Raw genomic sequence first — 72,089 nt, forward strand, 5'->3', positions numbered from 1 at the left:
AATGGCCTAAAGCCAAGAAATCCAGTATGGTCTCTATGTCTGTAAAGATGTGTTAGTCCATGATAGTCTTACAAATAGGGTCAAACCTATTAGTTGCGTAAGCCTATTCGGATTCTTCTAGTGATTGCTGATTTCGATTACAAATTTTAGCATTGGAGATCAAAATCACCTTCTTGAAATGTTCTTGATGGAGGATATGTATATGATACAACCTAAGAATTTTGAAATCCAGAAATCCTAGAATGTTTTGCAAACTTTAGAAATTCATTTAATGGATTGAAGTAAGCATCAGGGAGTTGGAACATTCATTTCGATTAGGTTATCAAAACAGTTTGATTTATTCAAAGAACGATAAGGAATCTTGTAGAGAGAAGAAGTTTAGTGGGAGCAATTGGTCTTCTTGGTCATGTATGTCGATGACATACAGTTCATATGAAATGATATATCAATGCTTGAATAAGTCAAGAAGTTGTTAGAGAGTTGTTTTTATATGAAAGACTGATGTTAAGTACATATTGGGATTTAAGATCCACGAAGTGAATCTTGAAGAATGATTGGAATGAATCGAGAAACTTATGTTGATAAGGTTCTTGACAAGTTCATGAAGCAAGACTCTAAGAGAGGATATCTTCCCATGTTTCATGGTATTACACTCAGTAAGACTCAGTGCCTTCAAAAGCTAGTAGAGTTGAGTTGTATGGATAGTGTACCTTATGTTTTTGCAAAAGGGTCCATTATATGTGACATGATATGTTCAAAGCAAGTTGTTACATATGACTTGTGCATGTGTAGCAAGTTTCACGTAAATTCAGAATAAGCATACTGAAAGATGCAAAGAAAAAACCCTTGAGTACTTGAGAAGAACTAAAGGAATATTTCTAGCTAATGGTGTTAAAAGTGAATAAGTTGTCAAAAAGTTATATGGATGCAAGTTTTCCAAACAGACAAGATGACTTTAGATGTTGATCTAAATACATTTTGTGGAAAAGGACAATAAGCTTGAAGAGTTCAAAGCAGAATATTGTTGAATACCCAATGTCAAAATATATGCATGTAGCTACAGTAAGAGTAGTTAAGGAGGAAGTTTGGATCACATTGTCTTGTGACTAAAAGGACACCTTTGCCAAAACAAAGGAGCAAGGGTCACATCACAAATCCAAACAAATAGATATGAGATATCACCTCATATATGAGATCAATGACAAGCGGGATATCGTGATCTGCAAAGTTTTATTATGAGTGAGAAATCAGTAAACCCCTTCCATAGACTAAGGTATGAGAGTCATATTAAAATCTTGGATTGAAGCAAGTTATGTAATTCAAGTTGTATATGTTTTTGAGAAAACATGTTACATAAGGAATGCATCAATTTGCAGAATTATGTTTAAAACAGAAATTATCATTTCTCTTATTTAATTAGGGTTTTGGAAATTAAATAAAATGTCCAAAATAATTATGAATTGATGGGCTCATTAGGTTGATGACCTGATGAATGAAACCCCACATGTGAACAAAATTCATATATTATTTAAGTTCCTAGTTCAAAATCATTAAAGTGGACATAAATAATTTCAATGAATGGACTAGCATGTAAGATTGATTGGATAGCGCAGTTTCATGGGCTATAGGGGCATAGAGATGCTCGGTCAATCACTTGGATATGCATGAATGATGCATGATCGAACTATTGACCTAATTTGAAGTTCAAGTCTGGAGCTTCCGGATATATTAGTGGATTCCTTTGACATGAGTGAAACATTGATTTCATTCAATGGATGTTGTGACTGTGGTACACTCAAACGTCTGCCCGTAACTAGAGATTATAAAGTGTGTTTCCCGGTTATTTCAAAAGTTGAGTGGGAGCCTTGGTTGCCACAAGATTGGATTGAGTCTACCTACTAAATTAGGAAATGTGTCATGGCCGCTTGAAGAGGGAAAATTCATAAATATGTGGTCGCGTTCAAATGCATTACTCAGTAATCATTTGGTTTTGTAATTCTCACTCAGTTTTCAACACTAGTAGAAAATAAGTAATGGCAAGCGGTTCAAACCCCCTAATGGGAAGCGGTTCTGAACCGCATGCCTTTAAGGGGCTTGCCAATTGGTCTTTAAAATGGCAAGCGGTTCAGAACCGCTTGCCAATTGTAGTGAAAGGGCAACGGTTTTGGCGCCAAACCGCTGCCCATTAGGGGTATTAAAAATAAAAAATAAATTTTTTTTTTTGGATTTTTTCACTTAAATTGATACATAATCAAAATATATATAACAACATTAATATTTTTATTAATTAATTGTTGTAATATTACAATTTTTGATTTTAAACAGCAAAAAAAAAAAAAAATAACAAAAAAAATTACAATTTCTGATTTCAACAATAAATTAACCACCCCACACCACCATCCGCCAGCCACCACACCACTAGCCACCACCCTACACCACCAGCCACCACCACCAGCACCATGACCCCCAACCACTTACCCACCACGACCCCCACCAACACCAGAAAAGCAGCCAGCACCACAACCCACCATCACCCGTCCACCCACAACAACCCCCACCAACACGAGTACACCTGCCAACACCACCGTCCACCACGACCCCCACCAACAAAAAATCGACCTAAACAAAACAATTCAACCACCCATCACAATAAAATTAAAAAAAAACTGAAAAAACAAAAAAAATAAAAAAATATAAAAAAAGGAAATACCTTGAATACCAACAAAAAATCGAAATTGGCTTTAAATTTGGGTTTAATGGGTCAAATTCGACCATAAAAACTCTAGATCTAGAGTTTCTATTGTCGAATTCGACCATAAAAACCCACACGCACCACCACCAGACTACCACCGTTTAACCCACACGAATGGTTCGAAAATCCATGCTCGAATTGGGTCTAAAATCCATGCTCAAATTGGGTCGAAAACCCACCGGACTACCACCGGATTTCACTGAGAAAGGAAAGAAAGAGATGAGAGAGAAAGAGAAGGAGATGGAGAAAGGAGAGATGAGAAGATGGCGTGACAATGGAGGTGTGAGAGGAGAGAGAAGTGAGGGAGTGAATGAGAGGAGAGAGAGCGAACTGAGAAGTGAGCTAGAATAATAGGGGCGAAAGGGGAGAGAGGCCGTGAGAGGATATGATGGGATTAGGGTTTATGAATTGTAATCCCATTATTTTTTTTTAAATGGAAAGCGGTTCGGCCTTGAACCGCTTGCAAATTTAACTAATGGTAAGTGGTTCAAGGCCAAACCGCTGGCCATTAGTTAAAAGGCAAGCGGTTCACGCCAAAACCGCTTGCCATTTCACTTCCCTCTTTTTTTTAATTAATTAAATGGGAAGCGGATTTTGTAAACCGCTTGCCTATTATGGCTTCCCATCACATTTATTCTACTAGTGCAAGAAACAATTTGTAGATTAATATGATCTCGACATGTGATGCAATCATATTATCAAATTGACACATATTGACTTAAGGAATTTGAATATCGCACACTTGTCTCAGACAAGTGGGAGATTGAAGGATTTATGTCTTCGTCGTGTGCAATTACTAGATATATCAATGGATCGAATTATGGAGATAATTAAGTTCGGACATTTGGGTCGTCGTTTTATCATAGCTAGAGGTACTAACAATCTTTGGGCTAGTAAAATAGCCTAAAGTCCAATTGGACGGATCCTATAAGGTCACACAAAGGGTCTAGATCGGGCATGAGAGGACAAGACCCATGATGGGCCTCATCCTCTAGTATGGCCGGCCACATGGAGTGGATTGAAGGGTTTTGGGCTTCCTAACCCTAGTCTAGTTATAATGTGATTATAAATAGACTAGGTGCCTAGGGTTTACAGGTGTATGCAATTTTGTGATCATTAAGATCAAACCCAAATTAGCAAACACGAGACCAACCCTCTCAAACTCTCCTCTCTCACGGCTTTCTCTCCTCCCTCGGCGCCAGTGTGGTGGTTTGTGGTGGTGGTGGATCGTGGTGGTCGGCTTAGTCCAAGAAAGGTGGTGATCGCGGTTTTCCTCAATCACTCAACCAATCTAGTATTGGTGGACGACTCGTTTGAAGCTCGTGGACTAAGTAGAGGAGCAATGCTTGGGGATCTATTCTCTCCCCGATTTTCCTGTCAAATTGCTACGTGAAATTCAAGGAATTCACGCTTCAAAGGTATGATTATGTGTCTTGTGTGTTATGCATGTGCTCTTGTGATTAGGTACTTGATTGAATATGATTCATGATTTTCCGCTGCATAGTACCTATAAACTCCTACAAGGTTGTTGGCTTGTTGGTCCTTTTGGTTGCTCTTTCGGGGTGGGTTTGTGTTACGAGGAGTTGTCACAGTGAATTTGTGGCTCCTCTCATTGGCAGTATGGGCATAGTCCTCTGTGTGTGTGTGCTAGTTTCCAGAGGCTAATTAAAGTTATTTGTGCAAGCGAAAAGTGTTCCCTACTTTTGGTGTTTGCAGGGAAAAAGTAGTTTTGAGGGGGGAGGTTTGTTTGCTTTTCCTGTTGCTTCTTGGTTGTAGGATGATTTGGGTATTCATTCATTTCCTATTATCTCAGTGTCAGTGTTGGTGATGACAAAGTCAATCATCATTTTTCAATCTTGAAGGAGGCTCCCCTCTTTAGTGTTTGGGGTAAGCAAAGTCTTCCATTTTCTTGCATTCTATATATGTAAAATTGCAGGAAAGGAACCTGCATATTGGTGCAAGGCTCCTCATAGCAGAGTTGTGAAAAAATACGGCTCTTGGTTTGGCTCCTGGACTCTTAGGAGGTGGCTATGCTTTTCGATCCCTAGAAGTGGAGTCGTTATATGGGTCTTTTTTCTGGCAAAAGGGTGCTTTTGACTTTTGGGTGTTTTGTCTCTACATTACGTCCTTCGTGAATTTGCATTGGTGTCATTGCAAGTTTCAGTTCCCTTCTTTAGTGATGGTTTGCAGTACTCTCTGTCCATCTCAGTGGTTTTGGTTCGTTTAGCGTAAGAACCTTTAGGTTATCCAGGCTCCATGGTAATTGGTATATTACGTGACTTCTTTGGTCTACTCTTTCACTATGGTTTCCCTCTTTGGGTAAGTGGTAAACCCTGTACATGGGTTTGGTTGGGTGGGTGGGCTCTGCTTCAGTTTTCAAGGTTATTCTTTCTGTAGTTCTGTGTTTAGCTAGATGTGTTTGGTTGTCTTTAGTTACTTGTTTTAGCTCTATTAGGCTGTAATTTTCCCTTGATTTATGAAGTTCTCACTGTAAAAAAAAACTAAAAAAAATTAAAAAAAAATTGCTAATCCTCTACATATAATATGTGTAGCCCTTATATATTTGGGTTTTTAGTAATATAATTATAATTTGAGACATCATTTTGTATGAATAATCAAGTTTCGCAAAATATGTAAATATTCTTATATAAAAACACATCAAACAATCAACAAACTAAATGTGTTAGGTTGAGCAAATAACCATCATACATACTCCCAAAAGATTTATCACAAACTTTAAGCCTTATTAATCTCAAAATCACACTTATATAAAACAACACTTCAAACCCCTTTATGTATAACCTAATGAAGATTTTAAAATCACCTAGGAAAACAAACACCTAAATACAATCCTTTCTGCCTCATAAGCTCCAATCCTTAAAGTAAAACCATGTAGGATTTCTTGGTGAAACATTAGAATACATGCCTTATTTTAGTAGCTTTCTCCCGTGCCAAGCATTGTAACAAAATAACCACACCAAAATCACAATAATAACAATAAAAGCTTCAAATTACTATATCATAACCAATATAGTATATGAACACACCTATCCCATAGTACAACTCTTTGAACTCAAACCATGATATCGATTATCGATTTTGAGTCTTGACTAAAGCTACTCAAATCCGCATCATCTACAATGATCACTTGTGAAGGAAAGAAGTAAGGCGTTGGAACATCAGCTTTGCATTATCCGAATCCGGGTTAAAAATATGAAAGCAATGGCCTTCTCCTTTGGTCTCAAACAACTCCACACTCCCTTGAAAGCCACTGTTTTTAACAGCGTTATAGTATCTAATCTCAGTATCCCTCTGCCCTTCCTTTTCAGCAACTAGCACAAGCACCCTAGAGCACCCAAGCTGCGCCAAGCTCGGAGCACCGTCAGCCTTTGGATTAATCATGGGGCTTTCTGAACCACCAGGTGCATCAGGATACAGGAAGTTCCATACTTTGTAACCCATCTAAACATCAAAATTTGACGAATTTGGGTCATCCATTAAGTGTGAATGCGAAATAAATTCTCCTAGGATATTAACCCCATTGTCTAAAATCTCGGTACCTGACCTCATGGCTAGGTTGTGGGCTATGTTGGCTCCAGAAATGTCACCCCCAATAAAGAGTGCATCAAGACTTCCATGGCTTGCTAACCACGGGTCTTGAAGCGACGCAACCCAGTTGAGGGAAGTCCAACAGTCTTCATAGGCAGTGGGAAGAGGGTGCTCAGGTGCAAGCCTATACTCAACTGAAACAATTACCACCCCGCCTTGTGAGGCAAGGATGTTCATGTAACGCTGGTGGGTGTTAGGGCCTATTATTGTGTATAGTGTATAGTTATCGGGCCTATCTCATGAGCCCTAATCTATTTGCTAGCTTGTATATATACGCTTGCTATACTCTAATGAAAACTACGTAAAATCATTTCGTGACATGGCATCGGAGCCACTACAATTCTACTCCCTAAATCTCTAAAAAAAAAAATTTCCCAAATTCCTAAATTTCTACATCCCTAGTTTCTAAATTCTACATTCTCAATTACTGAATCAATTCCTACAATCGCTAATTTTCTGTTTCGATTTTCTTTTGGGTATTCCCTACTTCTACTGCTTCTTTCCGTTGGTTGCTTCGTGTGATTTTTGTTGTTCGAATTTGTTTTCTGTTGCTGGTTTGAATTCTCAATTGCTATTCTACATTGCTATCTTGCTGAATTTCTAAATTATTCTTCTCAATTTCTACTCTACAATTCTTTATCAACAATGGTGTTTGCTAAGTCACAACTATTTTGTACCCATTGCAATCGATCAGGTCATGATTATGGTGGCAGTTTTCTTGTCCATGGGCTACCCGATTGGTGGCTGGACAAATATGGGAATAAAGGTCGTTCTTCATCTTCGCCGATTACTTCCCCGATGATTGTTGCTGCTTATTCCTCGCATGCTGCCTTCCTTTCTTCTACTGCTGCAATATCGTCATTCCCCTTATCGCAACCCTCGTCAGGTCGCGGGGAGAGCCTACGGTCTTGTTCCGCGGGGGCTGCTACCGCCAATAAATTTCTGCCAGGCCGCGGGTCAAACCCATGACCCCAACTTGCGGCCACTGTTCTCAATTCAGCTTCTGTTCTTCCTGTTGCTGCTGCCCTCACTTCGCCCCCTGCCGATGCTATTCTTTCTCACATTGCCGCTGCTATTCTTGCTCACACTACGGCAGACACTATCTCTTCTCATACCACTATTTATCTATCTTGGATAATTGACACGGGAGCCTCACATCATGTAACGGGTGATGAGTCTTCATTATTTGATACTCAATCAATCTTACCATGCCCCGTTGGTCTTCTTGATGGTGGTCAAGCCTTTGCAACAAATGAGGGTCGTGTTTTCTTGGCGGATGGAATTATTCTTGAAAATGTTCTATTTGTTCTGCAATTAAATTGCAATTTGATTTCGGTGTCTAAGTTGATTGATGACTCTAATTGCTTTGTCCGATTCACTAATTCTCTTTGTGCTATACAGGATCAATCCTCGGGGAGCTTAATTGGAGGTGGTGAACGGATAGATGGACTATATTATTTCCGGCGACTCCCAAAAGTATGTGCTCTCACGGGTCCAGACATTTCTACATTTGAGTTGTGGCATCGTCGTTTGGGGAATCCGTAGGAGAAAATTGTCAAATTGCTTCCTGCTGTTCGAGGTAGTTCTGCTCCTAAGTGTTTACATAAAGCATGTGAAATTTTTCCTCTAGCAAAACAAACCCGAGCCCGTTTTCCTGATAGTGATAGTCGTGCTAGTCGTATTCTTGAAATGATACATTGTGATTTGTGGGGACCGTATAAGACGGCTTCTACTTGTGGTGCTCATTATTTTTTAACTATAGTGGATGATTTTTCAAGAGGTGTTTGGGTTTATTTGTTGAATGATAAAAGTGAAGTTTATTCCTCTTTCTGTTCTTTCTTTGCTATGGTTAAAAATCAATTTGATGTTACTGTTAAGTGTGTGCGGAGTGATAATGGAACTGAATTCAAACACATGCTTCCCTATTTTGATGAACATGGCATTCTCTTTCAAACCTCTTGTGTCGGTACTCCTCAACAAAATGGTCGGGTAGAGCGTAAACACCAACATATATTGAATGTTGGTAGAGCATTGATGTTTCAAGGCAATTTGCCAATTGATCTGTGGGGTGAGTGTATTCTTGGGGCGGTTTATGTTATTAATCGCACTCCTTCTCTTTTACTTGATAAGAAAACTCCATATGAAATGCTTTTTGGCAAAGAACCCGATTTTGATGCATTGCGCGTTTTTAGGTGTCTTTGCTTCGCCCATAATTAAAAAGCTAAGGGTGACAAATTTGCTCCTAGGAGTAGGAAATGTGTGTTTGTGGGTTATCCCCATGGCAAGAAGGGTTGGAAGTTATATGACTTTGAAACTGGTGGAATTTTTGTCTCACGTGATGTCAAGTTCTATGAGAATGAATTCCCCTTTGTGTCTACTAGTGACTCTCTTAATGCTACTGTGGGAACCGAGGGTGTGCAACAAGAAAATGTGGTAGTTGATCATGATTTTTTGGATGATTTGGAAAATGTGTTGGAGGTCGGTGAATCCTCTATTGACCGCGGTTCACCACAAGCACCAAGTAGCCCTGCCACTGCTTGTGATGCCGCTGCCACTACCTGTGCTACCCCACATGATACTCACACTACTGCCACTTCTGAGCCCTCTGCTACTGCTTCTGCCTCGGAGGCTATTGCTACGAGCCTCTCCTCTACATCATCTCTTGATCTTGATCGTGGTCAACGACATAGACATCTCCAGGTTGGCATCGGGATTATGTTGCACATACTATTTCTGTTCCGAGTCCATCTATCCCTCCTAGTTCACTGTCTACTTCATGCTCCTCAGGTACTCCCTATCCTATACCACATTTTATGAATTGTGATAATTTTTTTGTGCAACACCGTGTTTTTATTGCAGCTGTTGATACGGTAGTTGAGCCTCGTAATTTCAAGGAGGCAATGCAAGATGAGGGGTGGAAAGCGGTTATGCAAACAAAAATTGATGCATTAGAAAAAAAAATGGCACATGGGTCATGGAAAAATTGCCTCCGGGTAAGAAAGCTCTTGGGTGTCGATGGGTTTACAAGGTCAAACTTAATTCTGATGGCACACTCGAGAGATTGAAGGCTCGTCTTGTTATCTTTGGTAATCATCAGGTTGAGGGTATTGATTACAATGAGACTTTTGCACCCGTTTCTAAAATGGTCACTGTTCGTGCTTTTCTTGGCGTCGCTGCTGCAAAGAATTGGGAATTGCATCAGATGGATGTCCACAATGCATTTCTTCATGGTGATCTTGATGAGGAAGTTTATATGAAGCTTCCTCCTGGGTTTCATGGCTCTCAACCTGGTATGGTGTGTCATGTTCTGAAGTCGTTGTATGGTCTTCGACAAGCACCTCGTTGTTGGTATTCTAAATTGGCCGCCTCTCTGAAAAGGTACGGATTTGTGCAATCCTACTCTGACTATTCTCTGTTTACTCTGCAATCTGGGTCTATTCAACTTAGTGTTCTGGTGTATGTTGATGATTTGATAATTTCTGGTAATGATTCTTCTGCGATTTCAACATTCAAGTCACACTTGAGTGACTGTTTTCATATGAAAGATTTGGGTGTTTTGAAGTATTTTCTTGGTGTTGAGGTTGCTCGTAGTCCCAAAGGCATATTTTTATGTCAACAAAAATATACACTTGACATTATTGCAGAGTCTGGTTTGCTAGGTGCTCGTCCGGCAGGTACTCCTATTGAGCAGAATCATACTCTGGCGACATCAGAATCCTCTTTCTTTTCTGATCCAGAGCAGTATCGACGGCTTGTGGGTCGTCTGATTTATTTGTCTTTTACTAGACCGGATTTGGGATACGCGGTGCATATTTTGTCTCAATTTATGCAACACCCGCGACAGGACCATTGGGAAGCGGCTCTTCGTACAGTGCAGTACTTGAAGGGATGTACGGGTCAGGGAATCCTTTTGAGTTCAGATTGTGATTTACATATTACAAGTTGGTGTGATTCAGATTGGGCAGGTTGTCCCTTGTCGCGCCGTTCTATCTCTGGCTGGTTGGTGTTTCTTGGTGCTTCTCCTATATCTTGGAAGACTAAGAAACAGGACACTGTGGCCAAGTCTTCTTCAGAGGCCGAATTTCGCTCAATGTCTAAAACTACTGATGAGTTGAAATGGTTAAAGGCCCTTCTTCTGAGTTTGGGTGTCTCGCATCCCCGTGCTATGAGTTTGTTTTGTGATAATCAGTCTGCTTTGTATATTGCGAAGATCCGATTTTCTATGAGCGTACCAAGCACATTGAGGTGGATTGTTATTATCTTCGTGATGCGATTCAGGATGGTATCATTAGTCCGTCTTATGTGAAGACAACGGACCAATTAACGAATGTATTCACCAAGGCTTTGAGTAAAAGTTAATTCATGTATTTACTTGGCAAGTTGGGCATTTGTGATTTGCATGCTCCAACTTGAGGGGGGTGTTAGGGCCTATTATTGTGTATAGTGTATAGTTATCGAGCCTATCTCACGAGCCCTAATCTATTTGCTAGGTTGTATATATACGCTTGCTATACTCTAATGAAAACTACGGAAAATCATTTCGTGACAGTGGGGAAGAGAGAAAGCAGATTCGACACAGAAGCCACCACCGTGAAAGTAAACTAAGATGGGGTGGTTGTTTGAGGCAAATTTGGGCAGATAAAGCCTAGCTGAAAGATTTGTATCACTGGAGATTGTGACGTCTTTTGAGGAGACACCGGTTTCTGGGTCATCAAGGGTGGGAGGTCCTAGTGGTGAACCAAAAAGTCTCTCAACTGAGCCATCTTTATAGACTCGGGTGAACCCCGTAAGCTCTACTTTTACCTCTTTCGATGTAGAGTTCATCATAAATTGAAGGAGAGTGCAGTGTTTGAGAAGTGATGGAACTTTAGAAAATGATAAGATTTGCATCAACAATAAGTATTTCTAAGATAAAGAGGTGCAGCCTAATAGGACTTATAAGACATGGTAGAAGGTTAAGTCACGAAATTGACCATTTCAAACCAGAGATGAAATAATATTACGTTTCACGTAATGAATGGTGGAAAGATCACAAATTTGACTTTTAAAGTTCATTCAAAAAACTAAAATCTACGAGGAAATCTAAGCCATCATCAATTACTGTAACCATATCAATTACGAGTAAATCCAAATCGTACCCTTAAAAGAATGTTGTATGAAATAAAATTCTATGAACTATATAGTGACATCATGACATGTTATTGTTCTCTAAAGTCTACCTGTAATTAAGTTTTACTTCACACTTAAGTATCCAATCGTTTAGAATAATACATTGTTGATAAAAGTATAAAACCAAATTCCAGCCAATGAATATGACTCCATTCTGTTAAACCATATATTGACAGATTAACCTGAGTAGAAGCAACTAGATAAACCTACTTGTATGGTCCAAAATAACCTGTAACCAAGATCTTGAGTTCATGACTCGACGCTCGACCTGACCTGCTCGATTGGCCAAATCTTTATATTACGTGGAATCAATGCTTGTTATAGACATGTCATTCATTACCACACTAGTTAAAATAAGAGCAGCTGCAACATTCTAATTACACAAGCACCTAAAATCACCAGCTTATGAAGTCATGAACAACATAATTACATTCCCTTACAATTATACAAGCAAAAGGAGAAAATATACAGGGTAAGATTCTATGCTTACAGTAATATGTAATCTTTCCAGATTCTCTGTAAATCAGACGCATTTTAAAGGTAATTATAATTAGTCAACATCACTAATTCTTACAGCACCATTTCAAATTTGATCATTTGTTTCAAGTGTTTAAACAGTGAGAAGTCACCTTAGTTGTTTTAAAGGTCATTTAAACGCTTTCCCAGTGAGGTCGGTTTGAGCCTGATGCGTTGGCATGCACACTATATCCTAAATCTGCTCCTGCGGAAATCAGATCAGACTTCACATATGCTTGATAGATAACTGCTTCCAGAGATTTGCCTTCGTGAGGACACAGTGTTAAAGATTAATATTTTTGTTTTTTTTTTTAAAAAAAAAAATAAAAATAAAGGCAAGGTGGCTAAGACTCATCAAGCACAAAATGAAAGATATGTGGGAGGCTGGGAGTTTAGAAATGTAAGGGATAAGAGACCTTTGAGTCATGTCTCCTTGTCGGTGATTTGCTGCTTCAACCAGACCATTTCTAAGATCGAGGATAAAAACAAAAACTGGCAGCTTTAAGTCACTAGTTCAGAGCACTGGGTTTGGTGAGTAATCTGAGAAAATAGTTTCTAATTTCTGGCAAAATATGCTGCATAAGAGATGAATGCCTGCACAATTACACAGCAAGGTCAGTCAAGTATTCTACATATTATTTACTCAAGCATAGTTACCTATTATATACTTGAGAAAAGAATTAAAATTGCTAAATAGCAGAAGCAATCATAACTTCATAAGCACAAACTCCATTTTTTCTTTTTGGTTTGTCCCTAAAAGATTGGCCCATTTTTATTTGACATAAAAGGACAAAATAATCAACCCACTCATTACAATTTTAACAATGTTAAGGGGAACTGGGCAATCTATTAGAGTTGGAGGGAGTATTAGCTCCTTTACTTTGAAGACTCACATGATAACTAACCCCCTTGTCTCTGATATCGGTAGTACTTGCCAGACAAACAAAATAGATATATCATTCACCTCATGTTAGATATATAGAATTTTGCTAACTTGCAAGCGGCTACTATTACTTTATCAGTTTGGCAATTCTCCTTGAAGGCTTTGGACATACAACCTTTTATGTAGTAACCTTTAAGTGTCTTCAGTTCTTCACAAAATTTAGACAATGATGTTGAAAATTTAGCTTTCTAAAGTTGCAGACTTCGCACTTCTAATTATTCTCAGTAAACGTCATATGTTTAAATTCAATAATTAAGTTTCCAATCTTTTTTGTGCAAGCCTGAAGTAAATCATAAATGCACATAAAAATGATGTTCTATTTGATAATAACCCTAACAAGCAGATTTTGCAAATAATAATCGCATAATAAGATTCGCCATGTAATTTCAAGTGCACAATATTAAATTGGTTTTAGATTTGTACCAGAATACCTAAAACACCCGGTTTTAAATTCTCACCTCATAGAAGGGGGGGGGGGGAATACTACTTCCTCCGCCCATAGATAAAAGGCCCATCTCTCCCAAAATTCTCAATCCACAGTAGAGGCTCAATTCTCATTTGGGAAGGGTTCATCAATAATTCACTTTTAATCAACAAAACCCTTCTAACCCAAATATAAGGTCTCTTGCTCCTCTAAAAACAATATACTGTTCACATTACCTTCTTTTTAAATTCAACTATATTTAACAAATAAACAATAACCCACTACAACCTCTCTCAATTTTGTGCCCAGGAGAAATGGGGCTCGGATTTAGGGATCGAGGGAATAGTCAGCTAGTAAAGCTAACAAAAGATATTAGAGAAACTACATACCCTGGTCTATCAATCAATTTATCATACTGCTCCAAGATGAAAAGGATGCTAGCCTGCCTCAATGAAACAGCATGAAATGCCTCAGAAAGCTCGTACATGCTTGACACATTCTCCAAGGATATATCCTTCATATATTACAAAAACCAATAACTCATTATATGTCATCATTCAATAGAAGAAAAATATATCAAAGAAATGAATGATTATCCATGTCAGCTCACCTGAGCTATGGTATATTCACAAAGGCGTTTTAACCCCTCTAAAAGATACTGATCTGCAGCCCTAAGGAGATCTTGTGCAATGTCTGGTTTTATGTCTACTGATCCAGTATATATAAATCTGCAACAAAATGACAGAAATAGATAGACACATAAATTCTATTGCTAAGTTTACAATTCTTCAGCAGAAATTGCTACATGAATGCATGTTTAAATAACCTCATCATCAATTCAAAAATCTCCCATCTGATGTTAGGAATCTCTATATCTCTGGCATCCTTTTCCTGTATCACAGTGATAACAGCATAAGTCTTATTAGAAAATTTCCAAGCATATAAATGAGTGCACAGTAGTCTGTTCTGTATAAAAATACCATAGTTCCACAGCTTTAAATATAAGGGGGATTTTAAAAAAAAAAAAAAAAAAAAAAAAATAGAAGCTAATGTTTCTTGCTAGAACACACGATGAATGATGCATGTTATCTTCAGGACTAGTTGAGAAGAACAGGACTAGTTGAGACAATCGTCCTGTGCCATATACGAAGTAATTTGAGCAAGCTTTTGTTCCAAGAATTTATTTTTTCTTTAAGCCCAAATTGCACCCTCTCCATCCATCACCCATTATATTATTTTGTCTTTGATGTGAATCGAGTCCCCTTTCATATCACTATACTTTTTGCTTTATTTAGGTACTCTCTTGGTTTAACCTTACTCTTAAAGTGGGGGTTTTACAAGTGAGTTTTTAATAATGTTTTTATTGTTTTCTTAGTAATAGTGATGAGGCCTTGGGCTTCCAAAGTTGTGTTAATTGGTTAGATGGCTATTTTGGTTCATTAATTAATTGTTAGGGATTTTATTTAGTTTGCTTGCAGAGCAAGTAGGATAGATTTATTTTTTCTATATATATTAGTCCTATGTCAATTATTTTGAGAGGACGTTTTATAATAAAAAGTTGAGTTTATTGAGGTTTTGCTTGAAGAGAACTTTTTTAAGGTTCAAACTAGCTGTTAACTAGGGTTTTGGGATCGTTGCTCCTAAGATCAAACTTAGAAGTCATTACCTTCTACGACTATCCTTTGAATTTCCACCATTAAAATCACTCAAATCCTTCCATCATATTAAAAACCGTAAAAAATAAACATCAGTCTTTCACATTAGATTAGTATGGTATGCTCTCTGCTCACAGCATATTATATGGTCTTCCTTAAACACCCTCCATAACAGATATAACAATAAAAAAATTGGTATTTCTCTTAAACAAATATATAGCTCATAACTATACATAAGCGAACTAAGCAAATAAGAGGCAAAAGGTCCAACTCATTTAACTAAACAAGTAAAACTCACCCGATAACCACCATCAAACATTGCACGGAATGCATCAGATGAAGCAAGAAGGCAGATTCGATGAGCAAAGAACCGTTTGCCTGAAATTTGAGGTAATGCTTTTTAGAACTTATGCAATTGTGTTCAGAAAATTAATCTCAGAACAAACGGATAATAAATACTATAAACAAGCAAGATAGATGCGGTTTGAACCTTGAACTAGAAAAGTAACATCTGAGAGTGTAGCATTATTTACATACTGCTCGCCTAAGTAAACCTGCAAAATCAAATGCTATTTATGAGAACCCCCGACTGCAAAGTAATAAGAATTTCAAGAACTTCATATAGGACACACAGCATTTAACTTGACATCACCTAATTTTCAAACAAAACTACCATCCAGTATTTAGAACACATGAAACATTTTTTATGGCAACATGCTTTGATATTTAGAACATGAAGTCAAAATTCTAATAATAAAGTCTAGAGTAATCTAAAATACGTCTTAAGAAATAAGAGTGTTCTAAATTTTAGCCTTTTCCCTAATTTCAAAACACTGGAGTAATACTTTATAAACTTCTTGTATGTTGTATTTATAAATGTAATCAACCTTTTAGTCATCATAACTTTAAAATAAAGTTTATGCAGCAGTTTTCACCACAAACTTATTTTATCAAACATGTACTCAAAATTACTTAGAAAATATCAAAAGTTTATTGCAAGTCTTAAGGTAAACTAAGCAGTGGCGGATCCAGATTTCCAAAATGGTGAGTCACCATCTATTATTGATCACATGCGAAAATAAATTTTTTTCCGGATCTAGTTCATAATGGATTTCAATCCAAAATTGTACTACCTCCGTTAAATTTTAGTTGCAACAAAGGAATATTTTATGTCTCACTTATAATACCCTTTGTTGGAACTAAAATGTGTGTGCCGTGCACAATAATTTTTAATAATCATTTCAAAAAAAGTATTACCAAAAATACGTTACATATAAAATGAAGTAGAAAATGATCAAAATTCTGTCAAGAAATTTTTTTTAATAGCTATTTAAATATTTTTCTTAAAAATATGTCAAATCTTTTTTATTTTAAGTAATAATATCATATAAGATTAGAGGATTATTTTTGTATAAGATTTGTTTCTTTAATAAAATGTTATTAAAAAAAAAAAAAAAAAAAAAAAAAAACTAAGGACACACAAGGAGATGACATGTGTTATTGCCGTTGTGTCTTTTAGTACATATTATTGATTTATGTCTCACTTATAATACCCTTTGTTGGAACTAAAATGTGTGTGCCATGCATGGTAATTTTTAATAATCATTTCAAAAAAAGTATTACCAAAAACACGTTACATATAAAATGAAGTAGAAAATGATCAAAATTATGTCAAGAAATTTTTTTTAATAGCTATTTAAATATTTTTCTTAAAAATATGTCAAATCTTTTTTATTTTAAGTAATAATATCATATAAGATTAGAGGATTATTTTTGTATAAGATTTGTTTCTTTAATAAAATGTTATTAAAAAAAAACTAAGGACACACCAGAAGATGACATGTGTTATTGTCGGTGTGTCTTTTAGTATATATTATTGATATATTAGATTGTGTATATGATATCCTTTATTGGGTGGATGATATCCTTTATTGGTTATATAATGTCATGGCTAGATGATATCCTTTATTGGCTATATGATATATTTTTATAATTGCGTCTATGATATCTTTTATTGGATGAATGATATTATTCATTGACTATATGATATTATTTTTAATTGTATCTATAATATAATGTCCTTTAATTTATTGGTTTATATAATGATATTCTCTAACAAATTATAGTATTCTCTACCAAAGATAAAATGTATATATCCTCTATCAAATACTACATACCATATAACAAACAATACATATCCTATAACAAAATTGTATGTATCCTATATTAAATAACACATATCCTCTATCAAATAATACATATCCTGATCAAATACTGCATATTATATGTATTTGATGCACGAATTGTTTGATGCGGCTTGCCGTACCCAATACATTCTATTTTTAAAAAGTATGAGAAAATATTTATGGATAGTGTGAGGACAATTATATCCTTAAAATATTTGTTTATTTTTATATCCTTACTAGATGAAGCCCGTGCGATGCACGGTTTGTTAGTATTTTTTTAAAAAAATATTTTTCATATTTATGTGATTTTTGTTATTATATTAGCTTTAAAATATTAGATAAAATTTCTAATCTCAAAAGATAATATTTTGTAATTAATTAGTTTAAACTTTAAAATTTCATTCGTCAATTTTGCTAACGTGGCATTTGAATTATTTAATTGTAAAATAAATTAATAATCTCTTATTTAATTGGCTACAACTTAAATTCATAATCCTACCTGGCACGCTAAGAAAAATAAATCCTATGTGGCTCTCTAAAAATTCGGAGAAAAACTCCCCTTTATACTCAAAAGATAATATTTTGTATTTAATTAGTTTAAACTTTAAAATTTCATTCGTCAATTTTGCTAACGTGGCATTTGAATTATTTAATTGTAAAATAAATTAATAATCTCTTATTTAATTGGCTACAACTTAAATTCATGAAAAACTCCCCTTTATACTCAAAAGATAATATTTTGTATTTAATTAGTTTAAAATTTAAAATTTCATTCGTCAATTTTGCTAACGTGGCATTTGAATTATTTAATTGTAAAATAAATTAATAATCTCTTATTTAATTGGCTACAACTTAAATTCATAATCCTACCTGGCGTGCTAAGAAAAATAAATCTTATGTGGCTCTCTAAAAACTCGGGGAAAAACTTCCCTTTATATATATATATATATATATATATATATTAGATTGCAACCAAATAGTACTTACTATCTTTTCTTTATTTAAAAAAAAAAAACAAATAATACTTAAAAAATCTATCTTATAAACCGAAAGTACTACAAATATCATGTAACAAACAAATAGTATACACCTATTACTCTTAACAGTAGCAAAAATAAAAATAAAAAAAGTAAAATGACCTTAGAGACTAGTTGTTAGTATAAACGGTCCCTTTTAATCTAATATATTTAAATAAAGTAGGCATTTTTCAAGAGCCTTCGGCGCGCCACATAAGAAAATGTATTATTTTGACCAATGAAAAATTAGAATAATAATTTATTTTAGAATTAAAAAATTCACTCACCCCCTAAGCAAAAGTGACAAATAAGATTCAAGAATTTTGCCACATAGATAAAAACAACGAATTGTGAATAATTAAAATTTAAATTATACAAAAAACTAAAAATTATCTTTTTGAAAAAAAACTAACAATAATCTTTAACTATTAGGATATAAATTATTAAAAAAAAAAATAGATTAATTAGTATTTTAACTTTTTGATATTTATCAACAATGGTAAGATAACGTGCATTATAAGTTATCATAAGGTTGTGCATTATAAGATAATTTTTGAAAATACAAGCACAAGAAACATAAATAAATAATACTTAAAATTATATCACAAATAATATTAGATTTAAATTATAAACGTTTTTAATAAAATTTGTGATACCTACGATTATAAGATAATTTTTTACAACGTTATAAATTAACGCATCATACGACATCAACGAAATTCTGTATCAATACAAAACCCAATCAAGGGAATTTGTGTTAGTAATTTTCTCTCAGTTTTAAGTCATCAATGGTTGGGTAAATCTTAGCTTAATTTTTAAAATTCTATATTTGTAATTATTACTTACATTATGTTTTTTGGGATATTTAACGAGTATATGTTTATGTTTTGTTTAATTTATTGAATTTTGTTTTGACATGCCTATCTAATTTAATAGGGGAATTAAATTCGAGCAACAATTGATTGGAAAATCAAAGCACGAGCTCTCGCCTTTTTGACATACTAAACATCCGCAAATTAAACAAGATAGCTTAATAAGTTTGTATATGGTCCAATTGGACAAGGAGGTATTATATTTTTATAAATTGTTTACCTTTATTAAATTTCATTAATATACACCTTTTTGGTTTTTTTTATTAATTAATATAATGAAAAAATCTAACTTAATTTCTTATTTTTAATTGTACGATGATTATGTTCATGCCTCAATTAAAGCCAACTTTGTCCAAGACTTTCGTCCAAAATATATTGAAGGAAATAATTTCCTTATATGGAGCTTGTTTATTTTAGCTTTGGAATTACAATATTTTCCTCAAAATACATACAACATTGTAACAAAACAAAAAGAATACATATTAATTAGAATTAACATATTCAATTTCCAATAAATACTTAGAAGCTAATCTAAATAAATACTACTCGTATAATGTACAAAGGGATTTATAAAAAAGATTTATAAGTTTTTAAAAAAGGGAAAAAATCAAAAAAAGATTCAAAAATATTACAATAAAATCCGTGCATCGATCCGTGCATCACACGGGCTTACATCTAGTTAAAAATAAAAGGAGCGATACCGCTAGCATATAATAGACCGATTTTATAAATAACCGGTCTCTTTGATTGATGTTTATTTTTTTTTTAATTGAACTTCAAATTTTTTGGGGGGGTGGTGATGCACGTGCACCAATGTAGAACATAAAACTATCTAGAACAAAATACTACTCCCTCCGTTCCTTTTCTATGGTATGTTTCTATTTTGGGTGCTTCCTTTTTAAAGTTACGTTTCTAATTCCAATAATAATATTTTTACACACATACCGTCATACTGTATTAACCTATTTCCAATGCAACTATTCCCATAAACCAAAAATATTTACCTACTAAATCAAATATTCCTATTTAGTATTTACCAAAATATTTACCTACTCTCAAAGCAAATATTTCCATTTACCAAAATAATTAATCTACTCCCAAAACAAATACTCCCATTTTACCTACTCCGGAAGCATTTTTCCTAATACCAATGAGAAAACCCAAATGTAAACTTTAAAAAGGAACAAAGAGAGTACTATTTTTAGAACACAGACTCAAAAATACTAAGAACATGAATTCAACCTAAATAAGTCTAATCTTAGAAATTTGATGTGTTTCATTCTACTTGCAGATTTTTTTTTTTTTTTTATTCTTTTTTTGGAGGAAGAAGATTCTAGTTGTAAATATTTCATTTAATATGAGCTTGAATCTTCAATGGAGTCTAAAACAAAAGAAACAATGACAGAACAGCATTAGTAGCAAAACCTTCTATGGGTTCTGTCCTTGTACAGTAGTTGACTAAAAGAGCTAAGAGAATTCTCTAAGCAAAGAAAATACCATTGTACAATCATCACTTAGCACAAAACATAGAGCATCGAATAAAGGGGAAGTCACCTGTGATATGGGAGAAGGAGGAGCTGCATCAATGGGGGAAAGGGTCATAGCTTTGCTTGCTAATTTACAAAGGGCCATAGCACCATCATGTTGTTGCTTAGTATTAGTGGATTTGAGAAGCCCGAGAAGTAATTCCAGTCCTAGCCAAATAACATAATATCAATGACGGCAAAATATGAATGTCAATTGAATAGGAACAATTTTAAGACCATACAGCTATGGAAAAATCCATACCATTGTTATCAATAAAGATTGATCTCTGGTCTTCCGGAGAACACAGATGAGCAAGAGCCAAAGCTACTTGTCTTTGAACAGATTTTTCTCCCACACGCATGAGGTACAATAAGTGGGTCAATACCTTTAAAACCATAACTGGACTATAAGCGCTTTCAAAATTGATGGACTAAAGGCATATATAAACAATAGAAATTCATAATACTAACCCGGCCATGTATTTTCTCCTCTAATCGTTTCAGTGTCTTGGCTACACAATCTTTGGTTGCCTGAAAGCACATGTATAGCATAAAACATTTATAAAAGATTCATGGATACAAGAATTAGCTGGAATAGTTTACAGCTCCCACAAATGCCCTATTGCTTAAGTCCTTCCGTAAGCTATAGCAAATACAACAGAGCAGAAAGCAGTGTCATATACTACAGCAAAAAACAAACCTGAACAATAAACTCTCCTTCCTGCAACTTTTGAAGACCACCAACTTTTACAAAATCAGCAACATTATCCTGGAAATTTCAGTAACAAGGGTGTGATATTAAACCGATAAGAAAGTTAAAATTAAAAAACCAATAAGTTCCAATTGATTTAACTCAGACCATCCAAAATTATAGATGAAGATACCTCGTTATCTGCAAGACCATAGAGAGCAAAAGCAGCATTATGTTGAAGAGATCCATTTTTTGCATCCAGAAGCTTTAATAGGGGCACTAAACCACCACTGTGAGAAATCCCGGCTTGATTATTTGACTCCTAAATAAAATTCAAAGAATGTCTCACTAGATGGCCCAGAGAAAGGGTTACAAATAAAATTAGAACTAAAAAAAAAAAGAGAGAATAAATTTTATACGATTGCAGAGCCAAAGTACTCAGCAGAAAAGGTTTTGGAGTAGAACAGTTTACTATCACCTCCTGAGAATGCATCAATAAATAGTTTACTATCTCCTTCCTAGAAAGGAATACAGTACACAGGCCACAGGGTGAGCGCGCAAAGCTAAGTGTGGTCTCCAACTCTGCAAATTATTTCAAGTGTTCAATTTCTCCAAACTAGCAACCCAACAAAAGCTTTCACCTAATTTGAAATTTTGGCCTTCAAAATAGAAAGGTGAAAAGATGGTGAAATTGGAGCCTTTTTGGTTGCTACAAAAGATACGACAAGTAAAGGACCCTGAGGAATCAGCCAACCACACTCTTCAATCATGGAATTTCAACAAAGAAACAGAATCAAGCCAGCTCAACAGGTTAGTAAGCTTCCCAAACTCCCAATCATGAATTTCCCTCCAAACAATGAAAATTCTAAGACATATTAGTACCTTGTTCACCCAAAACAATGAAATTTGAGTATTATAATAGGCAGCTCACAATCTTTAGAGAGAAAAAGGGGACACTAAAAGGCTCCTCCAAATACGATGCACTCCCTACTACCCACCTTGTACTTGACCCTAAAGGAAGAAGAATTACGAAACCTATGAAACATAATTCCAAGGGATTGCATATTTGCATAGGGAATTAGCGCATCCCTGCCAAAGTGCCACTCCTTTGAAAACCATACCTCTGTATCACACTATGCTACACGAAACCATTGCAGTAAACGCCACAACAATTCTCCCACCAAGAAGTCGACTTTAGATGCCATACTACCAAAAACCAGGCCTCCCTCTTCCTTAGATATACAATTACATACAATCAACAAATCTTGTAGACCACAAAAATATGTCATTAGCTTCTTTAATGTCCTTGTTACGCACACTAATATGACCCTAAAAGGGAGCGAGTGAAAACACAGTGGGGCAGAAATACAAGGCTAAATAAGAGTCCCATAAACCCCCCATCCTAACTCCAAAAAAAAAAAAAAAAAAAAAAAAAAAAAATCAATCATCTATCTTCCTATATACTTGACATCCTATCCCAAAAACGATTCCTTCAAGAATATTAGCCCCTAAAGGGAGACCAACATCATATTAATATTAGTAACATAAATATGTATGCATTAGGATAAGAGTAACTAAAGTGCTCAGCAAAGAATTGCAATAATAGTTTTCTTCCAGAATCCCATTGTTGATTAGGCTCTCTAGTAAACTAATAATTTCTAAATCCTTCTAAGAAAAACAAAATGCCTTCATTGTTTTCATTTCTAATGGAATCAAGAAGGCAGCATATTTTGCATAACTTGAAAGTCCGTGGCCAAACATCAATTTACTTTAGAAACATCCATTATGTTATGATATACCAAAGCACACCCAGATGAAAGACTCACTTACTCATGTGTGCTTTATTTTATCTTATACCTTGTGCCAAGAAATTCAAATGCATTCACAATACTATACCAGTTATAATAAATGAAAGTGGTAATACGCAGTATGTATGCAATTATTTTATATAGTATAAGGGCGATGGTGAGCTTACAAGGTCAAACTAGATACTTTTTTTATAAGACGTCAAACCAGCATAATAGCCAAGTTGGGAAGCATACACCTAGCTCAAACAAGAAACTAGCTACATGCTTTAAACACCTTTTACAGCTTCATATATCACAGTAGTCTACACTAGTCCAATTCACAGGAGGCCACTATGGGCAAAGGCCTCAGAGACACAAAGTGCTTAGCAAAACTCTTCTTATTGCAATAATCGACCCCCATCCCCAAATAACAAAGGGAAGAAAAGGTAATGAGCACATATAAGACATCATTTGTATGCCAAAATTTACATTATTGTTCCACATATCCTTACAATATATTTTACTTGAAAACAAGCACTTCCCATCCATACAAATTAATCCTAGCATCTGTCAATCACTTGCAATACTTTAAGATATAGTTCTAAATGTACAACCGAAAATAAAAAATAAAAAATAATAAAAAAAAAAACACCACAGATTTAATTAAAGCATAATTAACTGACACATCCACACATCAAGATTCATTCAAAGTATACACCATGTAAATATTAACCTGTGCTAGCCTCCCTAAAGCAAAGGCTGACATTTCCCTCAGCTGCAAATCAGGGGATTGAAGCATTTCAATCAACGGTGGAACAGCACCTCTCTGAACAATGTGAATCTAGAAACAAAATAAGGAAGTTTATCAAGTTCAAACATAGCTAATATTATTTATGATAAATTTGATGCAAGAAGAAGAATGGGTAAAATAACAGAGAAATAAACCCCTCGCATGTGTACATACTAGTAAGGGAAATAATGAAGATACTTTAATCAGAAAGTTTTCTCAGGTATTGAAAATGAGTGTATCACAGATAGCATAGCATTCTAATACCTCAACCAGTCACCTTAATCATCAAAACATAACGAGACTTAAGTGTTAATAGCCCAAAACTCACGCCATAGTAATGTATATAAACAAAGCTAAATAATTTTGTTTTAAATACATCTTTAAGTTCTCTTTCAGAAAAATGGGTAAAACAACAGAGCAATAAATGATAATATTTCATTCCATATTCTACTGGATATCTCAAGATTGCCAACAAAAATATCTGCATCCTGAGTCACTAGTGAGAAACTAACTAATTCCAAATCTAAACTAGTACTGGTGTAAGGATTCGTAACGAACAAATGAAGCAGATATGACAAATTTCTAATAAGAATGCTCCTAAACTTTAAAATAAATAAAAAAGAACATAGCTCTGTGAAAGACCTTGCAGTCTGAATCGGTTGCAGCAAATTGTCCAAGTAATAATGCAGCTTCCCTCTGGCTCTCGGAGCAGCATGAACTGTTTACCAAGAATATTTACTCAGTTATAAACAGTATTAAGAAAAAGAGAATGAAGAAGTGTTTAAAATGCATCAGTATCAACATATATTAAAATATATGCCATTAAATCTGAAAAGAAATTCATTACATTCACAGCAATGACCACAATTGCTAGGATTTCTAAACATTTCCTGTTACGTCAGATTGCAAGATCATTTTAAAGTAAGCAAAAGGACTTCTAAACCTTGCAAGGAAAAACGAGCAAATAAAAAAAAATATCTAAAACCCACAAAGAAATGCCCAGAAATTTAATGTCATAATTATAAAGAAGAGATAAATACATACAAGTACGTCAAAGATATAAATGCAAAATTACCTGAGTAGCCTGATAACAGGTTGTAATGCTCCAGCATGCAGGACATCTTTTTTTATGTTGGGCGACGAATGAACCAAATTTCCAAGCACACCAACCTGAAAAATATTAAAAGCAGAAAGCATGATATACATATGTGCTAGAAACTTCATCTATGTCAATTAAAACTAAGGAAAATAGGGGCTTTGACACCCCCATCACATTAAAATACACTACATTGAAATGAACAAGATTACCGCTTCATAATGTATAGCAGAATCTTCAGATCTAAGCATCAGAATCAGAGAAGGAAGAGCATTACATTCAACAATCTGTATGGTCATAAATTTAAACTGTTAAACCTTAAATAACTTGAAGAATTGTTATTAACGACAGTACACATAAACTGATAAGCTGGCTTCAGAAAGGTCTATCACCTGCTTCTTATTTTCATCATTTTTAAAAGCCAGAGTGCGCAGTGCCCCAGCCACTGCCCTCTGTACCTTTGCATCACTAAATTCAAGTAGTTCAACTAGGGGTGGAATACCACCTTCCGTCCTGAATAAAATCCAGGAACCAAAGTCAAGCAAGAAAAACAGAAAAACTATCTAGTTCAGATACAGCAAAATTAATCTGAACCAACCTGACAGAGGTTTTGATGCTGCTATTCTCATGAGCAAGGTTAGTAATTGCATCAGCCGCTCTCCGAATGACACCATTGATAGCCCGAGAATTCAAGCCACATTTGTGTCTCTTCAAAAGATCTACGAGGAGAGGTAAGACACCAGCATCAACAATGCATTGTTGATGCTCTGGCTGCAAGCAGAATCATACAAAGGGTGACAAACATAATAGCAAGGCTTTGTAAGCATAAACGAAACAACATACTACTTCCAACTAATTGACTGCAAAACTAGATGGATAGGCAGTTTAACATTCAAGACTTTGAGGTACTTCATATGAGGTGCCATAAAAGTCACACAATAGTAACCACACATATATACTATAAGTATCAACACACTAGCCCACACATATATTGCTAGAAGAGATGCTAAAGATGTAACATAGCACCATGTCGAAACAATATCCACCAAACCAAGGCAAATTTTCTCATGAAATTTAGATCTTCAATTGGATGCAACATTTTGAGTCGCCAACTGATTTCATTGCCACTCCTGCATGAACTTTTTAGTCCACATGCAAGTTAACCAATGTACACTTAGCAAAAGTGTGGAATACTGGAATAAAAACAGATAATCAAATCCTTCTTTAGATGATATGTCAGAATCAACAGCATATACTTGTTTCCTCCTACAAATATCCTTAAAATGGTTCACCAACATTTCTTGCTAAGAACTATCAGCTATATATACCTTACCACCTCTTTGCATATTGAACATCTATACCTCACCAAAAACCACAAGTAGTGAATCCGCATCGTTCTAACTGTTTAACATAGAAACAACGCAACTAACTTGTTATTGAACAAATCCAGTATAGTACTTTCATTACAGACAAACCTTTACAACAGCTTGTCTATCCCTTTCAATTATCACAATAACAGATACATAAAATAAAATTTCATACCAACTCTTTCAAATCATGCATTAGAATCTCTAACAGTTACAATATTGCATTATGTACAATACCCAGTAAATAGAAAATCAATATTGCTATAATTTGGCAATTCACAACATTCGCCAAATTCGAAATTGTAAATAAATTTTAAAATCACTGACCTTCAAGTCATGCATTAAATAAATACATAATCCAATTCTTTCAAGTCATGCATAAAAATCTGCTAGTAACTTCCAATATTGTATGATTGTATCATGTACACTTCATAACAAATCAATATTGCTACAATTTGGCAATTCACAACAGACATTCACCTAATTCGAAATCGAAATCGAAATCAAAATTGTAAACATTCACTGACCTTCACAGCAAGAAGCCCAAGAGCAAAGGCACTAGCTTTCTCAACCTCATGCTCATACGGCTTCACCCCATCATCTTCAACCGGCGACGGCGGCGCCTTAAGATGCTTCACCAATAAAGGAACAGCTCCACCTTCCACAATTATAGTCGCTACATCCTCTATTACAACAACCACAAAAATTCAACAAACTTCACTAATCAATAGATCATACAAATCAAAACCCCTAATTTATCACAAAATCTCATTTTCCACCCAAATTATTCAACAAACAAGGGAAAAAATCATACCATTTTTCGCCAATTCTGCAAGAAGATGAGTAGCGCGCTTAGCGGCGGCTCTATCGGCTTCAGTCCACGAATAAGTGTTGCTTAAAATCTCAACCTGAGCAGAAACCTCTCGACGAAGAGCTTCACCTGTAACAATGGCGGATTCTCTCTCTTCTTGTTGTTGGTCTAATTTCCGTTTTTGCCCTTTTCTGTCGCTCGAATTTTCCTTCCCCTGCCACTCCTTGGACCCCATTGCTGCAGCCCAAAGGGACGAAGAAAAAAAGAAAAAAGACTTGAGTATATTTTGGATAGCAGAAATATTAGATTTGGAAGGGTAATTTTGGGATTTTAAAAGTTTTCTCTCTCTACTGATTGCTTGACATGTTTGTTTTTGTTACTTGTTGTACCAAAGCAAATTGTTTGGGTCCGGTTTGCTGGGAATTTTCCAGAGTCCGGTCACTGGGAAGCCAGTTATGGTTGTTTTCCGAGGCTGGCGGACGGATGTACACCCATGTCGCACAGTATGTATTGTGGTATGAAATTAGAAAATCAATACTCCCTTCATTTCTAAATACTTGACACACTTGACTTTTTTGCCTGTTCATTTATAAACTTTGACTTTTTTATTTTTACAAATTAAAGACTTTATTATTATTATTATTATTATTATTATTAATTATTATTATCATTAATAATTATTAATTATTATTAAAATTATTATTATTATTATTAATTATTATTAATAAGAATAATATTTAATATTATTATTATTATTATCATTAATAATTATTATTATCATTATTAATTATTAAAATTATTATTATTATTATTATTAATTATTATTAGTATTATTATGAATTATTAAAATTATTATTATTATTATTATTATTTTTAATATTAATAATTATTATAATTATTCAAAATAATAAATTATTATCATCAATACAATATTAATAATTATTATTGAATATTAATTATTACTGTTGTTGTTATTATTAATTATTATTTGAAAATTAAGCAGAGCCGAGCAGAGCAGAGCGGATTTCTTTTGAGCAGAGCATAGCAGATTTGATTTGAGCAGAGCAGAGCAGCTCTAAAGAACGGGGCCCAAGTGTAGTCCCAATCACCACTACACCAACATCCAATTGGTTATTTTTAAAGAATTTGACTACTCCATCCGTGTTTTTTAAGTGTTACACTTATAAAATCCGGTCGTGTTTTAATAAGTGTTACACTTTCTATTTTGGCAAAAAGGTACATTAAAATATTATATATCTCTCCTCTCATGGTCCCCACTCAAATCCACTATTACTTTTTTTTTATTACTTCCTCCGTTTTCTTTTAGATGCAACACACCCTTTAGCGTGGTAATTAAGAAAGGTGGGGTTTACATGATATAATAAACTTTAAAATAGAATGAGTGGTTGTTAGGAGTGTAATTTAGTAGGCTATATGCTTTAAAATAAGGGAAATAGTATAGTTTTTTCCTAAAGTAACTTTCTTTTTATAGTGTGTTGCAAGTATTGTGACATTTGCTTTTTAGAGAAGTGTTGCAAGTAAAAGAAAATGGAGCAAGTATATCTTTCCTCTCATATTCATTACTTTTCAATAAACTATTAACCTCACTATCTTTCTTTTACAATTTTTTAATGCTCCAACAACCCCACTTACCTATTATTTTATTTAAGTCAATTAAATTGCCTAAAACTATGTGGCGGTCAAATTGTAACACGTAAAAAAATACGGAGGTAGTATTTTTTTTACGTATTTTTTTAAAGTATGTATAAAAAAACAAATTTTGTTTAATGGATATTAATACGTAGTATAAAATTCTACAATATTAACTTTTTAATATTTATTTATTACTCTCTCCGTTCTTTTAGTAGAGTCTCAATTCTAACATTTATTACTCACATAATAAACATAATAAAGAGACATGGGAATCTAATAAAAGAACGAGGGAGTAACATTTAATCATATAAATTGAAGGTCAACCCATTTGGGTAGCTTAACTAAGCTTTTTTAGACTCGTTCAGGAAAGGGGAAAAAAACTTTATTAGTTTCTAATAAAAATTATAAATTGAAGGTCAAACTTGTGCATTATCATGTGTGTCACGTTTAACAAAGTCACTTAATAAGGAACATAGAGACTACTACTTTGCCGTGGACTTGTGGATTTGCACAAACCAACGGGTACAAGCCAATTGCCAAAGCAAGATAAGTCGGAATGTGGGATTGGTGATGAGGCTGTGTAATTAGTTGTTTCGACTTTCGAGTTAGGCTAAATTTAGTTCAATTTTGTTTTGAGTTTTATGATTTGTACGTATTATTTTCATTTGATTTGACTGTCTAATTTAACTAAACTTTCTTTTACGCAACAAAAATTATCATTAATGAATATTCATACCTCATCTACCATAATAATAATAATAAAGATTTGTAAACCACATATTTAGAGAAATTAACATAACTTTTACATTCAAACTCATAACTAATTTGCATATTTGGCATATCTCACACTCTAACGCTTCAAACTTGACGTGAGCAGTGATCTTCCATCTTTATAGTGTTTGAACTTCATCTTTATAGTGTTTGAATTCATGACCAACAGTAATTAAGTTGAAAGTTTAATCATCTTAGCCAAACTTTTAGTTATACTTATATATTTAACGCTTTTTATTATATCTAACTTTGATTGGGGTGTTTATCTTGTATATTTTTTTTAATTAGTTCTTCTATTGTTTAATACGGAGTAATATTTATTATGCACTACGTATATAGAAAATAAAGTATTACAATATGATAATTATAATAATGAATGTTGGGGAATTGATTTAACGGGTCACAAAAAAAACACGAAATTAGACAAATTAACGCTTCGAGGCCTGAACGATATTAGTTTCCCAAAGTAATATTTTGACCCTGAATTTACACATCGGGTATCACGAAATTACTAGGAGATACAACGAAGACAATCATATGTTTTAATAACATATTTATATGAAGCCAAAAAAAAACATCATACATCCATTTTCAAGAAATTGGGTTTTACAATTGATTTTAAGAAAATAATCATACTACCATTTTCTCAAGTTTCGTTTGAGAAAAATACAAATACTTTTTCTTGAATTAGTTTCCATCAAATGTTTTAATAACATATTTATATGAAGCTAAAAAACAAAGCGGCCAAACCGAACAAAGCAAGCGAAGAAAACTGTCACACACATTTTAATATGACCCGCGCCCGACCGGGCCACGGACCACCCTTCCGGGCAAATCTGGGTGACGATCTTGGACCACTCCCACGCCCGGTCGGGAGGCGGTGGCCCTACCGCGCGATGAAACCCAAAATTTCAGCAACCCTTCTCGCGCTCTGTAGGGCGGTGAAGGTTCAACCGAGCTAAAAGCCCTCCTGTCCTTTCTTCGCTGATCCCGCACCCTGCAGGGCAGCGACAGCCTGGCTAGGTGGCAGAAGACAGGGCAGCTTTGCTCCCCTGCTTCTCCTTGCTTATCCTCTAAACCGAGGTTTGTTCTTCACTCTAAACCAAGTATACTCCCCTAAACTGAGGTTATTAGCTTCTAATTACATTGCTTTACTTAATTAAGCATCTTCACCTATTAACACCTTCACCTTTATTAATTAAGCAAATATGAAAATTGTCTCATACTCTAAATTATTCAACAATCCTAACCCATTTAGAGTATAAATTAGACTCATTGCAAAACATCATCATCGCAAAGGCAATCTTATGCATAAATGAAAGTGTACAAAGACTTGAACTTCCTCTTAGTGCAATACACATTTCAAGAACCCGTATCCATTTGGGATCGTTATACGATTGAACTAGAAGCAATACATATTAGATTCATGAAGATATTACACACACAAGATAAATTACAAGATTACATTAATACTTGACACGTAAAGCCATGTGTCCCTATCTTTTCATAAGTACTTCAAAACTATGCCCCAATAGTTTCTTGAAGCGGCTAAACTTCGTACTTATATAGGTAGACTTCCAAACATACTCCTGTGACCGAGCAGTATATCAGGAATTCTATTAAGTTAAAACAACCTCTTTTCATCAGAGAAAAATGGAACTTAACCTTGGATGCATGATTAAATAAGTTCCCAATCATCCACTAAGAGAATAAATCTCATTGAACTTAAGACCCAACGTCATATTGGGTGTTAAGTTGAGATTCTCCTAATTGTGATTACCATAGAGCTCCAATCTTAAAAGATTGCCCATCCTTATATTAACATCTCTTACCCATGCTTTTAAGCAATTGGCGAGATTAAACTTCGTACGAAAATAAACAATAGTTTTTACACTATCCTTGTTAAGTCCTTGGATGTAATTATACCTTACACCAATATTCCTTAACTCACCATTTTACTCTTGGCTATATGCCTTAGAAAAAAATTACATTGTTATCATAATTCATCACTATTATTAGTGATATTGGCTTTTACAACAAAGGAATCTCATCATGCATTAAAACCCTTAACCATTCTGCTTCTTTACCAGCAAAATGTAATGCAATGAACTCCAATGTCTTATAGAATCCGCAATGCAAGTTAATTTGCTTCTTAGATGCCCTTGATGTGGCACATCCCTCATATGGAAATACCCATCCACTTGTGAATGAATTATCTCTATTTGAGATCCAACTTGCATCCGAATATCCTTCAACAACCGAAGGATACCCACTATATCATAAACCATAATCCATGATTTAATTCAAGTACTTCAACAAACTATGAACCATTTGTCAATGTAGCATTCTAGGATTACTGGTGAACCTACTCATTTGACCAATCGTATGAGCAATATTTGGCCTAGTATTTGTCACGGCATTCAACAAAACATCCTATAACTCTAGCAAATTCCAGTTGTGAAAACTTCATTAACATTACTAGGTAAAAAATTTATGCTAGGATCCATAGGTGTTGAATAAAGAAAGGTCAAACTTTCACTAACATTGAACTTCTTGAGCACTTTCTCAATGTAATGAGATTGTGACAAGAACAACTTCCCTTTTTCTCTCTGTATTCTTCTGCCCAAGATGACATCTTCTTTTCCCATGTCTTTCATGAAAAACTATGAACTAAGGAAATATTTTGTCGTTTCAACTTGTGACAAATCTGTTCCATCCAAAGATCTACATGTCATCTACATATAGAAAATTATGACACCTTGATCGTTGTCATCAAATTTTCTATACACACATGTCTAAATTGTATAACTTAAAACCATTAGACAACACTACCCATCAAACTATTGATGTCAATGCTTAGGTGCCTATACAGTGATTTAATTAATTTGTAAACTTTTGTCAATTGGCCTTCCACAACAAACCTTTTCGATTGTCGCACATAGACCTCTTCTTCAAAATTTGCATTCAAGAACACAGTATTGACATCCATTTGATGGATCACTAGAATTTTAATTTCCACAAATGCAATTAATTAACAATCTAATTGTTGAGATTCTAGTTACAGGTGCATAAAACAGCCTTATGCCACTAATTGGGCCTTGAACTTATAACAATTCTAACAATCCTCAATTTCTTTTTGAAGATCCATTTGCACCCTATTGGTTTAAACAGGCGGTAAATTAGCTAAAATTCAAGTGTTGTTTCCCATGATATATTTCATCTTATTATTAATTACTTCCTTCAATTCCAAAATGGAGCATCCCGAGACTTCATAGCCTCTTCATATGTTAAAGGATCATCTTCCACATTAAAATATATGGATGTTGTGGTGAAACTTCAACCCTTGATCCTTCAACCAAGTACACATGAAAATCCGGGCCAAAGGTTTTTCCTTTCCTTGACCTCTTACTTATCTATAGTTGTGATGATGATGTAGATGCCTCCTCTAAATGAGTTTGGTCATCCATCTCTTGATCAATGAAACCTTGATTCAAAACTTTGAGCATTGGTATTAAAAGTTACATCCTTTGATCTAGGAATTGAAGAAAATCTAATTTCATCAAACCGTGTATCCCTTGACTCAATGGTGGTGTGAACCATCCAAAAGTCATTTTGTCTATTACATAGAACCTATAGGATTTGCTATGTTCCGCATATCTTATAAAATGCATTCAACTTCTCTTTCACCTAACTTTTACGTTTAGGTTCCGACATCTTTACAATTGCCCTACAACCCAAAACTTTGAGATGACTCAAGTTTGGTTTCTTTTTTTTTACCATATCTCATATGGGGTAACATCCTTCCCTTTTATGGGAACACGATTTAACACGTAACAAGCCATTACAATGGCTCCACCCTAAAATCCATCACTTAAAACCGAATATGACAACATAGAATTATTCATTTCTTATAATGTCCTATTCTTCCTTTCCGCTACACCACTTTGTTGTGGTGCAAATTCCGGCGCGGTAATTTCATGTACTAAACCTATAGATTGGAAATAACTTGGCTTATAGTATTCACCTCCTATACCGTTTCTCAAACTTTATAAACTTTCCGTTAGTTTGCAACTCCACTATTCACTTAGTACTTTAAATATGTCTAGGTTTCATCCTTAGAATACAATAATTAAACATAGCAACATCTTAAAAAACATCAATGACAGTTGCTAAAAACATCAATGACAGTTGCTAAGGAAGGTGTGCTATGAAAGCACATATGCACTTAATCAAGCAATAAATTATTCTTTTCATATTTGATTTAAATAAGAGAATTAAAACATAAACAAACATCAATAATATGACAAAACCAATGAAATAAAATAAATAAACAAATATGTCATAACTTAGTTGGCTTAATCCAAACATAACAGGACATATTCAAACCAACAAAATAAAATAATATTAGTAAAAACATATCTCCTTTCATCATGATAATCAAGAATTAAATTCTTCCTCCAAAACATGGACATCACGAAAGATAAATACATCTAACTCACTCATCATAAACCAAAATCAGTTTCATGTATAAGAATTAATACACCATATATGCAAATTTGTCAAATTCCTCATTGCCATGAAATTTGTTTCATATACATATACTTATACAACTGAAATTACATAATATAATTACACAAGATAACACCATAAAATATAAAATAAATCATAGTCTTGTAAAATAAAACAATAAATTCAAAACTTGAATAAATTAAATTATCAATAGTATATACCAAACTATCCACATTAATATGTTCATGAACGATCGAAATGAGCATCAATTGAATTGAATCAAAACGTTCGAATTACCTCAAAATTATTCTAATTACCGTGGTCATTAGTCATTACCACATGACCCATTGAAAACTACAACGAACCTTTTACCATGCATAGACCAAAAAATACTTTATTAAAGCATAACTCTTGCCACATTTATTACCATCGATAGTCAACAATCCATGAATCACAATTAGCATATATAATATCAATATACATACTTCCTCCGTTTTCTTTTAGATGCAACACACCCTTTAGCACGATAATTAAGAAAGGTGAGGTTTACATGATATAATAAACTTTAAAATAGGATGAGTGGTTGTTAGGAGTGTAATTTAGTGGGCCATGTGCTTTAAATAAGGGAAATAATATAGTTTTTCCCTAAAGTAACTTTCCTTTTATAGTGTGTTGCAAGTATTGTGACATTTCCTTTTTAGGAAAGTGTTGCAAGTAAAAGAAAACGGAGGAAGTATTATATAACAATTAACATAATAAATACATGTTAACACTTCTATTAAAATTTTCATCAAATAAAAACATAATTGATGATAAATATTCCATGCTAAATAATCATAAAATAAATAATCAAACAATGAATATAATCAAGCATGGAATAAAATATAATAATATAGAAAATTTGAAACACTAACCAATTCGCCATGGAAAATCACAATAATAAAAATACCGCAAATTGCATCAATTTAATGGTACCAAACAAACCGTTCTTCCACTTGTTCCTCTTCCTTGTGGCCTCCAACGTTTCTTCTTCCTCCTCCATTAACTTCGGGGATGAGAACAAACACCACTCCAAGAAATATCACCAAAAAATGCAATTACGAACTTTTACCATCTTCGTAAAACCACTAATCTTAATTTGTCCAAATTATGGAAATTGCAAGACAATTTTTACACCATGTCATCTTTGTAGGAAATTATTACTTTGTATTGTTGGGGAATTGATTTATCGGGACACAAAAATGATACAAAATTAGACAAATTAACACTTCGAGCCTGAACGATATCAGTTTCCCAAAGTAATATTTCGACCCTGAATTTACACACCAGGTATCACGAAATTACTAGGAGATACAACGAAACCAATCATATGTTTGAATAACATATTTATATGAAGTCAAAAAAATAATCATACTGCCATTTCAAGAAATTGGGGTTTGCAATTGATTTCAAGAAAATAATCATACTGCCATTTTCTCAAGTTTCGTTTGAGAAAAATACAAAACTACTTTTTCTTGAATTAGTTTCCATTATATGTTTTAATAACATATTTATTTAAAGCCAAAAAACAAATTAGCCAAATCGTACAAAGAAAGCGAAGAAAATTGTCATACACATTTCAATATGACCCGCGCCCGATCGGGCCACAGACTACCCTACCGGGCGAATCTGGGTGACGATCTTGGATCACTCTCGCGCCCGGTCGGGCGGTGGTGGCCCTACTGGGCGGTGAAACCCAAAGTTCCAGCAACCCTTCTCACAACCTGTAGGGTGGTGAAGGTTCAACCGAGCTAAAAGCCCTGTTGTCCTTTCTTCGCTGCTCCTGCGCCCTGAAGGGCGACAGATGACAGGAGAGCTTTGCTCCCTTGCTTCTCCTTGCTTATCCTCTAAACTGAGGTTCGTTCTTCACTCTAAACCGAGTATACTCCCCTAAACCAAGGTTATTAGCTTCTAATTACATTGCTTTACTTAATTAAGCACCTTCACCTATTAACACCTTCACCTTTATTAATTAAGCAACGCAAACATGAAAATTGTCTCATACTCTAAATTACTCAACAATGATGTGGAGCGCCGGGCCACACACTAGTTTAATTAGTAATAAAAAAATGAGCATAAAATGATAAAGTATGATATGGACTTAGGTCGTGTTCAGTTCACCTTAATTTCACTTACTTTAAAACTCATAAGTTCATATTAGTTAAAAAAAAAAAAACAAAAGTTTGATAACGGTTACTCAGGTTCAAATACAACTAAAACAAGTTTAGATAAGTAATAATCAGATGAATTGGACACACCCTTATGTTTTTTTTTTTTTTTTTTTTTTTTTTTTTTTTTTTTGTTGCGGATCTAATTTGAAATAAGTATTGTGCTTAAATAATGTGAGCTAAACATAGCCTTTTTTTTTATGAGAAGAAGAATTATATAATTAATGAATGATAGGTCATCTAGAATAATAATAAAGGTTTATAAACCACACATGTACCCATAACTCACTAGTAGAAAAAGGCAATTGGGCAGCCACAAATGAGAAGCGATTAATGAAACCCGTTGCCAAAAATCTACCTTAACAAAATTTCCAATGTTAGTTCACCTAGTATTTTACAAATTTGACATAGCTCACACTCCACTGCTTCAAGCTTAACACAAACAATGATTTTCAATGTTTCGCATCATTCTAAGTAGAGACGTTAACAAATTATGATGATGTTATGATCGTAGAGTTGATGCGAAACCCTAAACCTACATAAATCCAAAACACTTTCCTAGTTATTATTATAACCTTAAAAATAAAAAATTTCTTCCATAGATGAGAACCTAAATCCTGGATTATTATATTGGGATAGACTCACACAAATGAAGTTATCGAACCTAAGCAAACCAAAACAAATAAAAAAGAAAAACAAAATTAATTTATTTAAAAAAGGGTCGAAAATAGTCTACTTTCGAAAAAATTAGACAATTTCGGGCTAAATGACCAAGAAAATAAACCCAACATGAGAGAAGAGAAAGAAGAGAGAAGAGGGGGCAGCAAAATATAGCCTTACTCCCTTTGTTTTTGTAAAGATGACACATAGTTCAATATAGTTTATTGTAAGATGTAATTAGGGGCAATTATGGTACTACATCTGTTTCATAATCATCGCAACACTTTGAATAACACACATGTCAATGCACAACTTTGACCATTAATAATATATGTAATTATATATTATTAAGAATTTATAAAAGGAAAATTTGTAAATAATAATCCCAACTTTGCCTATTTTCTTTTAATAATCTCAACTTTGGATTATTCTAGAATAATCTCAAATTTGGGGGTTGTTTATTTTCTTCAATCCCAAACCGGTCAACAAAAGTCAATGACCTGCTATCACAAGTTACGTGACACGTGTCACATTGTGATTGGTCCAAAAAAGAAAAATATTAAAAAAAAAGAAAAATATTTTTTTAAAAAATGAAACCTCACCCAACCCCTCCACCATCGCCCACCGATTTTTCAAACCCCAGTCGCCCCTATCCACCTTAACCCACCAAAAAACTTACCAAACCCCCTTTACCCCACCGGAAAACCCAACCCAACCCTCCCGTCGGCCAGCCGCCACCACCTGCCTTCCCGTTCACCCCCACTCTCTCCTCGAAACAACCAATAAAAACCTCCCTGCGGCTTCAAATAGTTCAAAAGCCCATGAAACCCTTTCCCCCACCCATGAAACACCTGTCTTAGGAGATTTGAGGGTCTGGGGAGAGGTTTCGTGGGCTTTTGGAGCGGCGGGGGAGGTTTTAGATGCTTGCATCGAGGAGAGAAAGGGGGTTTACGGGGATGTGATTCAATGGGAAGGAAGGGGAGGGAACGACGGGATAGGAGGAGTGGTGGCAAGGCGGCGGCGGGAGGAGAGGCATGGTGTGGTTTTCCAGCGTGGGAAGGGATTGGGGCTGCTAGGGTTCCGGTGGGCGGTGGGGGCTGGGGTGGTCGGGGAAGGGAAGGGGCTGGGATTTCTATTTTTTTTAATTTTTTTGTCGTTTTTTTATTTTATTTTTTTGGCTAATTAGATCTCAACACGTGGAAATATAAAGAAAAAAAAAGAAAATAACCTTTTCAACCGGTAACCGGTAAAAGGGGTTGAAGAAAGTAAACAACCTCTAAAGTTGGGACTATTCTAGAATAATCCAAAGTTGGGATTATTAAAAGAAAATGGATCAAAGTTGGGATTATTATTTACAAATTTTCCTTTATAAAAGGTTAATATAATGAAAAATAATACTTAAAGACTACTTTATATATATTTTACATGAAAACATATGGTTTTGATATACTAGTAAAAATATAGTCAAAGTAAGCATATGAATAGTGCAAAAGTCAAAGTGTTGCGACTATTAAGAAACGGAGGGAGTAGAAAATGAAAGAAACGACATTGGAGTTGATATTTTTATCTTTATATTACTTGCTCTCTCTCTCTCTCTTTTTTTTTTTTTTTTTTTTTTTTTTTTTTTTTTTTTGTAAAATTTAACAAGAATAATGAATAATCCAACCTTTAAATCTGCCCAAAATAAGCCTAAGTTTGCAATTTTTTTCCTCTCTTACTAAACCCAAATGACCCGTAACCTAAATAACTGATTATTATTTTTTTTTCTTTAATTATCTTTTTTAAATTAAGAAAATAAAATTTTAAAATTAAAAAAAACCTCAGACCACCCCCACCCCAAAGCCAACCATCCGCACCTCCCTCATCATGCCGACGGCCGGCTCCCAACACTACCCCTTACCCCTTTCCCCTTACAGACTCCTCTTCCCCCATGCCGGAAATGGCTCTCCTCTTTTCCCACCCAAAATTGCTGCATAAACAACCTTATCTTGCACCTACAATCGTCTATTCACTTAGGCTTTTTCGCTCTCGTCTGGTGCCGCACTCACCTGACCTTCAAAAGGATTTGAAAAGAAGGTTGATTTGTCCATAATTCTATCAAGTTCCTTCTTATGGCATTTCTCTTGTTGCTTCCCATGAAATTCCTATTTCCTAAAGGGTCAAATCTTATTGCTTGCTCTTCCACCTTATTTACCATTCAAATTTGATGATTCCATTGATGCTCTGCTACTCTGCTCCTTTGTGGTTTCGCCTATCTTGACTGAGTTGGCTCACCAAATTCCAATAGGGGGAAAGGGGGGAAGGGAAGTGTCGTGGGTGGGGAGAGGGAGGGGGTGGGGTCGTCGGTGCCAATAGAAGGGGTTAGGCGCTGGCCACTGACAGGGGAGGGGGACTCATAGTGGTGGGAAAGGGAGGGGTTAAATTATCAAAATTTTTAAAAATAAAAATAAATAAGTTTTTAAGTACCAGATCAATTATTTTTTTATAAAAAAATTAACCAATGAGGACATGACACGTGGATTATAACCTGATATAACAGGTCAAGTGGCCTGGTAGAGTTGCTATGGGAGAAAAATTACAAACTTAGGTTTATTTTGGGTAGATTTAAAGGTTGAATTATTTTGGGAGAATGGATTAAAAGTTGGATTATTCTTGTTTAATTTTCCTTTTTTTTGTTCTTATCACTGTATATTCACGGGTTCAAACTAAAAAAGTTTGGCCTCTACTCACTTTATATTCATGGAGTCAAACTAAAAAACTTCGGCTACTGTTGCTACTTATTATCTAAAAAATAAAAATTATAATATTGGATCTTGACAGTATAGCTTCAATGAGTGGTATCCAATATCAAATATATATCAATCACACTAGTATGTAATTAAAGATATAATATGCTACCAATTTTTTTTGTTTTATTGGCTAAAAAAAGCTTCCTACAAGGGTGTATATTCATTCGTTTTTTTGAAATATTCCCACATTCTATAGCATTTGTATTTCGTGATTTTTACTTAAAGAAAAACAATCATATGATGTAACAACCTAGAAATTCTCTTTACCTGATGAATCAAATACCATTGAAAATTACTAAAGTATTACCTCCTTTGTGATAACGGTTAAGACTTTTAGTTAAGACATACAACATATTAATTAAACTTTCATAATTACTTTAAAAACCAACATTAAAAACAAATACTTTTAAACCAAATAAAATCTTTAAAAATAAATTATATTCTACAAACTAGTTTTGTGCCCAGATGATACCTTAGGTTATTACAATATTAGCATAAATTGTCTTGATTGTTAAATCTTATCACATGTCGTACTCTATAAAGGGCATATAATCACTTTAGGTGATATAAGATATTTAGACATGCAATATCATTGATTTATAAATAGTGTACGTTTTGTAATTTTATAAGTTATAGTAATCTATGTTATTTTACTTTGCTACTTAGGAACTTGTTAATTGTATTTGTAAAAATAAAAAAAAGACTACCATTGTTTAGTAATTTTGGATTTAACAACTAAAAGTTATAGGCATCGTTCGAAGCGCGCCTACGTAAGCATGTTGTGAATATGCTTGGCACTCATAGGAAGTGGGAATTAACATATACGATTAGAGACAAAGCAAATTAGGGAGTCGCCAACAAGTTTTTAAGGAACTTGTAAACCGTTCTCGGATCATACAAGGCAACCATGGTAAAGGGACAACAATAGCAACAACGATTGACCCGTGAAGGTTACACCCCATTCATAATCCATGAGATTAATAAATCCATATGGTTCGAAACCACGAAAGGAAGATCGGAGATGATGGTACGAAGGGAGTCATGGAGTCACATTCGCCCGTATTGGCCTCTACTCGATTCTTATAGTGAAAAGTGATTCCTGTGATCTCAAAGGCTTGCAAACAAAATTCAATTTGCTACAAACTATTATTATGCTAAATTGGTTTAATATCAATGCAACACATATATTTCTAAAACATCGTGATCACTTCAATTTATAACAAGATTAAAGAGGAACCTAAACCGATCATCCAAATTATCTTATTAGGCGTGTTTTTCAATTACGTATTCCCTTTAAACATGCAATATGGTGATAAAAAAATAATAAAATTAATATTAATATTGGAAGCAATTGAAGAATAAATTGCTAGTCAAATCAAATCATAAACCTTATCATGATACTAGCAACAAGAATTAAAAATAAGAGTGTAGGGAATATTTCAAGCATTACCCCAAACTTTAACCCCACTATGATCATACACTTAAGCATGGTGGCGTCCAAAGGGAAGGAAGCTAGAGCAAAAGAGTCGCCAAAAAGTTTTAGGAACTTGTAAACCGTTCACAGGGTGAAGGTTACACCCTTTAACGATCCATGAGATCGCCAACTCCAATAGGTCTGGAACCAAGACTGGAAGTTTGGGGATGAAGGTACAAATTCAATCTAAAAGAGAAAGAACTTACCCTAATAATAGGCCTCTACTTTATTCTTCTCGTATTCATGTGCGCTTTTTGACTAACATGCAATCATTAGGATTACCCTAAACCTGTTTAATCTATGTTGGTTGAATATTAATGCACAAATAAAACTATTATTGGCGATCACTTGAATTATAATCAAATTAGCCCTAAACAAGATTATTGATTATCTTATTAAGCGTGATTACAAGTACAAATTCCCTTTAAACATGGATAAAAGGTGTGATCAAGAAATAACAATAAATATATATCAAGCAACATAATCATAATAATTATTATAAATAACCATGTTAAAGCATAATATTAATAGCAAGATCCTAGGCATGATACTAACAAGATTAATAACAAACCCTAGCATGTCACTAAACATCAAAGATCAAAGTTTTAGGCCTAACATGATAGTAACATGATATTAGGAAAGAAAATAGGAAGCATCATAGAAATCATAATTGATATTAGAAACTTAATCATTACCCTAAACATGATACTAGGAAGCAATAACATCCTAACATGATATTAGGAATCAAAACAATAATCTAAACATGATTTCTATATAAAAATATAAATAAAGCAATTAAAGTACTTACTTCGATGCCTCGTATATCTTTCTAATAACAAAATACACACGTTAGTAACTTCAAGGGAAATAATAACAAACAATTAAATTAAATAGTTGAAATAGAGATTTGGGACCAAACCCTAAGAAATATCAAACCTTTCATGTCTAGGGCGAAGGCAACTTCGAACTTGGCTAGGTGTGTCTAGAACTAACGTATGAGGAATTGTGATTGTAAAAGGTTAGGCTAGAAAGAGGGAGAGAGAGAATAAACTTTAGCTTATAGAGAGAGAAGAATTAGAGAATTCTGGTTATTCTTGATTATTGTGAATGAATAAAAACGGAGGTCCAAGGACCTTATTTATAAGAAAATAGTCTGGAATTGATAAAAACGAATCAGAGTTCGAAAAGGAATAAAACACGCTTCTGTCGCCAGGTGACAGGGCTTGTCGCCTGTCGTTTGGGCATGCAGAAGATTTTCCACGCGTTTCCAACGCAAAATTTACTTTTTGATAAAATCAAGTCGCAAAATCCGTACGAAGGGTAAAATCGTAATTTCATTTAAAACACTTCTTTTATTCCAAATAAAACTCATAAAACATATTCCTAATCCCATTAGGATTTAAAAGAACCTTCTAGAAAATTCTAGAAGACTATAATCAATCCTAATTGTATTAGGAATGATAATTCATAATCGGCCCTCCTCTAGATCATTGGGCTGCATATAAGAACCAAACCAGACTCAGTTTAGTATTTTGGCCATAACTTCCTCATTATTCATCGGAATTGGACTTATAATATTGTTTGAAAGCTCTTTTCGAGCCCAATCCAACTGCATTATTATTGGACCCTTGTCATGGACCAAAATAAACTGGATTGGCTATTTTCATAAAATAGAGTAATTTTTCGAAAACAGAAAGAAAGATTTTTTTTATAAAACTAACCACAACATTAGACTTTCCACACTTTCACTTCATTCGATTATGATTCGACGCGAAAGATATTCATCACTGGGTTTGGTTTTGGGGAGACACAAATGGGTGTCTATAAAGAGTAATTAAGTGATTAATTACTCACTTTCCGCGTTTCTTTGAATTGCTACATCATGAATAAACTGTTAGTAACTTTAATAAATATATAAATCAAATTGAAAAAATTAAATTAAATAAAAAGTAGAGTTTATTTGGTTCAAACCCTCAGTTAATTATACCTTTTCACGCCTTGGGTTAAAGGCAGAACCTCGGGTCAAGTATAGACTCCTTGGAGTGCTTAAGTAAGGAATGATGTAGTAAGGAATATAGCTTTAAGGCTTAGAATATGAGAGAGAGAGAAGAGAATAATTTTTGGTGTAGAAGAGAGGAAGAGAGAATGATTCGGTGATCAAGCTTGTTGAGGATTAAAAAAAGATGATATGACTTCTATTTATAAAGAAAAAAGAAAGGTCGAAGAATTAAGATAAAATCCGAATTCGAATCGGAATAAAACTCTTGCGATCGGCAGCAGTTTTTGCGGTTTTATTTTTATCATATCTTTTGATCCAAAAATCGGAATAAGATAAATAATATGTCGTTGGAAAGATCTTGAAGTCTACTTTATAACACAATTAGAATAAAATTAAAATCCTTTTCAGAATAAAAGATATGGCCGAAATAATGGGACGCGTAAGTTTTAGATAGAGTGTGGTATTTCATTCATATATCTTTTTCGTTATAGCTCGGAATTAATATTATAATATATCATTGGAAAGATAATTTCAAGAGCTATTTAACTATCTAAGATTTAGATAAAACTATGAGGAACAAAAATTGTATCTGACTATCTTTAAACGTCTCTCAATTCGAATAAAATTAGGAGTTTCAAAAAGAGGAGTTTTATTTAATTTCAAACTCTTTTAATCTTATCTTTTCAAAAAGGAAAATTAAGATCTGTTACAAACTTATAAGCTTTCAATTAATCCTAATTATTTTATGAATGAGATTCAATCCTTTGGACCCTACACACGATCATTGGGTTGTAGGTAAGATGGGCTTCGGTACGGTTTAGGCTCAGTTTAGTATTTTGGCCATAACTTATTCGTTATAACTCGGATTTGGGCTTATACAATATCGTTGGAAATCTCTTTTAAATCCCCATCCAACTATTCAATAATTGGACCTAGATTATGGACCAAAAAAAACTAGTCTAAACATTTATAAAAAGGACACGAAATGAATGATTTTAAAGGACACGAATGAAATATTTTTGGTTTAAAGGCACGAAAAGAGGAAAATAAGTTATGGTTTGGTGAAATGGTCTAGTAATTGGGTTGGTTTATGAATTTATTGGGATTGAATATGGATTTAAGCACTCCAAGATTAAATACTCAACCCGACCAATAATGGCGGTAAAAGGTTGTTCATCATCGGGTTTGGTTTTGGGGAGACATTTTTAGGTATCTACAGAAGTACAATATATAATAATCATAATAGATTGTGAATTTTTTATTATTATTTATAATATATCCTTAAGGCCCAGTTATCTTGACCTTCACCTCATTTTTGCTGAACTAAAACTATTTTACTGAACTTAGTATTTAAATTGTTTTTACTGATAAAGCTTATTTTTATTGATTGTCTAGTACAATTGTTCTTTAAGATACTGATCATATTTACTAATTAATTTATTTTTTTGTCAAATCTATATTATTTTAGCTGAACTCAACTTATTTTTACTGTACTGAATTTTATATTACTGTATATTATTTTAAAGTGAAGTAATCAGACCCTAAATACTTTTTAAAGCAATTTTTATGGTGCATAAAATAAAAAATTATAAGTACTTTAAACATAAGAAATATTGGTTGTTTACCAAATTTTAAAATAAAGTACTTATAATTGATTAATATATATTTTGAATGGATATTGTTTTAAAGCATTTTTGGAAAGGAATTTTATGATGTAAAAACTACAATTTCATAAGATTTCTATTGAAAATTAGTAATTATTTTATTTATATGAGTGATTAGAAGTTCAACAAAAATAAAACCCAACATAAGGTTTTTTTTTTATTTTCTTATTAATTTTTTTATTTTTATAAAATCTATCCAATATCGCTTATATGGTATCTAGCATGCAAGTTTATGCATATTTTTTGCCTATGTGGTGCGACACTTGACCAAAAGTTGGAATACCAAGTGCCCGAACGAAACTTCTTTAAGAGGGGCTTTTGTAATCCCCCGTATTTTTAAATATTGTGATACTCGTAAATATTGTGATTATTTCTAAAGTCTATCTTTTTATTGTATAAAATTATAAAACCTTACTTTTAATTAGGCAACTTATAAATACTCCTAGAAATTCTAATTAAACTATCAGCCTTTTCCTTCTCAAATTATGAACTTTGACTCTTTTTTTTTTCACATTCGTCATGTATGGATATGTCATGCATGATAAAACTAAATCTTAAATTTATGTTCATTCATCCAATTTCTTTTAACTTTCTTAGTTTCTGAGCAATGTACTTCAACGCTTCTTTGCATGGTTGTCGAGCGTCTTCATCTACCCTTTGACTTTCTTAATTATTGTATAGCACAAGCAGGTGCATGTGTAAATGAAGTTGTAAATTCTTGTATATATGAAACCAATGCTATTAGTTTCAATTTGGTTCAGATTCGAAATTGATGGGGAAGGTAATCACACGAACCTTTGACGAAGGGAAAACTAGGTCGTTATCTAATCTTCCCTCGGTTAAACTAAATTTATAAACACTTAACAAACCTAAATAAGAGTATAGAGGCAAGTTAAGGGTCGAACCCAAAGGAACTGTAATGTTCAAGCACTTTCAATTATGCGCCTAAGCTAGGTTGAAGACGAAGGTAAGAGAGAATGATAACAACTAAGGAAACAAGTATCCAAGGAAATAAAACACTAGGAACGGGGATCAACAAGTAATCATGTCAATTGTAACAACTTGGAAAGAGCATGCCAATCAAAGGTTGTGAAGACTAATGATAAGAGCAATCAATTGGAATCAAAGAGCTATCTCCTAAATGTTAAGATAGGGTTCACTATGAATAACAAACTAAGAGAATCACAATCAAAACCAATCGATAATTTAAATTCCTAAATCAATTGTTCGTGTCATTAGCAATTGCAATTTAATCTAGCATAATTCTCAAGGCCTAATCGAATTACACACATGCAAACCTTCACTAATCACTTTAATCACAACAATCAATCAACACAATTCCCAAATTAATCACAATTAATCAATCATACATGTTTCACCCAATTCCTAGCAGACAACTACTTAAATATCATATTCTATCAACAATCAACTAGAGGAATTAAGAATCAACAATATATCAAGAACAATTACACTAATCAAGCATCAAACATCAAAATTAAAACAAAAAAACATGAAATTAAACAAAGAAATAAGGTGAGATAGAGTTAAGAATGCTCATTGATAATAGAGAAGATCTTGAACACAATTGTCACACTTGTATCTTCAATCTCTCAATCACCATTGAAATACTTCACTTTCTCTCTCTAAAACTACACCTAAGCTGGAGAGAGAACCTCCTAATCTAACCTAATTCTAGAAAGAAACTATTCTCATATAAAGTATTTCATGTATGAAGAATAAATAAGGCTGTACAATATATATACAAAAGGAGAAAATAAATGAAATCGCAAGTAAAACCCAGAAACCCGAGCCCGCGGAGAAATCGGCCACGCCCGCGGAGGAGAAAACCACCAAACTCGCGCCCGTGACTAGAACCCGCGCCCTCAGGGTGCCCGAGGCCTGCCCTCTTTAAGTTCCTGGTCGAAAATGGTTTCCAAGAGGCTGCAGCAGCCCCGCGCCGGCGGCCAGCAGAACCCGCGCCCGCGGCAGATTTGCAGGACTAACTTTGGAAGGCTGTAACTCACAATATATGAATTTTATGAAGGCGTGTGACCTATCATTGGAATGCTCTTCAAGTCTAGTTTCCAACCCAACTTGAATAACCTCAATCTGATCTGTATAACTTGATATACGACTGAAACAATGCACAAAGGTCATTTTTGATACTTTGCAAGCCTTCGTTTTCCTTTGTTTCTAACTCAAATTCAATTCTGAAAAGTGCATATCGATCCTAGTGGATGATTTTTTCAATTCCCATGCATATAGACCGAGGTTGTGCTACTGCGCTTCTAGGAGCTCGGGCTCGCTTCCTAGACGCTCGGGATCGCCACCTCGGAACTCGAGTTTACGGAGCTTGCTTGGATTGGCTTGACTTGTTTGCTTGGCTTCCCTAACTTGGCTCTGTTAAATTCCTTGAATGGACTTGATCTCCCTCCTTGATTATTAAATCCGCGGGAACTCGACGTACCTACAAAACAAGACAAAATAACGGAGAAGCGAGAGAAATAGCCGAGAAATGAATAAAATGATAAGAAAACCATTAAAAGCACGCATTTCTCTAAACTAACACAAAAACATGCAAATCGAGCATTATTCTCTAAAAACACGAAATAAACGACTAAAAATGAGCATAGAAATATAAAGAAAACATATCAACCTTATATAAGACTTGTTTGTATTTTATTACGTATAATTATGTGTGAATTGCATGATTTATTATTTGTAATCTTGTACGTATATATGATCAATTATCATGATATTACATGGTTTGATGGGATTTGAATATTGTATTATTTTGTTGTATATAATTGATTGTACAGTAATTTCTAGGACTTTTAATATTGTTGCTATAGGGCATATTGTTTATCGAGTTTTAGGGTTAATAAGGCAGATTATTATTTACGGCCCGTGTGTTAATTATAACTGGGTTTTAGTTTTATTGCCCTATAAGAGTTGAGATATACTGTGATTGAATCGAGTTCGAATTGTTATATTATTTGGGAACACGTGCCACTATTGAGATATTGTTTATTAACCAGTGAATGGTTATTTGATTGATGTGTGAGATCAAAAGGTTTAGAATTCTTATTATTTTATACTTGGTGTGAGGCTCGGCGTTATAGACCTTAGTTCTTGGCATGTTGTATAAATAACTCACTTAGATTTATTGGGTTGTATTGTTGGGATTTTGTAAACCTTAGATCTTGACAGATTGACAAGTGTGGCAGTAATACCTCCGATTTAGGTGTATGCTTCCGCAATTTTATTCAAAGATTGTTTATTTTTCCTTTATTTCTTATTTATTTATATTTAGTAAATCTGGGGTGTTACAATTTTATAAATGATTTTTTTTCATAATATTTATTTGTATTTTTTCAAGAATTTATTATAAAAGTTTCAAATTATTAATTTGGGTCAAACATTATATTAGTACAACTTATTTTATGAACCTTCATTCTATGGAGTACAATTTATGCCCATATAAACAAAAAGTCCAATTCATTTTTATTACTTAATTGACCCATTATTTTCATGAGGCTCAATCTTCCTACTTATCCTACAACTCTTTCTCCTATAAATAACACAATGAATCCCCAAAATATTCGCCTCAAAAAAGGTTAGTCGATTTCTTTTCTCTTTACTTTATTTTCTTGTCTTTTCCTTTTCCCTTTATTATTTTTTTTCTTCATTTTTCTTTCTTTTCTCTTTCTTTCTTTCTTTTTCCTCTTCACGTGAGTTTCCACTCACCTTACGGCCCGACCATCTGTCGCCTGCCAACCATGCCGCCGGTCGTTGACCATCGCTAGACCACCACCCGACCAGCCTGTGGCCTAACCATGGCCCACCGTGGCCTCCTTCTTATTATTTACCTTTGTTTTGTTTATTTTGCATAATTTTAAATGTAATTATTTTGGGTTTTAGTTTTAATTGTTTGACATTGATTTGATTAGTATCAAAACTATATTTTCATGGTTGAAAACTTATAATTTCAGATTATTAGTGTTGATTTAATTTTCAGATTTTGTGATTTTAAAAGCCTAGGGTTTTAATTTATTGAAATTGGGATTTGAGGGTTCTTATGAGCATTTAAATTGGGGCTTTTATTCCTATTGAATTTCTAATCAATAATTAAGCATAAAAACATGTTTTTAAGGAAGTTTTAATGAGTTATAAATCAAGTTATATTGCTAGAAATTAGTTTGGGTATGATTATTGGTTGTTTTCTAGGAAGTGATGATTCCAATTCCCTAGGAGACTTTTAAGTGATTAAAAGTGGAACAAAGAATTGTTTACACGAGGTATGGATGTAAGCATATTAAATTAGATTAGTTGTTTGTATGGAATGTTGATACAAGCATATGTTTATTGGATTGGTTTATTATTTGGATTATTGAAAGATTGGAATTGAATGGTTTAAGTGTAATGAATTTATTAATTATTTCATGTGGTTATTTTATTTATTACTCAAGCATGATTTGTTAGTATGTTGAGTAAAGGTGGAGTAAGCCAGAATGGTTAGGAGGGTTGAGTATGTTCAACAAATTTTGGATATTTTTGAATTTAAAAGAATTAAAGGTTAACTTGTGATGTGATCATAATTGTTCTAATTAAGATTAAAAGTTAATTTCTATGAATGGTTGTCCTTCCGTTATTGGGTGGAACGCAGTACTCATTTTCAGTGTTGTTACCAAGTTGTCTTGAACCTTTTGCTAAAATTTGGATAAGAATCTTGAATCTCGATCGGAGATAATGTCCTTAGGCACTCCATGTATTCGAATTACGTTCTTTACATAGACATTTGCCTATTGTTTCTTTTTCCAAGTTTCCTTTATTGGAATAAATACCGCAGATTTTGCAAGTTGATCTACAATCACCCAAATAGTTTCATTGCCACTTTTGGTTTTACGCAATCTTGTGACAAAATCCATGGATATCGAATTCGATTTCTAACATGGAATCTCCAAAGGTTGAACCTTTTCCATAGGTCTCTTGTGATCAATCTTGAACTTTTGACAAGTCAAGCATTTACTTACAAACTTAGCTACTCTTCTCTTTATGGTTGGCCACTAATACAACACTTTCAAATCCTTGTATAACTTGTCCCCTCCTAGGTGTACAAAATATGGAGTATTGTGGCTTTATTCCATGATTTTTATCTTTAAATCCTTACACTTTTCTAGTATACACCATATTCCTTTGTAACTCAAACCTCCATCATCATGGATCCTGAAATATACATTATTCCCTTGGCCCATTTTCTCCTTAATCGATTGTATTCCTTCATCACCTTTCTAACTCTCTTTTATTTCATCCAACAATGAACTCCCAAGTGAAAGAGCACTCAACCTTGCTTTTATTTCACCATATAGTTCACAACCTCCATATTCAACGTTTCATATCTTCACATAACTCGTTAGGCATGATTAAACTATTCACACCATGACTTGATTTCTTACTCAAGGCATCTGCAACAACATTTTCATGGTACTGTATGTTTACGTCATAGCCATTGAACAACTCCAACCAACGCCTTTATCTCATATTGCGACTTGTTTGAGTGAAAATATACTTGAGACTCTAGTGATCCGTAAAGATTTTACACATCACCCCATAAAAATAATGCCTCTAAATCTTCAGTGCAAACGCTACAATCGCAAGCTCAAGATCATGTTTAGGGTAATTAACCTCATAAGGTTTGGGTTGGCGAGAAGCATAAGCTATCACCTTTCCATTTTTTTGCAACACACACCCCAATCCATTCTTCGAAGCATCACTATAAACCTCAAATCCATCATATCCATCAAGTAAGGCTAAAATTAAACAGATGCGATGGTTAAATGCTCTATTAGAGTTTGAAAGGCTTGTTCACACTTCTCATCCTATTCAAACTTACTTTCCTTATTCATCAAGGTAGTTAAGGGTCTAGCAATCTTCTAAAAATCCTTCACAAACTTTCTACAGTAGCCAGCTAGTCCCAAGAAACTCCTTATGTCAGACACGTTCTTAGGCGTAGGTCACTCACTTACTGCTTGATCCTTTGTTGGATCGACAAAAACACCTTTTTTAGGCACATAATGTCCCAAAAATGCAACCTACTCTAACAAAAACCCGCACTTTAAAAACTTAGCATAAAACTTGTTGTCTCTAAGAGTTCTCAGCATAGTCCTTAAATGCTCCTTATGATCTTCCTCACCTCTCGAGTATACAAAAATATCATCAATAAAAACAACCACAAAATTATCCAAATACTTATAGAATACTCAATTCATCAAATCAATAAAAATTGCAGGTGCATTGGTCAACCCAAAAGGCCTGATTATAAACTCATAATGCCCATATCTAGTTCTAAAAGTAGTCTTAGGAATGTCCTTATCAGCAACTCTCACTTGATGGTACCCTGAGCGTAAATCTATCTTGGAAAACACACTTGCTCCCTTCAATTGATCAAACAAATCATCAATTTTGGGCAGTGGGTACTTATTCTTTATTATCACATTATTCATTTCTCCATAGTCAATGCACAATCTTGTGCTCCCATCTTTCTTCTTCACAAACAAAACAGGTACTCCCTAAGGCGATGCACTTGGCCTAAAATATCCCTTATCTAATAATTCTTGCAATTGCACTTTCAACTCCCCTATCTCAACATGTGCCATTCTATATGGTGCCTTAGAAATTGGTGATGTTCTAGAAACCAAATCTATTGTAAACTACAATTCCCTCTTTGGGGCATCTTAGAAATCTCTTTAGGAAATACATCCAAAAACTCATTCACAATTGGCACATCTTCCACATTCACCTTATTACTCATTTCCAAGTCTTGCACACAACAAAAGAACAAGGATACCCCTTACTCAGAAGTTTCGATAATTTCATTGCAGAAATAATCCTAATACCTCTTGATTTCCCAAAATGTCTGTAAGATACAATCTTTCTCAAAGGACTCCTTAAATAAACCTTCTGTATCTCACAATCAATCTTAGCTTTTTAAGTAGCCAATCAATCTATTCACAAGATAACATCAACGTCACCTAACTCAAATTATATAAGATCAGATGGAAAATCAATCTCTCCAATCCTCAAAGGTAAACCCTTAGGCATCTTAGTACACTTCACAGCTTAAATAGAAGCCTGGCATCTTAAACCCTTATGTCACCTCTCTCCTTTTTATTTTTCTTATTTTGTTTAAAAATAAATTTGTTTATGTTTTGATTTAATTGTTTAAATTTTATTGTTTTAGTATCAAAAATGGATTTTTATGATTTAAATTTTAAAACTTATAATTTCAGATTTATAATTATGTTTTAATTTTCATATTTTATAAGTTTTAAAAACCTAGGGTTTTAATTTATAGAAATTTGGATTTTAAGGTTCTTATGAGCAATTAGATTAGGGCTTTTATTTCTATTGATCTTTTAATCAATAATTAAGCATAAAAACATGTTTAAGGGAGTTTTAAGGAGTTTTTGATCAAGTTATATTGCTGGAAATTAGTTTGGGAATTAATTTATGATTATTGGTTATTTTCTAAGAGGAGATTATTCCCTAGATAGGAGACTTTTAATTGATCAAAAGTGTCAAAAAGGATTGTTTATACGAGGTACTTACATGTTTAATTTGCTGTAAGTAGTATCTTGTTTAGGTACTAATATGAAAGAACTTAGTTTCATGTTTAGGGAACTCTTGGATGAAAATTGTTTGGCTAAACATTGAATTGATTCATGTGCTTATGTTTTTAAGGCTCCTTATAAAGTAAAGATTAATTGTGAGTTACAGAAGATTTATTTAAGGATTCCTTTGAGATAGATTATATCTTACAGACGTTTTGGGAAACCAAAAGGTTTTGGGATTATTTCTGCAACGAACTTGTTGAAAATTGTGACTAAGGGGTGTCCATTGTTCTTTTTTTTGTGTGAAAGACTTGGAAATGAGACTTGGAAATGAGTAATAAGGTGAATGTAGAAGATGTGCCAATTTTGAATGAGCTTTTGGATGTATTTCTTGAAGAGATTTTTGGAATGTCACCAAAGAGGGAATCAGAGTTTACAATGGGTTTGGTTCTTGAAACAACACCGATTTCTAAGGCACCATATAGAATGGCACCTGTTGAGATGGGGGAGTTGAAAGTTCTGTTACAAGAATTGTTGGAAAAAGGATATATTAGGCCAAGTGCATCTCCTTAGGGAAAACCAATTTTGTTTGTGAAGAAGAAGACGGGAACATGAGGCTATTCATTGATTACAGGAAATTGAATAATGTGACGATAAATAATAAGTATCCACTGCCCAAGATCAATGATTTGTTTTATAAATTGAAAGGATCAATTGTGTTTTCCAAGATTGATTTACGTTTGTGGTATTATCAACTGAGAGTTGTTGATAAGGAAATTCCTAAGACTGCTTTTAGAACTAGATAAGGGTATTATGACTTTATATTCATGCCTCTTGGGTTGACCAATGCACCTGCAACTTTTATGGATTTGATGAATTGAGTACTTCATGAGTGATGTGTCTATTTTATATAGTATTTTACCCCAGTCCCTTGGTCGTAATTAGTAGTGTTTTTGGCTCTTTAAAGCCACGTTTATTACTAATTGGTGTTTTCTAGTGTTTTCGTAGATTTGGTTGACTTTTGCAAAGATTTATGCTTTTGGAGTATTTTCCCGAGTTATTTTGGAGCAATCACGAGCATTGGAGAAACACGACCAAATTTTATAGCCCAGGGCCGGTTAGAGCCATCGAACTGGTGATTAAGGGCTCGGTATAGGTGATACTGGGGCATTTGGACCGAGTATTCAAGACCGGAAGAGGAAACCCAGATTGGCTCGAAGAATTGGAGCCCAATCGTAGTCCAAATAGTGGCCCAAGAGAGCCGCCCGGCCAAAGAGGCTGGCGCCCGGAGGCGCGCCCGGCCGGGCGGGAGAAGCTAAGGTTGGCGCCCGGTGACGCGCCCGACCGGGTGCGAGATTGGTATTAATGAGAAAAAAGGCGCGCCCGATCGGGCGCGTGTATTTTTAGGAGACGATTAGCGTCGTTTTAGTTTGTTTTAGTTTAAGATTTGTACGGAGTATAAACACTCCTCCGTAATACGATTTTAGCTCTCTCTCCTCTCTCTTCCCTTTTACTCTTCCTTTACTCTCTTAATTATTCTCTTAGATTTTCTTTCTCTCAACTCTTGTTCTTAATTAATTTCTTAATTCCAGATGGTAAAGATTTCTCTTCTCTTAATCTTAGTTGTTTATTTTATTCCTTTCATCACGACTTGTTTTATTGCTTTGATTAGTTTAGTTTTTACTATGTGTGAGTAGTTCTATTTCTAGGGTTTATGGGGATCCATGAATAATATGAAGGGGTAATTTATTGTTGTTGATTGTCAGTGCTAGATTAATTCCCTATTGATTGATTTAATGCTCTGTGACTAGATTAGGCCTGATCTTTTATTCATGAGTTTGACAATATTGATTCGAGATCCGAGAGATGAGAATTGATGTTTAGGTCTAGTTTCAATAGGCAGATTAATTTATAAATGGTTAAGTCAAGATTCGAGAGATGAGATTTAATACTGGTAGATTAATTCTGTGATTGTAATACGTAGCGAAAGCCCTTTACAATCTGGTTAATTGATGCATTGATGATTGACTATTATTGGTTCTTGATATTGCATGATAATTTCTTATTGAATTGTTTAAACGCTTTACAATTATGGCTTGTAAAAGTATAGAAATATTGAATTGATGAATCGAGCAGATGTTAATTTGATATTAAAGGCTATTTTCAATAAGAACTTAGATGTAGTAAATTGCGAGAGCCTATTAGATCTATGTTGATTAATAAATTGCAAGAGCCTGTTAATCATGTTATTTATGCAATGTCAATGATTGATTATTATGTTTTACCCTGGAGTATGATTTATTGGTGAACCTATGCCCTAGATCCTTTTATATATTGTTTTCTCCCTATTCTCATTCTTTGTAGTTTAGTTTCATATTCAAATATAAATATTGGTTACTTCATAATCTAGATTATTTTAGTTAATTAGGAATAGAAAGACTTGTTTCCCTGTGGAGATCGACCCTACTTCCCTATCTGCTTTAGTTAGAGGACTTAGTTATTATTTTTTATTAGGGGATATGACTTTACCTTGTCAAAATTTGGCGCTGTTGCCGGGGAAACGGTTTTATTTTTATTTCTGATTGTTTTTGTAGTCTAGATTATTTTCTTTTTGTCTCAGAGAGCGTTAGTTCTCTGATGAAAATCTCACATTTGCTTCTAGTTTTTGTTTATTCCCAGGTGTTCCAGATCAGGGTACATCCCATTCGATCCTGAGATCAAACGTTCCTTCCATAGACAGAAAAATTTCTACAAGCAAATCCTGGCAGATTCTTGTGATAATAATATTAATTATCGCGATCCAGAATCAGAGATGACGGCTCCAAAGAAGCTTAGTGATTACTCACAACCCAAGCTTATAGATTTTTCACATCTCACCCCTACTCCGGCTCTTGATGGGGTTCAATTCGAAATTGAGCCTCAATTTATAACGATGATAGAGAGGAAGCAATTTAGTGGAGCTAAGGGTGAAAACCCGAATCTTCACATTGCCGACTATTGTTAATATTGTAACACCATCAGGCAAGCCGGGGTCACTCAAGACCAAATCAGGGAGATTCTCTTTCCCTTTTCTTTAACTGGAAAAGCTAAATTGTGGTTTAATGGTTTAAATAGAACTGTAGTTGGTATAACTGACTGGGAAACTCTTGTTTTGAATTTTTATAACAAGTATTATCCTGCAGAGAGAACAGCCGTACTACGGAGTGCAATTCAGAACTTTGCCCAAGAAGCCGATGAATCATTATATGAGGCTTGGGAGAGGTTCAAGGACTTACAAAGAGAATTCCCTCACCATAATATAGCACAATGGCAGTTAATCCAAGCCTTTTATAATGGCATTGTAAATTCCTCTAGAATAATTTTAGATTCTGCAGCTAGTGGGAGATTTATGAATCTTAATGTTGATGATGCAGGTCAGGTTATTGAAGATATGACGATACACAATTCCCAATATGGGAATCCTAGAGGATTTGCGAACAATGGGAAACATAGTGTTGACTCTGTATCCTTTTTGCAAGCTCAACTGACCTCTATTTGCCAAAAATTAGATAATCTGAGCACTGCCAATGTAGCTAATGTTTCTGCGATTAATAATAATTCTAACGAGGCTTTCTGTGAAAATTGTGGTATTATAGGTCATTGGGAGCAAGATTGCAGGAGTTCCGTGGAGCAAGTTAATGCCTTTCAAGCTTATAGGCAGAATAACCCATACTCCAACACCTACAATCCTAGGTATCAGAATCATCAGTACCTTTCCTACCGGAGTACTAATGTTCAAAATCCACCATCACAAGAACCACAGGCGCCACAGCAACAACAACAGAAATATTATCATCCCAATGCTAGCCAGAAGAACCAACCACAACAACCCTCCTCATCTTCTGACCCCTCTATGGTGGAAATTAGAGCAATGTTGGTTAATATGAAAAAGCACATGGATAGTAGAGATGCGACATTGATCAAATTCTAGCACATAATAAAATTGTAGATAATCAAATTGCGCAACTCTCTGCTACCCTACAAGCCCGCCAACAGGGAGCTCTACCGGCACAGCCGACCAGACCTACGGATCAAGCATTTGCAATTACTCTAAGGAGTGGTTGAAACTATGAAGGGCCCCCTATGCCAAAACTTGACGAATCTGTTTTATCAAATAATGCTAATCTTGATTCCGTTAAACCAAACAATGAAGTTAATAGCCCTGCAGGGCTAAAGGATAATACTAACATATCTAATTCTACATTGCAGGGTACGACTCCAGAGAAGGTGGCTACTCCAGATAAGAGCAATAATGCTCTAAAGCCAATTATCAAACTTCCATTCCCCAATCGTCAATTGAAGACAAACTTGGATAAGCAGTTTGGTAAGTTCCTGGAGGTGGTAAAAGATTTGAAGGTAACAGTTCCCTTCACTGAATTAATCACACAAATTCCCTCATATGCAAAATTTATGAAAGAAATATTGACGATGAAAAGGTCTATTAGTGAGGTAGAGACAGTAGCTTTCACTGCAGAGTGTAGTGTCGTACTTCAAAATAAGTCTCCGCCTAAATTAAAAGATCCGGGTAGTTTTTCTATCCCTTGTCATATTGGCAATCTCTTGATTGATAATGCATTATGTGATTTGGGTGCTAGTGTTTGTCTTGCCATTATCTGTTTGTTTTAAGTTGAATATGGGTAAATTAAAAGCTACCAATATAACTCTACAAATGGCCGACCGTTCTTTCTAATACCCCTTAGGTGTTTTAGAGGATGTCCCCGTTAGAGTAGGTAAATTTTATATACCTGTAGATTTTGTTGTTCTTGATATGGCTGAGGATATGCAAACCCCAATTATTTTGGGTAGACCATTCCTTAACACTGCAGGAGCAGTCATAGATGTAAGAAGTGGTAAGTTAACATTATCAGTAGGGGATGATAAAGTTGTTTTTAATCTGAATAATGCCCCTAAAAGCTCCATGACTGAGGAGAAATGTTTCAGTGTTAATGTGGTTGAAAATTATTCTAACAAGCCCCAAGCTCTTGAAATAGATCCCTTGGAGGCGGTATCTTGTGTTGCATCCCTTTCAGATGAGATAGACGAATGGCAGAAGGAAGTCGATGCAATAGAAAGAGCACTTTACACTGTTGGTCTTGGTTTCGAGGATGAAAAGGTGGAACCGATCAAGCAAGTTGTGCGAATTGAGCCTACGTTAAGTACTCCGCCAGTTCGAGTTGCAAGTGTTGAATGCAATGACAATTTGAAGCAACCCTCGATCAAGGAAGGATCTTTAGTGCGAAGCATTGAAGATCCCCCAGTCCAAGTCAAGGAGGATCCACCAGATAAGGTGATTTGGCGTCCCATAGGGTATGTTAAGAAGCCGCGTCACAGCCGAAACACCACTAGGCTGGGTGAGAAACCACCCGATCAAGTGTTAGGCCAAAGGTCCTAGTTATTGTACTTGGTAAGAAGGTCGTGCGGGACCTAGATAAACCAGCGCTTTGCGGGAGGCAACCCGTATTTTTAATGCTTTTTAGACTAGTTTTTCTTTCCTTTTTCTTATAAGAGGAGAGATGAGGGAATTTAATGAGTTTTATGAGTGTTTGTACAGGTTTGAAGGAAAAGAGTTAGCCAAATTTTGGAGAAAAGAAGAAAATAGTAATTAGGCGATTTAGCCTCGGGCCCGATCGGGCGAAGCTCGCCCGACCGGGCGCGAGAGCAAGGATTCAAAGAAAAGTATTTTCGCCCGACCGGGCGCGAGAAGCGTCGTATACGGACAAAATTGTCCGCCCGATTGGGCAAGCCTCGCCCGACCGGGCGCGAGAAGATGTGAAAAATCGATCGATAGATCACCCGATCGGGCGAATGCCGCCCGACCGGGCGCGAGAGTATACGAAATCGGGTACATCAAATCGTCCGACCGGGCGAACGGCGCCTGACCGGGCGCGAGAGCTCAGCAATAATTAAAGATCAGATCGCCCGACCGGGCGACCCACCGCTCGACCGGGCGCGAGATACCCGACGCCTCTATTCTTCTTCTTTTTCCTTCGGTTTTCTCATTTCACTCTTATTTCTCCATAACTTTCTCTCTCTAAAACTCAAATTCTCTCTACCTTCTCTCTAAGATTTCTCCTTCATCCCTTAACCAAATTCAAAATTTTTTACATATTTGTAATCCTCTCTTCATTCTTTACATTTCCATATAAAAATTTTCAGATTTTATTCAAATTAATTTTCAAACCCATTTTCTACCATGGCTTCAAAGAGGGCTAGGTCCATTTTCGGTAGGAGCTCCAGTTCGAGGGAGGAATACGACCCAGATTTGCAGCTTCCGTACCGGCCGACGATCCGCATTGCTAGCCAAGAGCAAAAGGAGCGGCTAGAACATTTAATCGGTCGTGAGGTAATTCCTTCTCGGTGGTTACACCACCCTACTCTAGAATCATTTGGTTTGTTTGATTTTGTAAAACGATTTTTAAATGACATTAGCATGAGAAAATTTGTTGATATGCACTATCCTACATTCCGAGAACTTACTTTTGAATTCCTGTCTTCTTTACATGTTGTTAGTAGTAGAAATGGGCCAAATTTATTTTTCAGGTTGAACAATAGAAATATTAGTTTAACTTTTGTAGAATTTTGTAAATTATTTGAATTAAATTCTGAACTATCTCACCAATGGCATGCAGACTATAAAATGGGTGACATATATTATTCTTTGACTGGTTTTCCTACTCCCGACCTCCAAGATGCTAGTACCAAACCTATTCACCACCCTGTCCCAAAAATCTAGCAAAGATTTGCGGGTTTGTGTTTTTTAGGTAGGGCCGAGCCCCATAATGCCCAATCTAACGAACTAGATGTCATAGGACACTATGTGTATGGGTTCGGGAAATTGAACATAGGCAGGTTTATAGTTCACCATTTGAGTAGGCATGCCACGACCAGCACCACATCAAAAACCCCCATCCGTTTAGGAGGCCTTATCACTCGAATAGCAGTGAAAAAGGCCGGTTTTGTAGTGGACGGACCCCACCAGCTGACCAACTGTGGATCAGATACCTATATGACTGCTAGGTATTTTGAGGAGTTGGGGTGGGTTCGGCCGGATAGCGAGCAGACACCCTTTTGGTGTATCAGGACTGGGAGCGAGCAACCTTTGCCCATTTTTCCCCTACCCAGTCCTGACTTGACCGCCTTTCCCCCAGGGCAACCTTCTTACACTTATGATATTTTAGTTGCCAACTCTAGGGTGCAAGCACCACCACCACCAGTACCACCACCTCAGCCTCAGCCCGAGGTGGCATTTTCTCCACCTCGTATGTCTCACTCCGTCCCTCATGTTGACTCTGACCCAGTTTGGGATCTTCAGAGTATAGGTCAGGCCTTAGGACGTATAGAAAATTCCCATACTAACCTTAGGAGGATGGTAGGCTCCATAGACCAGAGGTTAGGGTACCTAGAGAGGAACCAGGGTAGAGCTCTCTACCCTATGTATGATGACTATGCTCGTCGGGGCAACATTCCCGACGACGCTATTCACCCTGACTGGTTTCAGCCTCCACCCCAGGGATACGATAGGGATCCTACTGCCCGTGGTATTTACACTGACTATTCTTCCTTCTACGGGTACGGCCAGGACATTCCTTTCGGGGAACCGGGGGGGGGGGGGGAGTTTTCACGCTGATTATTTTGGTGGTAGCTCTTCTGGTGTAGGTGGTGCAGGTGGCGATGGAGGTGCGGGCTTTGGCTCGATGGATGAAGATGATCAGGACTAGCTATGTTAGGCTAGTTCCCGAGCCAATGAGGACATTGTCTGATTCTGGCTTGGGGGAGATTTTGGTTTGGTATCTTTCTTTTTCCTCTTTTATTTTATTTTTGGTGTGTTTTCTTAGGTTAGATTTCTTGCTTTCTAGGTTAGTTTTATTGCTTTCTTATATATGAAAAAAATACAAAAAAATTGAAAACTAAAAAATTCAAAAATATGTTCCAATGAATTGTAAATTATGCTTCCCTATGCCCATTACTTGATAAAATTGTTTTGATTCTTGTTATTTGACGATAGGCATAGTGGATTAGTTGATCATGATTTGATGTTTGATTGCCTTGAAACCTTAACATGCGTCAATTTTGTCCAACTACTTGTTAATATAGTGATTGACTAGTTGATTTGGTAAGGAATGTGTGATAGTTCCATAGTTCCTGTTATGTCAATGAATTTGAGTATTGGTTTGCAACTATTAGTAATATTTATATGATTCATTATTTTGCACATTGTGGAGGACGAAGGCATTTGTTCTTTTAGGTAGCCTCCAAATGATTGTAGATACATTTGTTCCCTTCTTGCTACCCTTGTTGTTGCCTTGAATTTTTGTTGTTTATTAGCCATATTACAAGCCTATTTTTCCCCATTGATTACTAGTCCAAAGCTTGGCTTGGGGGAGCTATTAGTGAGTGAGGTGAGGGAGTTTGTAGTGTGCTTATTATTTGCACAACTTGGGTGGGCTTTTGAGAAGTTGTTTTGTTGTTAATCATGTTTATTTTTGATGAGTTTGAGAGTTATATTTTTTTGAAAAAAATAAAGCATGATGTTAAAAAAAAGAGAGATGTTCAAGAAAAAAAATACGTTGAAAAAAATAAGTGAGCTTCAAAAGAAAAGAAAAAAAAAGTGTTCAAATGTTCTAGTTGGAGGTTGATCAAAAGAAAAATAATAGAGCTTCAATGAAAAGTTCAAGTTTGGAATATAAAGTTTGTTTATTCACTCCACTTCTTCATTATTATATTTTATGAGTGATATGTAAGAGTTGGGATTGTTTATTATGATTGGAGTATTTTTGGTTTTTGTTGGATTTAGTTATGTTGTTGGAGATGTATGATCATTATTTATTTTGATCATGGGGTTTATTAGGATATGGCTCCTTTAAGCATTGCTTTTCTCTCACTTATTTCCAAATTTATCTTACCCTTTACCCTAGCCTTACATTACAAGCTTTAAAGACCTTTTGACCTTTGTGCATAGAATTGTATGAATGTGAAAGTGTTGCTTATCAATGCAAGTTATGATTTGGCATATTTCGAGTCGACTAGTAGGATTGAGCGTTCATTGTTTTATACACACGAGAGTGTGAGTTGGGAGGGCATTGTTCACATAAAGGGGTTGGGTGGAGAGCGATCGAGTACATATTTTACTCGCCACAAAAATGAGAGTTGAGTACGTGAGCACTAGTCTTGAATTCTATATGCTCTTATGGTTTGCTCTGTTTGACAATTGTTAGGGAAGATTGGTAATTAGATGGATTTGATTGGTTGACTTTGAAGCATGTTTATTTGATTTACCCTGAATCGTTTGTGCTTGATTTTTACTTTTGGGGTGAAGCATATTTATTGATTCATTGATGAGATCTTTTCATAATCTAGATTATTTTAGTTAATTAGGAATAGAAAGACTTGTTTCCCTGTGGAGATCGACCCTACTTCCCTATCTACTTTAGTTAGAGGACTTAGGAATTATTTTTGATTAGGGGATACGACTTTACCCTATCAATGAGTATTTGGATAAGTTTGTTATTGCTTTTATTGATGATATTTTTGTAAACTCGAGCGGTGAGGAATACTATAAGGAGCATTTGAGGACTGTGCTAAGAACTCTTAAAGACAACAAGTTGTATGCTAAGTTTCCGAAGTGCGAGTTTTTGTTAGAGAAGGTTGCATTTTTAGGACATTATGTGTAACATCCTATAAATTTCCCCTTTTTGAAATACCTATTTTACCCTTTTCAAATACAAAATAGGAAATAACCAAGGCATTATCGCCACCGTGATAACGAAAAAGACATTTATCAAAGATACACAGCGAAATGATGTTTTCAAAACCTTTCTAAACAATGTTAAAGTCAAACAGTCCACCAAGCAAAAGTGAAGTCAAACCAAAGTTAAACTTAAAATTTAGAACCATTGTAGGCCTTTCAAAACCAGACGAATATTTATAATTAATGTGTTAGTCTCATTAAACAACAATAATAAACCAATAATCAATAGTAAACACATATTTAAGATAAAACTAGAGTAAGATTCTCTCTTCTCTCAAACCCCTAACATGAATATGGTGCAACACCTGAAAAAGCTTCTCTTTAATTTTCCCTACTACTCACCATAAGAAATGGGTTGTCGTAGGTCCAAGATAAAGACGAGGCCAAATACACACAGAACTCAACAATCAGCAATGCTGAGTACATAAGCGTAATCAAAACACACTAATATGCATCGATTAACTTACGTTTAGCCCCGAGTTCAACATTTAACCAATAACACAAATCATAAGACAATTTGATTATTATTATTTATTTTGATTATGCATCGAACAAGTTTCCTCCCTTAACCCGCTCCAATAAAGGGGTACTAACACGGGAGCTATCCGTACCAGTTTAAAAGAACCACTCGTAAGTGGCGGAATTCCTACGTATAGTAAAAAGGAAAGTACAACATCCTGTACCTCCAATATAAGTTATTATTTTTTAGACATAAACTTAAACAGATTACATATAATTATTAAAAGAAAAAAGACTATTGCTGGCTATAGTGGCTAGGTCATGAGTTTTCCGTACCGTTTCCTATTGAACCTTATGGACGCAACACCAATCAAAACTTGTGCTCAAATGTCGAATTCGATCCGCTGTCCAATGAAGACCAATACCACTCACCTGTGTATCCCGTAGTAGAAGGATCATAGACTTAGAGTCCGTGTATATAGTTACTGTCGGCAAGGACCTTACCGCAGTCCATTATAGACCTTATAGACAGGCGTTCATCTTTGCATGTAGAGCCGATTGAGCTAAGCCGATGCTAGCTCCCCCTAGTAGTAGGCCTTGATCCCCTTGAACACCACTCTCCATGCACCATCTCGATATATTTCTGATCTATAAGTGTGCTTATGCCAAGAACCATCAACATAATCACAGTAGGCAACACACTCATCCCACCATCACGAAGGACAACTTGCATAAATCTTGGCGGGTAGTCTGCAACCATTTTTGGTGGGTGTAAAGATCTCAGACCTTCCTAAATTATCTTGTAGAGAAAACCTTGCTGGCGTAAACCTTCAGAAATTATCGCCGACGTTGACAGGTCAGACGAAGATGAAGATTTAAAAACCCTTTTATTCCTTGCTATCCACAAACCCGACAAGTTTGCGATAAAAAAGGTAGTTCTATGACCATTGTGACCATCCTGGCCTAAAATTAGGCAGATATAATACATAATCCAATCCTAAAAAGACTGGTCTGCGTTAGGTTCTGAGTGAATATGTAAAATTCCACCCTTCCAAACATCCTGAGAAGTTGTGCAAAACATGAACAGATGCTGTAAATCCTCCCCCCGCGAGCCATAAAGATTGTATTCCAGTGAGATCTCAAGTCCTTTTCTCCCCAAACTAGCTTCAGTAGCAATTCCATTCCAGAGAAGTTTCCATACAAAAAGTTTACACTTTGGCATAATGGGGAGGGACTAAAGGGACTTAAAAATATCCTCCTGAACCATATCCCTCGAGTCCACAAAAGAACATTTAAGGAATACCCTGTTTTGACTGCGAATCTTCTTGACTTGTTAAAATTCCAGAACATGTAGTCTTCCTCATCGTGATCTAATAACTCCAAGCTAGCCATTACCGACACATCTTTAGGCTCAAAGGCAATGACTAGCCGTGGCTAGTTCTAACTTTGAGTTTTAGGGTCTAAAAAATGACTCACCCTCCAAGTTTTTCCTTGACGGAGTGTAATGTTGGAATTTAAAACCGGAACCTCACCCGCCATCCACCTGTCCTTCCCTACTAATATGGAGTTTCCATTCCCCACCTTCCAACCATAACCCTCAAGAAGGTTATTTTAGGCTTTTGCGAGGCCCCACATGCCCCAAGAGAAATTCCTATTTATCACTCGAACCTGAGTTTCTCTTAAGAGCGGAGAATGAAACCTTGCTGAACAGACCTTAGCCAGTAATTATTGTGGATTTTGGCTTCATAAGTAAAGCCTTATTGACACAAGCCAAGCTTCGGACCCCTAAACCCCCCATTCCTTTTGGAAGGTTGACTTTATCTTTGCTTACCCATTGCATCCCCCTCTGATCTTTGTTTTTCCAAAGAAACCCTCCTAGAAAAGAGTCAAATTTGTTTGAAATACCAACAGGCATCTCTAAACAACTTAGCACATGGGATGTAATAACGATGAGAACATAATTGATTAAATGATCTTTTGAGGTTGGGAGAGTGATGAGTGTCATTTATGGCACTCATTTGGCTTCTTTTAGGATGAATTTATGCTATTCTATAGCTCTTTTCTTTAGTTTTCCTTAGTTTTGTTCTTTATTTCTTTAGTTTGTGCTTTCCTTAGTTAGTTTTCTTTCTTTGTGCATTTCTTTGTTTATTTAGTCTTTTTCCCTTTTATTTGCTTTTTTTCGTGTATTTTAAGGTTATGATTGTGTTCCGTGGATTCCCGAGCCTTCCTCTCATACTTCCCATCATTTCGGATGCCTCTTGCTTGTCATTTGGAGCTCAAGTTTGAAGGAATGCAAAGAGCAAGTTCATGAGATTGGTGCATGCATGCGGTGGGGGCATTATCTTTGGCATAAACCCACCAAAATAGCCATTTCAAGAATGCCTACCTTAGTGTTCATCATCATCACCAAGACGAGCGCACGAGGATGAGCTAGGACGAAGAAGAGGGAGCTCCCTTGCTGCCAGGTGCGGGCGCGCACGAGGGTGGTGCGGCCGCGCACCTGGGTGGCGCGGGTGCGCATAGTGCGGGTGTGGGCGCGCCTGCCTGGGTCCTTGTTCCGTACCCACTTTCTCGCGGCCGCGCCTCCCCCTTGATGTGACCGCACCTTCCAGGGTTTCTTTTGGGACGATCTAACTAACTCTTCTTTTGTATCTTTCCTTTATATAGTCTTTCCTTATATTTTTAGAGAGAGAATGATTAGAGAATTCAATTTAGATCATAATTAGAGAAATTTTAGAGAGAGAAACTCTAGGTTTTTAGAGAGAGAAATTCATGGTGGATTGTTAATGATTGGAGATTTCTTCATTTCCTTTGATTTTTGATCAAGTTTGTAAGGATTCCTTTTCTTTAATTCAATCTATAGTGTGATCTTTAGTTTAATTTCATTTGTTTTGTTGATTTTTCTAGTTTGATTGATTTATGTTTGATTTTAGCTTGTTTGATTTGATCATGATGAATTTGTTGCTTAGTGTTGTTTTGATCTTAATTTCAATGGCTAGTGAGTAGATTGCTTGCTAGGGTAATGGTGAAGCATGTATGAGTAATGGATTAATGCTAATTGGGGAAAATTAATGGAGTTGACTATGTGATTAAATTGGTTGATGTTCATGTGCATGTGTGTGATTAATTAAAGAGTAGCTAACTTTGATTGTTGCACTAGATTGCATTGTAAGTTCACATTGATACGAACCATTGATTTGTAGCTTAAATTTAACGATTGAGGTGTCTTGACGCGTTCATAGCTAGAGTTTATCGTAGTTGACACTAGTTAGACCTCTAGGAAAATAGTTTGATACGCTCTTTTGGTTGCATGATTGGTCTTCCCTCACATTGCTTGACTTAGTCACTTTGACCTCCCAATTATTTGAATCCATTACGATTACATGTGGATCCTAGCCCTAGCGTTTTACATACTTGATTTTAATTCGTTGTTTAGTCATCCTTGTTCTAGTTTACATACCTACACCCTACCATTTCGGAGTAGCTTGACTTAGGCAATAGATAATCGCCTACCGTTCCTTAGTGGTTCGATCCTCAACTTACCATTATACTTGTGTAAGGGTGTGTTGAGAGATTACAAATTTTGTTTGGCCTAGGGTAGGGTTTCGTTTCAACGACCTAGTTCCGACCCTTGTTAAAATGGCGCCGTTGCCAGGGAACGATGTTGTTATTGTGTATTGTTATTGAGTCTATTCCATCTTATTCTAAAATACAAAAAGATTTTTCCTCTTTCTTTTAGGCTACACTTGTAGCCGCGTTACTAACAATTTCTTTTGAGTTTTTTCATGCGTAGTAGAACTTGTGATAGGTCCTTAGTTCCTTTGGATCCGGAAATTGAAAGAACTCTTTCACGAAGAAGGATAGCCAACCGATCTTTGAGCCTAAGTTCCTCAAGTGAAGAAGAGTTTGAGGAAGAAGAAGAGCAAGGCATGGGAGAGAATCCAAGATTAGTTTTGAAGGAGTTGGGAATTCCCGGTGCTTATAGGTTTGAGAGCGGCATTGCTCCACCTACAACACCGGCGAACGATTTTGAAATAAGACCAGCCATGATTTCTTTGATAGAACGGAGGCAATTTAGTGGAGCCAAGAGTGAGAGACCGTTAAATCACCTAAAGGAATTTGAGAAGTATTGTAATACTATCAATGTGAACGACATTTCTCAAGAGTTCATTCGGTTAAAGTTGTTTCCCTTTTCTCTTATTGGCCGTGGCTTAGAGTGGTTGGATAAGGAGGTTAAGCCCAATTCCCTTAGGACGTGGGATGAAGTCACAAAGGCTTTCTTGTCTCGCTTTTACCCACAAAAGAAGACGGCGGAGGCTAGAGCCTTGATCCAAGGATTCAAACAAAGGCCTAATGAGAATCTTTATGAAGCATGGGAGAGGTACAAGGAGTACCAAAGAGAGTGCCCAAATCATAGAATTCCTACCTATCAAGTGATACAAATTTTCTATGGAGGCTTGAGTGCCCAAGGCAAGTCATGCCTAGATGGAGGAGTCGCAGGTCCTATAATGAATAGGATGGAAGAAGAGGTAGTTGACATAATTGAGGATGTGGTGAGATACTATAGAGATTATCAAGAAGGAGAGAGGGAGTCTACGAGCAAGAGTGGCTCTACGGTTTATTCGGTGGATCATCTCAACGCGATTAACAACTTGTCCTCCCAAATTTCAAATCTAGGGAAGGAAATGACATCGATCAAAGTAAAGCTTGAGAGTGTTTCTACAAATTCATTGAGTCTTCCCTCCCAATCCAAAGGGAGAGGTACACTTTCTAACTCTTCTCCTTCTACTTCCAATAACATGCCAAGTGGTTGTCTATTTTGTGATTCTTGTGGATCTTATGATCATGATTCTTCCATGTGTTCTCTAACTTTTGTTTATGGATGTGATGATGTTGAAAATAATGAATATGAACATTTAAACTTTGTGTCTAATGCCAATGGTGGTCAAAGGTTTGATGGACCTAAGAATTTGGCAATAGGAATTCTCACCCCCAAGGTGGTTTCGATAACTACAACAATGGAGGCTATAGGGACCAAGGAAACCAAGGTTTCCGAGGTAAATATAACTACCAAAGTGATAGTAATAAAAACCCAAGCCATGGGTATGGAAACCAAAGTCAATCTCAAGGCTTTGGTAGCCATTACCATAATGGTGGCAATAGTCAAGGTCGAGGCAATTGGAACAACAACCAAAATCGGGGAAGTTTTCAAAATAACAACCAAAGGGGACCCCCACCCGGTTTTTCTCCAAAGCCTCAAGCCAATGGTGAAAATTCTTATTCCCAACCATCATCATTTAAGACAAATTTGGAAGAAATGATTGATAACCAAACCAAGATCATAAACACCTATATGGCGGTGAGTGACAAGAAATTTAATGAGATGATGACTCATAACAAAATTCTCGAGACACAAATAACCCAACTAGACAACACTCTAAACGATTGTGCTAGTCCATCCTCTTTGCCTTCTCAAGGAGTGGAACCAAAGAAACCCGTGTATTCTATTACCACTAGGAGTGAGAGAGTTCTTAATGAGGGAGTTTCAAGGTCCATTGAGGAGGATGAGGAGAGGAGTGACCCAAGAGAGGAAGTTGAGAAGGTTGTGTCTAAGAGTGTAAGTTATGAGGAGGTGCAAGAGAAAAAGAGGAGTAGTGAGAAAGAGTGTGAGGAAGTGTGGAGACCCGACCTTCCATACCCATAAAAATTCTTGAGGCACAAAATGGATGAGAAATTTGGAAAGTTTCTTCCTATGCTAAAGGAAGTTCACCTTTCTATCCCCTTCACCGATGCAATTACCCAAATGCCTAGGTACTCTAAGTTCCTTAAGGAGAATTTGAGCGGGAAGAGAAAGTGTAATGAGGTTGATTCGGTTGAAGTTGGGAATTGTTGTAGTGCTTTCATTCATAATGAGTTTCCCAAGAAGATGGAGCATCCGGGTAATTTCTCTATTCCATGTGAGATCAAGGGAAAAACGTTTGATAATGCTTGCCTTATTCCATTTTCAAGAAAGTCAAGCTAGGTGAGCTCCTCCTATCTAACATAACCTTTCAATTGGCCGATTGGACTATTATGATTCCAAAGGGGAGAGTTGAGGATGTTCCTCTTAAGATAGGAGGGTTCACTATTCCCGTTGATTTCATTGTGATTGAGATTGCGGAAGATGACCATATCCCTATCATTTTAGGAAGACCTTTCTTAGCCACTTCGGGAGCCTTAATAGATGTGAAAGTAGGCCGTATTACCTTGAGAGTTGGTAAGAAAGAGGAAAGTTTTAAGTTGAAACCAATGCATGAGTCTTTGTCTCTTGCGTAAGGAATTATGTGTGCTTATTCCCCTCACTCTATTGATAATGTGTGCATGATTCATTCTTCAACTAACGATGTTCTTGAGAATTGTGATGATGCTCTTTCAAGTTTTGATGGCAAGAAGGTTAGTGAAGAGAAAATGATGATTCCCAAGCTTATGGACGAGGAGGAAGTTGAAATTCCTCATTAGTTTGAGCTCTATCCTCAAGATTAAGGGGATGTTTCCATGAGTATGGATGGTGAGGAACCATCTACAATGAACTACAAGCCAAAGAAAAAAGCTCGTGATTCTAAGAAGAAGAGAGAGAGAAAGAAGTTACGGAAAGAAAAATTTGCAACTGAAAAGTCTTTGAAGGAATTTTCATCAACCAACAACAAGAGGTTGCTAGAAGTTGAAGAGGAATTTTCTCTTTCCGCTACCTTGAAGAAGGTGGTGTTCTTTGACCCTCCATGATTTGGAGGAAGGGTCGAGCTTAGGACCATAAGCAAGCGCTTCCCGGGAGGCAACCCGGAGATTTCTAACTTTTCTTTTTGATTTTTGAATTTTTCTTATTTTTCCTTCTTTTAGTTTCTTTTCTTTCACTTTTCTACTTGTTTGGATTTGTAGGTTGCATTTTTGGGATTGGATTTCATCAAGTGAGCATGAGGAATGAGAAGGTGTTTGCGGTTTTTGATGTGATTATATTCGATATCATCAGAATTTGAGGTAAAAGGGTAAGAATTTTAGTGAGGTAAGATAGGGAATTTTGTGCTTTCATGTTAAAGGTATTTTGCACTTGGTGGGTTCATGTGGTGCTACCATTATATTGGGATTTTGAACCCACTAAAATCTTGATTTGAATCTGCCACTTTCAGTGGGTTTAAGAGCCCAAATGTTGATCTTGATCGATAAACCCACCGATGAACGCACCAAAAAAAGAAGAAGAAGAATCGGGCTAGGCACATGCAGGTGCGGGCAAGCACGTGGTTGGTGCAGCCGCGCACCTAGCTGGTGCGGGCGCGCCAGCCAGCCCGTACCCCCCTTACCTTCTCTTCCTTCCTTCTTTAATTTCCCCTTATTTCCTCCTTCTACATTCGACCCCCATCAACCTCAAACCCTTGAAACCGCACCACTTCCCTCTCATTCTCATCAAATTTCAACACAAATCACTCAATTTTTCACTTCAAATTCACTAATAACTTCTACATTTTCATCCAAATCATCAAATTCATACTAATTTCACCAAATTAAACCTCCAATATCTCTCCTCCATACTTGGGTATAATTTGGGGATTTTCAATTTGGTGGGAATTAGTGGCTAAAAGTGGTTCAATCTTGCTTCATATATGGTATAATCATCTTCTCTAGCTTTTAATTGCTTAATTATGTCATATATTTGCAAGTTTTGATTTGTTCATGAGCATGAATAGTAGTAGTATCATTTTTGATGATTTTGATGATTAATTGATTTGTTTGTTGTTTGATTTCAACTCACATTATGTTGTTTGTTGATTTTGTAGCATTTGTGAGCAATTTTGTTGAGAAATTTGGAATTTGAATTTTGGTAGTTTGGGTAGTAAGGTGATATTGTGGTATTGGTTGGTTCTTCTTGTGATTTTGATTGTGTGGGAAGAAATTGTTTGTTGTTTGGTGTTGTTTGGCAATTTGGATTGGAATTGTGATTGGTGGAAATTGAAGTTCTTGGTTGGTGAATTTTGCGGATTGTTTTTGGAAATTTTGTGATTGGTTTTTGTGATCTTACACTTGGAGTTCATCATGTCGAGATTCCTCAGAAACCTTGTCAAGAAACACAAAAGAAACACCTCCATTGATGAACCTACCCCAAGCACATCCACCTCCCAAACACGCAAACCTACTCTACCACCCAAAAGAAAAATCCACGATAAAAAACAAAAGAACTGATACCATCAATTAAAGGAAAACCGCTCCCTCAAGCCCACAAGGCACTACTTCCAACCCGACATGTCCGCGTTGGGGATTGATGAGGATATAAGGGAGTTTTTGATCAACCTTCGGATGGGCACATTCATCTCCCATAGCTACCGCACCTATGTTGAGCCCACTTTCGAGTTCTTTGCTACGGTTGAGATAGTTCCCGTAGAAGGTCAATACAGGGTTCGTTTCCAGATTTTTCAACAACTTCTTCGACTATTCCTTAGAGCAATTCAATGCCGCTCTAGATTTTGATCCTCATGGTGACATCTTAGATCTAGAGCCTTATATTTTTGAGGAGAATGATCAGTATTATTGGTGGGATGATATCTCCGGAGGTGGCGAGTTTGTCACAAAACAGGCCAAGATTAGCAACGTGTACCAACCTTGTCTTCGGGTTGTTCACCGTCTTTTGGGGTACTCGGTTTTCCCCAAGCAAGAGTTGGGCAAGATGAGCAAATTGGAGCTCAAAATTTTATGGTTGGCCACTAGAGGAGAATATCGTGGCCGGTTGAACTTGGGGTACATCTTTGCCACTTACTGTGTAGCTTTGTAAGATCGGGACACCGGGGAGATTCCTTGTGGGGGAATGGTCACTAGGCTCTTGACCAACCTCCACCTCGATCTTCATTTGTCATATTGCAAGCCGGTTGGAGATGCCGCCTCCCTGTACCTTGATATGAAACAATTGGGGCAAATTCAATTCATCTCCAAGCCTTATGAGGAGGGGCATTATGAGTGGCTTCGGGATAACAAGCATTGGTTCTACCTTCCCAACCCATTTTCGACATCTCTCCACCGGATGGACACCCTTAATGTGTGGCATGTCCCCAAGAGCTTCCGTCGCCCCTTCTTTGACTCCGATGAGGAAGAAGAACAAGAAGAGGAAGAAGAACCACAACATCAACAAAATCAACAACAACAAGGGCAAGTGGAACAACCTCAATTTTCTAGCTCCGACTTGGAGGCCCTAAGCAACAAAATGAGTGGGTTGCAAATTCCCTTGGAGGGCATGTATGGCCAAGATTTTGAGGCCCTTTACTCCCAAATGCGAGG

The 72,089-nt window shown here is 35.5% G+C and overlaps 1 protein-coding gene and 1 pseudogene across 3 annotated transcripts; both read right to left on the reverse strand.

Moving 5' to 3' along the window:
• Positions 1–5,896: 5,896 nt before the first annotated feature.
• LOC110725945 lies at positions 5,897–11,253 on the reverse strand (annotated as a pseudogene).
• A 654-nt stretch (positions 11,254–11,907) lies between these two features.
• On the reverse strand, positions 11,908–27,625 carry LOC110725946 (ARM REPEAT PROTEIN INTERACTING WITH ABF2-like). 3 transcript variants are annotated; one of them, XR_002512266.1, is made up of 20 exons: positions 27,214–27,625; positions 26,927–27,084; positions 25,631–25,803; positions 25,425–25,545; positions 25,245–25,319; positions 25,012–25,106; positions 24,579–24,654; positions 23,880–23,987; positions 21,553–21,681; positions 21,369–21,437; positions 21,140–21,199; positions 20,931–21,054; positions 20,697–20,836; positions 15,559–15,622; positions 15,367–15,446; positions 14,240–14,304; positions 14,024–14,141; positions 13,803–13,927; positions 12,463–12,640; positions 11,908–12,251 (listed from the first exon to the last, which is right to left on the reverse strand). XR_002512266.1 is itself a non-coding variant. In XM_021905420.1 (19 exons), the coding sequence occupies exons 1-19, from the start codon at positions 27,443–27,445 to the stop codon at positions 12,556–12,558; spliced, it is 2,097 nt and encodes a 698-aa protein (XP_021761112.1). In that variant the 5' UTR covers positions 27,446–27,625; the 3' UTR covers positions 11,908–12,555. The 3 variants fall into 3 exon arrangements, 1 of the variants encoding a protein (XP_021761112.1); XR_002512265.1 differs by having other exon boundaries at positions 11,908–12,311; XM_021905420.1 differs by having other exon boundaries at positions 11,908–12,640.
• Positions 27,626–72,089: the final 44,464 nt, after the last annotated feature.

This window comes from Chenopodium quinoa, unplaced genomic scaffold, assembly GCF_001683475.1.
Source record: "Chenopodium quinoa cultivar QQ74 unplaced genomic scaffold, ASM168347v1, whole genome shotgun sequence".
In the NCBI taxonomy this organism is placed as follows: Eukaryota; Viridiplantae; Streptophyta; class Magnoliopsida; order Caryophyllales; family Amaranthaceae; genus Chenopodium; species Chenopodium quinoa.

What these genes read in the sequence shown, in the direction of transcription:
- LOC110725946 (XM_021905420.1), bottom strand. Translation starts at nt 27,445, where the DNA reads ATGGGGTCCAAGGAGTGGCAGGGGAAGGAAAATTCGAGCGACAGAAAA. An exon ending in TTGGGCTTCTTGCTGTGAAG is followed by an intron (nt 25,804 to 26,926) that starts GTCAGTGAATGT and finishes TTCTGCTTGCAG; the next exon opens with CCAGAGCATCAACAATGCAT. An exon ending in CAACCGATTCAGACTGCAAG is followed by an intron (nt 23,988 to 24,578) that starts GTCTTTCACAGA and finishes TTTTGTTTCTAG; the next exon opens with ATTCACATTGTTCAGAGAGG.